A 72,089-nucleotide genomic window follows, 5' to 3' on the forward strand; every position below is an offset into this window, starting at 1 on the left:
AGAAATACATCTACACGTGGAACAACTCCTACAGAACACCTACTGAAGGCTGGCAGAAGACCTCAGACCTCCCAAAAGGCAAGAAACTCCCCACGTACCTGGGTAGGGCAAAAAAAAAAAAAAGAGAAAAAACAGAGACAAAAGAATAGGGACAGCACCTGCACCAGCGGGAGGGAGTTGTGAAGGAGGAAAAGTTTCCACACACTAGGAAGCCCCTTCGCGGGCGGAGACTGCGGGAGGCGGAGGGGGGAGCTTCGAAGCGGCGGAGGAGTGCACAGCAACAGGGGTGCGGAGGGCAAAGCGGAGAGATTCCCGCACAGAGGATCGGTGCCGACCGGCACTCACCAGCCCGAGAGGCTTGTCTGCTCACCCGCCGGGGCGGGCGGGGCTGCGACCTGAGGCTCAGGTTTCGGTTTCAGTCGGAGCGCAGGGAGAGGACTGGGGTTGGTGGCTTGAACATAGCCTGAAGGGGTTAGTGCACCACGGCTAGCCGGGAGGGAGTCCAGGGAAAAGTCTGCACCTGCCGAAGAGGCAAGAGACTTTTTCTTCCCTCTTTGTTTCCTGGTGCGCGAGGAGAGGGGTTTAAGAGCGCTGCTTAAAGGAACTCCAGAGACGGGCGCGAGCCACGGCTAAAAGCGCGAACCCCAGAGATGGGCGTGAGCCGCGGCTAAAAGCTCGGACCCCAGGGACAGGCGGGAGACGCTAAGGCTGCTGCTGCCGCCATCAAGGGGCCTGTGTGCGAGCACAGGTCACTATCCACACCTCTCTTCCGCGGAGCCTGTGCAGCTTGCCACTGCCAGGTTCCCGGGATCCAGGGACAACTTCCCTGGGAGAACGCATGGCGGGCCTCAGGCTGGTGCAACGTCATGCTGGCTTCTGCTGCCGCAGGCCCGCCCCGCACGCAGTGCCTCTCCCTCCCCACCCCCCCCCCCCCCCCCCGGCCTGAGTGCGCCAGAGCCCCCGAATCAGCGGCTCCTTTAACCCCGTCCTGTCTGAGCAAAAAACAGATGCCCCCCAGCGACCTACACGCAGAGGCAGGGCCAAATCCAAAGCTGAGCCCCTGTGAGCTGTGAGAACAAAGAAGAGAAAGGGAAATCTCTCCCAGCAGCCTCAGAAACAGCGGATTAAAGCTCCACAATCAACTTGATGTACCCTGCATCTGTGGAATACATGAATAGACAACGAGTCATCCCAAATTGGGGAGGTGGGCTTCGAGAGCAAGATCTATGATTTTTTCCCCTTTTCCTCTTTTTGTGAATGTGTATGTGTATGCTTCTGTGTGAGATCTTGTCTGTATAGTTTTGCTTCCACCATTTGTCCTAGGGTTCTATCCGTCCATGGTTTTTTTTTTAAATTTTTTTCTTAATAATTAATTTTAATTTTAATAACTTTATTATACTTTACCTTCATTCTTTCTTTCTTTCTCTTTCTTTCTTTCTTTCCTTCCTTCCTTCCCTCCTTCGGACAACGAATCATCCCAAATTGAGGAGGTGGTCTCTGAGAGCAAGATTTATGATTTTTTTCCCCTTTACCTCTTTTTGTGAGGGTGTATGTGTATGCTTCTGTGTAAGATTTTGTCTGTATAGCTTTGCTTCCAACATTTGTCCTAAGGTTCTATCCGTCCCCTTTTTTTTTTTCTAAATAAGTATTTTTTTAATACAATACTTTATTATACTTTATTTTATTTTACTGTATCTTCTTTCTTTCTGTCTTTTTTCCTTCTTTCCCTCCTTCCTTCCTTCCTCCCTCCCTCCTTCCTTTCTTTCCTTCTTGCTTTCTTTTCTTCTTTCTTTCTTTCTTCCTCCCTTCCTTCCTTCGTTCCCTCCTTTCCTTCTTTTTTCTTCATACTTCCACTAATTCTCTCTACTTTTTCTCCCTTTTATTCTGAGCCGTGTGGATGAAAGGCTCTTGGTGCTCCAGCCAGGAGTTAGGGCTCTGCCTCTGAGGTAGGAGAGCCAACTTCAGGACACTGGTCAACAAGAGACCTCCCAGCTACACATAATATCAAAGGGTGACAATCTCCCAGAGACCTCCATCTTAACACCAGCACCCAGCTTCACTCAACGACCAGCAAGCTACAGTGCTGGACAACCTATGCCAAACAACTAGCAAAACAGGAACACAACCCCACCCATTAGCAGAGAGGCTGCCTAAAATCATAATAAGTCCACAGACACCCCAAAACACACCACCAGACATGAACCTGCCCACTAGAGAGACAAGATCCAGCCTCATCCACCACAACACAGGCACTAGTCCCCTCCACCAGGAAGCCTACACAACCCACTGAACCAACCTTAGCCACTGGAGACAGACATCAAAAACAGCGGGAACTACGAACCTGCAGCCTGCAAAAAGGAGACCCCAAACACAGTAAGATAAGCAAAATGAGGAGACAGAAAAACACACAGAAGATAAAGGAGCAAGATAAAAATGCACCAGACCTAACAAATGAAGAGGAAATAGCCAGTCTACCTGAAAAAGAATTCAGAATAATGATAGTAAAGATGATCCGAAATCTTGGAAATAGAATGGACAAAATGCAAGAAACAGTTAACAAGGACCTAGAAGAAATAAAGATGAAACAAGCAACGATGAACAACACAATAAATGAAATTAAAAGTACTCTAGATGGGATCAATAGCAGAATAACTGAGGCAGAAGAACGGATAAGTGACCTGGAAGATAAAATAGTGGAAATAACTACTGCAGAGCAGAATAAAGAAAAAAGAATGAAAAGAACCGAGGACAGTCTCAGAGACCTCTGGGACAACATGAAATGCACCAACATTCGAATTATAGGAGTTCCAGAAGAAGAAGAGAAAAAGAAAGGGACTGAGAAAATATTTGAAGAGATTATAGTTGAAAACTTCTCTAATATGGGAAAGGAAATAGTTAATCAAGTCCAGGAAGCACAGAGAGTCCCATACAGGATAAATCCAAGGAGAAATATGCCAAGACACATATGAATCAAACTGTCAAAAATTAAATACAAAGAAGGCATATTAAAAGCAGCAAGGGAAAAACAACAAATAACACATAAGGGAATCCCCATAAGGTTAACAGCTGATCTCTCAGCAGAAACCCTACAAGCCAGAAGGGAGTGGCAGGGCACACCACCAAACCAGCTTTACCACAAATGCTAAAGGAACTTCTCTAGACATGAAACACAAGAGAAGGAAAAGACCTATAATAAAGAACCCAAAACAATTTAGAAAATGGGACTAGGAACATGCATATCAATAATTACCTTAAATGTAAATGGACTAAATGCTCCCACCAAAAGACACAGATTGGCTGAATGGATACAAAAACAAGATCCTTATATATGCTGTCTACAAGAGACCCACTTCAGACCTAGAGACACATACAGACTGAAAGTAAGAGGATGGAAAAAGATATTCCATGCAAATGGAAACCAAAAGAAAGCTGGAGTAGCAATTCTCATATCAGACAAAATAGACGTTAAAATATGGACTATTAGAAGAGACAAAGAAGGACACTACATAATGATCAAGGGATCGATCCAAGAAGATATAACAGTTGTAAATATTTATGCACCCAACATAGGAGCACCTCAATACATAAGGCAAATACTAACAGCCATAAAAGGGGAAATCGATGGTAACACATTCGTAGTAGGGGACGTTAACACCCCACTTTCACCCATGGAGAGATCATCCAAAATGAAAATAAATAAGGAAACACAAGCTTTAAATGATACATTAAACAAGATGGACTTAATTGATATTTATAGGACACTCCATCCAAAAACAACAGAATACACATTTTTCTCAAGTGCTCATGGAACATTCTCCAGGATAGATCATATCTGGGGTCACAAATCAAGCCTTGGTAAATTTAAGAATGTTGAAATTGTATCAAGTATCTTTTCCGACCACAACACCATGAGATTAGATATCAATTACAGGAAAAGATCTGTAAAAAATACAAACACACGGAGGCTAAACAATACACTACTTAATAATGAAGTGATCACTGAAGAAATCAAAGAGGAAATCAAAAAATACCTAGAAACACATGACAATGGAGACACAATGGCCCAAAACCTATGGGATGCAGCAAAAGCAGTTCTAAGGAGGAAATTTATAACAATACAAGCCCACCTAAAGAAGCAGGAAACATCTCAAATAAACAACCTAACCTTGCACCTAAAGCAATTAGAGAAAGGAGAACAAAAAAACCCAAAAGCTACCAGAAGGAAAGAAATCATAAAAATCAGATCAGAAATAAATGAAAAAGAAATGAAGGAAACAATAGCAAAGATCAAGAAAACTAAAAGCTGCTTCTTTGAGAAGATAAACAAAATAGATAAACCACTAGCCAGACTCATCAAGAAAAAAAGGGCGAAGACTCAAATCAATAGAATTAGAAATGAAAAAGGAGAAGTAAAAACTGACACTGCAGAAATAAAAAAGATCATGAGAGATCACTACAAGCAACTCTATGCCAATAAAATGGACAATCTGGAAGAAATGGACAAATCCTTAGAAATGCACAACCTGCCAAGACTGAATCAGGAAGAAATAGAAAATACGAACAGACCAATCACAAGCACTGAAATTGAAACTGTGATTAAAAATCTTCCAACAAACAAAAGCCCAGGACCAGATGGCTTCACAGGCGAATTCTATCAAACATTTAGAGAAGAGCTAACACCTATCCTTCTCAAACTCTTCCAAAATTTAGCAGAGGAAGGAACACTCCCAAATTCCTTCTACAAGGCCACCATCACCTTGATACCAAAACCAGACAAGGATGTCGCAAAGAAAGAAAACTACAGGCCAATATCATATGAACATAGATGCAAAAATCCTCAACAAAATACTAGCAAACAGAATCCAACAGCACATTAAAAGGATCATACACCCTGACCAAGTGGGGTTTATTCCAGGAATGCAAGGATTCTTCAATATACACAAATCTATCAATGTGATACACCATATTAACCAATTGAAGGAGAAAAACCATATGATCATCTCAATAGATGCAGAGAAAGCTTTTGACAAAATTCAACACCCATTTATGATAAAAAAACCTGCAGAAAGTAGGCATAGAGGGAATTTTCCTCAACATAATAAAGGCCATATATGACAAGCCCACAGCCAACATCATCCTCAATGGTGAAAAACTGAAAGCATTTCCACTAAGATCAGGAACAAGACAAGGTTGCCCACTCTCACCACTCTTGTTCAACATAGTTTTGGAAGTTTTAGCCACAGCAATCAGAGAAGGAAAGGAAATAAAAGGAATCCAAATCGGAAAAGAAGAAGTAAAGCTGTCACTGTTTGCAGATGACATGATACTACACATAGAGAATCCTAAAGATGCTAACAGAAAACTACTAGAGCTAATCAATGAATTAGGTAAAGTAGCAGGATACAAAATTAATGCACAGAAATCTCTGGCATTCCTATATACTAATGATGAAAAATCTGAAATTGAAATCAAGAAAACACTCCCATTTACCATTGCAACAAAAAGAATAAAATATCTAGGAATAAACCTACCTAAGGAGACAAAAGACCTGTAAGCAGAAAAAATTATAAGACACTGATGAAAGAAATTAAAGATGACACAAAGATGGAGAGATATACCATGTTCTTGGATTGGAAGAATCAACATTGTGAAAATGACTCTACTGCCCAAAGCAATCTATAGATTCAATGCAATCCCTATCAAACTACCATTGGCATTTTTCACAGAAGTAGAACAAAAAACTTCGCAATTTGTATGGAAACACAAAAGACCCCGAATAGCCAAAGCAATCTTGAGAACGAAAAACGGAGCTGGAGGAATCAGGCTCCCTGACTTCACACTATACTACAAAGCTACAGTAACCAAGACAGTATGGTACTGGCACAAAAACAGACAGATCCATGGAACAGGATAGAAAGCCCAGAGATAAACCCATGCACATATGGACACCTTATCTTTGATAAAGTTGGCAGGAATATACAGTGGAGAAAGGACAGCCTCTTCAATAAGTGGTGCTGGGAAAAATGGACAGATACATGTAAAAGTATGAAGTTAGATCACTCCCTAACACCATACACAAAAATAAGCTCAAAATGAATTAAAGAGCTAAATGTAAGACCAGAAACTACCAAACTCTTAGAGGAAAACATAGGCAGAACACTTTATGACATAAATCACAGCAAGATCCTTTCTGACCCACCTCCTAGAGTAATGGAAATAAAAACAAAAATAAACAAATGGGAGCTAATGAAACTTAGAAGCTTTTACACAGCAAAGGAAACCATAAACAAGACCAAAAGACAACCCTCGGAATGGGAGAAAATATTTGCAAATGAAGCAACTGACAAAGGATTAATCTCCAAAATTTACAAGCAGCTCATGCAGCTCAATAACAAAAAAACAAACAACCCAATCCAAAAATGGACAGAAGATCTAAATAGGCATTTCTCCAAAGAAGATATACAGACTGCCAACAAACACATGCATGAATGTTCAACATCATTAATCATTAGAGAAGTGCAAATCAAAAGTACAATGAGATATCATCTCACACCAGTCAGAATGGCCATCATCAAAAAATCTAGAAACAATAAATGCTGGAGAGGGTGTGGAGAAAAGGGAACCCTCTTGCACTGCTGGTGGGAATGTGAATTGGTTCAGCCACTATGGAGAACAGTATGGAGGTTCCTTAAAAAAACTACAAATAGAACTACCATATGACCCAGCAATGCCACTACTGGGCATATACCCTGAGAAAACCAAAATTCAAAAAGTGTCATGTACCAAAATGTTCATTACAGCTCTATTTACAATAGCCCGGAGATGGAAACAACCTAAGCGCCCATCATCAGATGAATGGATAAAGAAGATGTGGCACATATATACAATGGAATATTACTCAGCCATAAAAGAAACGAAATTGAGCTATTTGTAATGAGGTGGATAGACCTAGAGTCTGTCATACAGAGTGAAGTAAGTCAGAAAGAGAAAGACAAATACCGTATGCTAACACATATATATGGAATTTAAGAAAAAAAATGTCATGAAGAACCTAGGGGTAAGGCAGGAATAAAGACACAGACCTACTGGAGAATGGACTTGAGGATATGGGGAAGGGGAAGGGTGAGCTGTGACAGGGCGAGAGAGAGGCATGGACATATATGCACTAACAAACGTAAGGTAGATAGCTAGTGGGAAGCAGCCGCATGGCACAGGGATATCGGCTCGGTGCTCTGTGACCGCCTGGAGGGGTGGGATAGGGAGGGTGGGAGGGAGGGAGATGCAAGAGGGAAGAGATATGGGAACATATGTATATGTATAACTGATTCACTTTGTTATAAAGCAGAAACTAACACATCATTGTAAGGCAAATATACCCCAATAAAGATGTTAAAAAAAAAAAACTACACTGAGGTTATCACCTCACACCAATCAGAATGGCCATCATCAAAGAATCTACAAACAAATGCTGGAGAGGGTTTGGAGAAAAGGGAACCCTCTTGCACTGTTGGTGGGAATGTAATTTGATACAGTCACTATGGAGAACAGTATGAAGGTTCCTTAAAAAGTAAAAATAGAACTACTATACAACCCAGCAATCCCACTATTAGACATATACCCTGAGAAAACCATAATTCAAAAAGAGTCATGTACTGCAATATTCATTGCAGTCCTATTTACAATAGCCAGGACATGGAATCAACCTAAGTGTCCATTGACAGATGAATGGTTAAAGAAGATGTGGCACATATATACAATGTAATATTACTCAGCCATAAAATGAAACGAAATTGAGTTATTTGTAGTGAGGTACATGGACATAGAGACTGTCATACAGACTGAAGTAAGTCAGAAAGAGAAAAACATATACCATATGCTAACACATATATATGGAATCTAAAAAAAAAAAGGTTCTGAAGAACCTAGGGGCAAGACAGGAATAAAGATGCAGACTTAGAGAATGGACTTGAGGACACAGGGAGGAGGAAGTGTAAGCATGGACATACACACACACCCTAGGGGCAGGACGGAAATAAAGATGCAAATGTAAAACCGATAGCTAGTGGGAAGCAGCCGCATAGCACAGGGAGATCAGCTCGGTGCTTTGTGACCACCTAGAGGGGTGGGATAGGGAAGTTGGGAGGGAGACACAAGAGGGAGGAGTTACGTGGATATATGTATACATAGAGCTGATTCACTTTGTTATACAGCAGAACCTAACACAACATTGTAAAGCAATTATACTCCAATAAAGATGTTAAAAAAAAAAAACAGCTGGTAAAGCAAAATATTTTTAAAAAAAAGGAAGGAGGAAATAATATTTAAATATAATGATACTATAATTAATATCTGCAGAAGAAATAATGGAGGACTACATACAGTACAAAAGGGATAATAAGGCTGTATTTATTCTGGCATTTGAAGGAAAAGTATGTCTACCACCTGAAGAAATAGGAGGCAACTTTGTTCAAGCAAAATTTTGCCTGCAGCTCACAAAGGAGAAATGCAATAACTCATTTCCCTTTCTCTAAATAAGATAAGCCTGGATGTAATAACAATGGTATGAAATAAAATTATATGAATTTAGTAGTGGAAAAAAGCACGACAGAATGGAATGAAAAAATATAAGTTGATCTCATGGATCTCATTTAGGAATTCTAGAGAAAAGGGAATGTCCCGGAGGATGAAGCCCCAATCCAGCCAGCCGTATGCCAGATGAATAGAGCTTGTGATTTTAGAGTGCCAGAAATTCTGGAACTTATAATCTAAGGACGCTTTGCTTCCTCCATGCCACACTGATGAGTCCAAGAAATCTGTGAAGTTGTAAGACAGTAGGATCTGGCCATTTCATGAGCCAAACAGGATTTTCTGTAAAACACACCAAAAATTGGTGATAGAAAATTAAGCTGCTTGACACCACTCCTGCTTTATTCTGAGTTTCAGGACCTTTGACTCTCCTGGTACCTGAGTTGCACCATGACAATTTTCATCTCCCCTCCCTTTCCTTTCTGTGAAATCTAGACTTTGCCTGTCATTTTTTCTTTTAAACAAATAATTTCAAGGTATTTTAGATATCCAGAGTTGATAATACATATTCTATTCAGCCCTCATAGGATCAAGAGTTGACATGTAAAATTTCCTGTAAAATTTCAATAATGCATAGGGAAAATGCATTTGTAAACCAATACCTTAATTGATGATTGTTAGAAGGGATACATAGGGGATCAATAATTCATGTTTTACTCTTTCCAGTTTTATACTATTAACTCAAGTACATATTATAATAAATGATGTCACAAAATGTGGACACTCTGTAGAAGATAAAATAATTTGCCTTCCTTGCATTTCATCTAGTCTAAGATTCAGACCAGGGATTCGGTATTGTTAAAATAATACATTTTTCTGACTGATTTTCTTTTCCACTTTTTTTTTTTTACCATGTAGACACTTCCAAACTGTTTTATTTTACAGCTTACCAGTTACTAAAAGCAGATAAAAATTGAATATTTGATACACATTTGAGGTAGTAAGATTTAATGCTCAGTAGTGCATGTATACTCTCTATGGTACTGTATTACTTCAGTGCAAGAATACTGAGATGTAATTTTTGTGATTGCTAATAGCTGAAAACAAGACTGCATACTGCCTAATTAAAGTTCATACACCACAGTGATAGAGGGCTCTTGTTCTTTGTTGGGCATTGCTGTAGGAACCTTGACTCTGTCTCTTCTCAGTTTTGTCCCAGGTGTCTTAGCATATCTAAAGTCTCAGTTTCTGCATATTTGAAAATTCAATGACACAGTGTATGAAAAAGCCTTTCTCAGTATCCGGCACATAATAGGGGGATGCCATCTTAAAGTTTGGCATTCAGAAGAGCAATATTTAAAAAAAATTTTAAATGAGAATATTTAGCTTTCAAGTACAGTGAGGGTTTTTATTTGTTTGTTTGTTTTTGCTTATTTCCAGCCGTGTGTGTGTGTGTGTGTGTGTGTGTGTGTGTGTGTGTGTGTGTGTCTTCTTCCTTGCAACCTCATGATAGTACAGTTCAATCTTCATAGCAATCTAATGAGTTAGGTGTTTCCATCCCAATGTAACAGGCCAGGAAACAGCTTGAGAGGCAAGATGAACTGGTCAGTGTCACACGGCGGGCACATCCCACAGTCAGAATTCTGAGAATCAAAATATGGTAAATTCTGTTCTGATTCCTTTGCAGTTATCTTGACACTGTCCTACTTGCTTTCATGTAAAACAATTTAACATCTGTTAAATATAAGTTGAAAACCACATAAGAACGTTTACATTAGGTTTGGCAGTGCTTTGGCTCCTTGAATTGTCATCCAAACCTGTGTTACACTCAGGGTATCTCAGATCAGGAATTGCCAAGAAAATCTCACAGCCTTGCTTACTTTCTTTAATAAATGCACTTTCCTACATGACTTTCAAGTCTGGAAGGGGCTCTAAGAGACTGAGCCCATGATAAAAACTAGAGTTTTTATCATGATAAAAACTAATGAGCTTGGAGGACAGAGGCAGGCAAAACAAAAGGGAAGTAAGAAAATTTAAGTCACTTCAATAGCTACATAATTATTTTAATCAAGAAACTCGAATTTTGATAAAATTCGAGTTTTATTATTTATACAAAAATATAATGAAATATAATGAAATAATCTTTCACTTTTAATACTATCTTCTAAAATAAAATACCACTTTGATAACCTTTAAACCATTGTTTTCATTAATGCACTAGAGGTGCAAGAAGCGTAAATCTGTTGCTTTTGACACACGATTTCATTCATTTTTTCAGTTAACTTAATAATTATTACCTCCTATTCCTGCCCCATTTATTAATGTAATGACCTTGTAAAAAACAACAAAGATTTAAGACAATTTGATTAGAAACATAAATTAATAAACTTAACGTTTCTAGATTTCTTACTCCTTCTCAACTATTATTAAATCAAAATGTACTCTAAGCAGTTTTATTTATCTAGAAATAAGGTTATCCACTATAAAGTATTAGCATGACAGCATTTCAGACTTTGTAAATTAAATTGTGTGATTCATGCATTTACTAAGAATCAGAATAACTTTCAAATGAGTTAGCTACTTTATGTCTTTAATCCTTCTTAGAAAATAAATGGAAGAAATATGATTCTTCTCTTTACATTAATACTTCCACACAAGAGCCTTTAAAATACATGCTCCAATTATTTTGTTTCTTTAATTGGATTACATTATTTCCTAGTTCCATCAGAATCACAATATGGTAAAATGTATCCAAAATGACCTTTCTTTTCAGAGAGAACATTAAAGTTTCAAGTCATAGAGCAACTTAAAATCCTATGGTAAAGAGAGTCACTGATGTAAAATGATTTATACTAATAAAGTGTTTGCTGATAATGATAAGTACAGAATCTGTGAAGAGCAGCTGAAGAAAATCCACATGTGTGACTTATTGAAATGTAATATTGTTTAGGGCTGATTATTTGTATTTGTCAATTTTCATTCTGCCTATAAATATTTAAATTATTCTGATATAAGGAAATGGAAATGGACATGTACTCTTTCAAGGGATATTAAGCCTCCACAGAAATACATCAAATAAAATAACCATGAAAGAAACAGAGACTAATATTTTGTGTAAAGTGTGAATATTTAGGTAAAAATTATCATTTTGACCTATATGTTATGAAGAACAGGCCTCTACGCAGAACTGGAACTTCAGTTCAGTTTGTCACCTGCACAAGACAGAGGATTATGCTGGGAGATATTTAGTAAGACAATTGCTTGGCTGTTTTCATCTCAACTCAAAATGTCCTTTAATATGACAGGTTATATTAATGTCAGCTTTGTAACAGCAAAGATTCAGAGCAGGAGACGTCTACTTATTTCTTTGGAATTTAGGTAACCACAAACAACACTATAATCTTAAGAAACATAATTTTTGAAATATGAATATCAATTAAAAAAATGAAAATGTCTAAAGCAGGTTTGTCATTTTAGATATGTAAAAATGACAATATCTTTGAAAGCACTTTGATATCAATAAAATGCTACGTAAATGTAGGCATTATAATGATTTAAATTTTTTGGAATTTCTATAGATTTTGATGTAAACAACTCTTTTTCCCCAGCTACTTTCTTTGTATAGTGCTTATGGATTACATGATAGTCATCTGAAGGCAAATTTTTAACCCTTTGGTAATTTACATATATTTCTTTTTTTTTTTCTAAACATCTTTATTGGGGTATATTTGCCTTACAATGGTGTGTTAGTTTCTGCTTTATAACAAAGTGAATCAGTTATACATATACATATGTTCCCATATCTCTTCCCTCTTGCATCTCCCTCCCTCCCACCCTCCCTATCCCACCCCTCCAGGCGGTCACAGAGCACCGAGCCGATATCCCTGTGCCATGCGGCTGCTTCCCACTAGCTATCTACCTTACGTTTGTTAGTGTATATATGTCTGTGCCTCTCTCTCGCCCTGTCACAGCTCACCCTTCCCCCTCCCCATATCCTCAAGTCCATTCTCCAGTAGGTCTGTGTCTTTATTCCTGCCTTACCCCTAGGTTCTTCATGACATTTTTTTTCTTAAATTCCATATATATGTGTTAGCATACGGTATTTGTCTTTCTCTTTCTGACTTACTTCACTCTGTATGACAGACTCTAGGTCTATCCACCTCATTACAAATAGCTCAATTTCGTTTCTTTTTATGGCTGAGTTATATTCCATTGTATATATGTGCCACATCTTCTTTATCCATTCATCTGTTGATGGACACTTAGGTTGCTTCCTTGTCCTGGCTATTGTAAATAGTGCTGCAATGAGCATTGTGGTACATGTCTCTTTTTGAATTTTGGTTTTCTCAGGGTATATGCCCAGTAGTGGCATTGCTGGGTCATATGGTAGTTCTATTTGTAGTTTTTTAAGGAACCTCCATACTGTTCTCCATAGTGGCTGAACCAATTCACATTCCCACCAGCAGTGCAAGAGGGTTCCCTTTTCTCCACACCCTCTCCAGCATTTATTGTTTCTAGATTTTTTGATGATGGCCATTCTGACTGGTGTGAGATGATATCTCATTGTACTTTTGATTTGCACTTCTCTAATGATTAATGATGTTGAGCATTCTTTCATGTGTTTGTTGGCAGTCTGTATATCTTCTTTGGAGAAATGCCTATTTAGGTCTTCTGCCCATTTTTGGATTGGGTTTTTTTTTTTTTTTATATTGAGCTTCATGAGTTGCTTATAAATTTTGGAGATTAATCCTTTGTCAGTTGCTTCATTTGCAAATATTTTCTCCCATTCCGAGGGTTGTCTTTTCATCTTATTTATGGTTTCCTTTGCTGTGTAAAAGCTTTTAAGTTTCATTAGGTCCCATTTGTTTATTTTTGGTTTTATTTCCATTACTCTAGGAGGTGGATAAAAAAGGATCTTGCTGTGATTTATGTCATAGAGTGTTCTGCCTATGTTTTCCTCTAAGAGTTTGATAGTTTCTGATCTTACATTTAGCTCTTTAATTCATTTTGAACTTATTTTTGTGTATGGTGTTAGGGAGTGATCTAACTTCATACTTTTACATGTATCTGTCCATTTTTCCCAGCACCACTTATTGAAGAGGCTGTCCTTTCTCCACTGTACATTCCTGCCACCTTTATCAAAGATAAGGTGTCCATATGTGCATGGGTTTATCTCTGGGCTTTCTATCCTGTTCCATTGATCTATCTTTTTGTTTTTGTGCCAGTACCATACTGTCTTGATTACTGTAGCTTTGTAGTATAGTCTGAAGTCAGGGAGCCTGATTCCTCCAGCTCCGTTTTTCGTTCTCAAGATTACTTTGGCTATTCAGGGTCTTTTGTGTTTCCATACAAATTGCGAAATTTTTTATTCTATTTCTGTGAAAAATGCCAGTGATAGTTTGATAGGGATTGCATTGAATCTATAGATTGCTTTGGGCAGTAGAGTCATTTTCACAATGTTGATTCTTCCAATCCAAGAACATGGTATATCTCTCCATCTTTGTGTCATCTTTAATTTCTTTCATCTGTGTCTTATAATTTTCTGCATACAGGTCTTTTGTCTCCTTAGGTAAGTTTATTCCTAGATATTTTATACTTTTTGTTGCAATGGTAAATGGGAGTGTTTTCTTGATTTCAATTTCAGATTTTTCATCATTAGTATATAGGAATGCCAGAGATTTCTGTGCATTAATTTTGTATCCTGCTACTTTACCAAACTCATTGATTAGCTCTAGTAGTTTTCTGTTAGCATCTTTAGGATTCTCTATGTATAGTATCATGTCATCTGCAAACAGTGACAGCTTTACTTCTTCTTTTCCGATTTGGATTCCTTTTATTTCCTTTTCTTCTCTGATTGCTGTGGCTAAAACTTCCAAAACTATGTTGAATAAGAGTGGTGAGAGTGGGCAACCTTGTCTTGTTCCTGATCTTAGTGGAAATGCTTTCAGTTTTTCACCATTGAGGATGATGTTGGCTGTAAGCTTGCCATATATGGCCGTTATTATGTTGAGGAAAGTTCCCTCTATGCCTACTTTCTGCAGGTTTTTTATCATAAATGGGTGTTGAATTTTGTCAAAAGCTTCCTCTGCATCTATTGAGATGATCACATATATTTCTTATACCTGTTTCAGATTTGAGAGTTCTGAATATAAAACTTAATGCTATGGACTGGATTATGTTCCCCATTGCCCATCAAATTTCATATGTTGAAGCTCTAACTCACAATGTGATGGTGTTTGGAGGTGGGGCCTTTAGGAAATATTCAGGTTTAGATGAGGTGATGAGGGTGGGGTCCTCAGGATGGTATTAGTCAAGTTTATAAGATCTCTGTATCTTCTATGTGAGGACACAGTGAGAAGGCACTGCCTACAAGCCAGGTAGAGAGCTTCCAAGATAACTTGATCATGCTGGGTCTCAGACTTCCAGCCTCCAGAACTGTGAGGAAATTAATCTTTGTTGTTTAAACCACCTAGTCTATGGAATTTTGTTATGACAGCTCAAGCTGACTATTAAATTCCTACAATTTAATTAATAAGACTAAAACTCCCATTTACCTTAATTTTAAGTTTTAAAAGCAATGGAAATGAGCCTATTCCTTTAAAAACTTTATTAACCCCTAAATTTATTAAAATGTTTCAAATTTATACAAAATAAATGTATTAAACCTCAGGGAACATGAAGTTTGTCAGTGCATAAAATTTGATTATTTTTATTATAGAATATAGAACATACTGCATATAACTTTAAAAGAGATGTTAATTTTACAGTTAAATAGTATATTTGGAGAAGGGTTTAAATAGTACTTCATCTGTTTAGGTAAAATATCTTCCCTGGAGTAAAGGAAATTAAAAGAAAAATAATATGATTCTACAGAAAAAATTCTACAAACTAAATCATGAAATATAACTTTTTAAAAAGAAATATACAATTACTATACACATTAAATTCCATTTTATTCTTCTTTATATTAAGAAAATGAAGCACATTTCCAAAGACCAATTAAAATTCTCATTGTTGAGCGTAGGAGAAAACTGTTATAAGTGAAATGGTATAACTGACAAATGCAAACATAGTTATTAGATACAGGAAACTTTGGAAAAAGGATGACAGAATGAGCATTAGATAAACGATGATGTGAGATAATTTTGTGCATAGCATATAATAAAACCCAATCACAGCTGTTTAATACTGAAACCAACTATTTGGGGCCCTTGCAGATACCCAAAAGACATGGTTATATTGAACATTATTTTTCTGCTACTGTCGGTGATTCAACTATTATGTTTGTATCTTTTTTTTGTTTACAACATCACTGATCATTGTTCTTGTTGCACACAAAATACATCCAAATCTATGTGTATCAACTCTCTACAAGTATTGCATTTTGTTTAAAATTGTATCTTAATATATTTTGTAGTTTTTGTCCTGTTAAGACTGATTGGAATGATTTTCTTTTTAACTGCATTGGTTTTGATTACATTAATCAATCAACATATTCACACATGCTTGAACTGACGGTGCATGAAAATGCTGTCTTTCTCTCTCTAATGTAGTGCATATATTTCCAGCTTAGTGGAACTATGGCATTTTGACTTGTTATTTTAATTACAAAATGAGCATACAACTTTCAACAAGTTCATCTAGATACTTGGCTTTTCTGTTTCCTAATAATGGGCTCCATTAAAGTTAATTAGCTCATTTTTGTCTTATATAGTACTGTAAATAAAATATATTTTTAAATAACACAAGAAAATCAGCATTATTAAAGCCTTCAGTTGCAAAGAAAAGTAGAGTGGAATATGTTATAAAAATCTGAACCCAACTGCTATCTCATCAAATTGAAATTAAATAATAGTCCAAGTGTTTTTCTCATACTACTTAAACTCAGATGATATAAGCCTCCACAGTGTTCATCCTTTAAGAGTTTTATAAGACTAATTAAATTCACAGCTTAAGAGTTTACCCAAAGTGCTTGAGGATAAAATTTCTTTTCAGCTGCATTTTAAGTATTATTTCACAGCAATTAATTTTTTTTTAAAATGGACCTGTTGATCTCTTTGAAGAGGGGACGTGGCTATGATCAGTTAACATTGTTATTCTGAAAACAGATAATCTCAGGTCAGACCTTATTTAAGTATATTCACTGGAAAAATTAATTTTGATGAATTTAAACATAATTTTCATAATTTCACTTTACGTATCTGTCAGTATTTTACCAACTCCAGAATGCTGGCAAAATACTTCTTACTTTCTACCCTAGTCAGGTATCATGTCAGTATTTACTAATATACTGATGAGGAGATAATGCTATTTATGGTGGTTGAAGTAAATTAGTAATACTAAAAAACAAAAGTGGATAAAATAATTCTTATTTGATTATTTTTGCTGTATTTATGTACTACGAAGTCCCTGGGCTATATTTTGTATGTGTCATAACATACTGCATCATCACTAATGAAGTATCTCCATGGATAGGACTCTTATCTAACTTCATATTGTAAATTGTGAAACAAGAACTGTAGCTGTAACATACAGGGAGCAATCTGAATGTAAAGAACTTTTATCTTTAATTATGTTTGTAGTGAGATATTAACCATTAAAATAGATTTGCCTTTCCATTTGTCACCCTTCATCTTTTATTTCTTCTTTTTCCTTTTTTTCTTATTTTATTAAGAATGGTATTATTATTTAATTTATCATTAGGGAGAATGTAATGCAAATAAGTTGGTAATTTAGACTGGCAAAAATTTTTAAAAGAGCAGAGAGGTTAAATGTAGAAAACAATATTTCGACCTTTGAAATTTCTATCTCTTTATTATATTTCCCTCCTTTACATTTTTTCTTCTTTTACTTCCATTCTTCTTTTTCTCATCCTTTGGACACATTATCTTGTAGATCTTTAGGCCGAGTTGACTTGAATTTAAATCCAGTCATTTTCTCTCTGTAAATTGTAAGGCCTTGAGAAAATTTGTTAATCTGTCAAGTTAGTCCCCAAATAGTGTTAATAAAAGTCTGGGAGTTGATATTTGCTAGATAAAAAAAAATTTAGTACCATTCTTTTTTTCCCTTACTCTATGACAAACTACAGGTCAAAATAGCCATTATCTTTGTCATAAACCCCATTCTTACTATAGCTCACAAATATAAATTTCTGAACAAAAATAAAATGTTTAGGGTTGGATTTAAAATTTTATTGGATGGAAACATATAAGTTTATAAATTAACATTTTATAAAATATAAATACTATATATTATTACAAATCTTATAAATATCCTACCTATCAGTAATTATTTTAATGTCAGTAATTATTTTAATGAAAGCAGATTAATGTATTTTTGAGGATTAATGGGGAGATAATTATCACGAGTTTATATTTTCTGGATATCTTAAAGTAAATAAAATTATATTGGTTTTCTAGTAACCTACATTGAAAATTGAATTTGTTCTAGAGTACATTACTTTCTTACTACGTTTTGAAGGATTTATGTATTAATCCACTCATTTATTGATTAAACATATAGATATTTGAAGCCTGGTATAGCTTGGATAATGTACTTGATATTTTATTTATAATACCAAATAATATAGAGTTTCTACCTCTAGGAAATTTAGTATCTAATAGCAGAAACAGACAACAAAGTCTTTGAATAATGTACAATGTGAGGCATTATTGTCAAGTGGAAAGAGTATAAATTTTAGCATAAAATAAATGTTTTGTTTGTTTGTTTTTGTTTTTTTGTGTGTTATGTGGACCTCTCACTGTTGTGGCCTCTCCCATTGTGGAGCACAGGCTCTGGATGTGCAGGCTCAGCAGCCATGGCTTATGGGCTTTGGCGCACTGCGGCATGTGGTATCTTCCTGGACCGGGGCATGAACCCGTGTCCCCTGAATCGGCAGGCAGACTCTTAACCACTGCACCACCAGGGAAGCCCATATACCACATCTTCTTTATCTATTCATCTGTTGATGGACACTTAGGTTGCTTCCATACTTTGGCACTTATAAATATTGCTGCTATGAACATTGGGGCAAGTATATTTTCAAATTAGTGTTCTTGGTTTTTTCGGATGTATACCCAGGAGTGGAATTGCTGGGTCATGTGGTGCTTCTCTTTTTAGTCTTTTGAAAAATCTCCATGCTATTTTCCACAGTTGGCTGCACCAATTTACATTCCCACCAACAGTGTAGGAGGATTCCCTCTTCCCCATATCCTCACCAACGTTTGTTATTTGTGTTCTTTTTAATGATAGCCATTCTGACAGGTGTGAGGAGATATCTCCTTGTGGTATTGATTTGCATTTCCCTGATGATTAACGATGTTGAGCATCTTTTCATGTGCTTGTTGGTCATCTGCAATTCTTCTTTGTAAAAGTGTATATTCAGTTCTTCTGCTCATTTTTTAATTAGGTTGTTTATTTTTTTTGCTGTTGAGTTGTATGAGTTGTTTATATATGTTGGATATTAACTCTTATGTCGTATTATTTGCAAATATGTTCTACCATTCAGTAGGTTGTCTTTTTTTTTTTTTTTTTTTTTGCGGTACGCAGGCCTCTCACTGTGGTGGCCTCTCCCGTTGCGGAGCATAGGCTCCGGACGGGCAGGCTCAGCGGCCATGGCTCACGGGCCCAGCCGCTCCGCGGCATGTGGGATCTTCGTGGACCGGGGCACGAACCCGTGTCCCCTGCATCGGCAGGCGAACTCTCAACCACTGCGCCACCAGGGAAGCCCGAGTAGGTTGTCTTTTTGCGTTGTCTTTTCATTTTGTCGATGGTTTCCTTTACTGCACAAAAACATTTAAGCTTAACTGGGTCCCAATTGTTTATGTTTGCTTTTGTTTCCTTTGCTTTAGGAGATGGATCCAAAAAAAAATTACTGCAGTTTATGTCAAAGAATGTTCTGCCTGTTTTCCTCTAGGAGTTTTCTAGTATCCAGTCTTACATTTAGGCTGGCCAAGGGCCTCAATTTGTACAAGAGTTGGTGTTGGCCTGCTAGTAGGTGGTCTAGATCTTGATATGGCAGGCTGCAAGGCTGTGGTGGTCATAGGGCTGGTGTCTCCTTGCTGGTGGGTGGGATTTGGACCCAGTGGATCCCATGACTGGTGTCTGCCCACTGGTGGGTGAGGCCAGGTCCTGGGGCTAATGCTAGTCTAGTGATGGGTGGGGCTGGATCCCAAAATCTCTGACTACAGGGCCCTGGGTGTTCCAGAGTTAGTGTGTTGGCCTACTGGTGGGTGGGGTCACAGCCCAGGGTTTCCTGCGGCTAGTGCCTGCCCACTGGTGGGTGAGCATAGTCTCAGGCTAGTGCTGGCCCACTCATGTGCAGGGCTGGGTCCTGGGTGGCTGTGGGCTCAGGGGGTCTTAAGGCAGTTGCCCTGCTGTTGGATGAGGTTCTGTCTCCACCTAGTTAGTTGCTTGGTCTGAGATGTCCCAGTACTGGTGCAAACAAGATGGTGTGTGGAGATAGGTGCTGGCACTAATAAGTTAGGGAGAGGTTTCCAAAATGGTGCTTGCCAACACCAGTGTCCTGGTCATAAAATGAGCTCCCCAAAATGGCTGCCAGCAGTGTCTATGTCCCCAGGGTGAGCCCCAGTTTCCTCCTGCCTCTCCAGGAGGCTCTCCAAGATCAGCAGCTGGGTCTGCCCCAGGACCCAGGCTTCTTTCTTCCCTGTGTCCTGGAACATTTGTGATTTTGTGTGGACCCTTTAAGAGTGAAGTGTCTATTTCCCACAGCCTTCTCTGTCTCCTGTGACCTTCAGAGTTAAAATGTTTTGGAGGCTCATCGTCCTGGTGCAGGACACCAACCCCCTTTGTCCTTGGGGGGAACCTTTGCAATTGTAATTATCCTCCTGTTTGCGGGTTGCATACCTGGGATCATCTTGAGTATGATGTGTCTCTGCCCCTCCTATCAATGTCATTGTGGTTGTTTCTTTATATCTTTAGTTGTACAATATGTTTTATGCTGATCTTTCAGTCTTTCTCATCAATAATTTCTCTGTAAAGAGTTGTAATTTTGGTGTGCATGTGAGAGGAGGTAAACTCAGGTCTTCCTATTCTGTCATCTTTGCCCCTCCTTATTGTATTCTTCACTGCCATGTCTTTCCAGGAAAAAAGTTTTAATTAACAATATCTTCAAAGGAGCAGTAACAAAATATAATGTTATTAAACCTCACCCCTTGAATAAATGTGTTTTTAATATTCTGTGGGAGAAAAAGTGAATGCATAAAACACTTCTGTTAAATGCTACAATAGTATGTATGTATCAGGGAAAAGCTCTTAAATTATTATTTTTTTTTCAGTTACAGCTGAGTTAGCTAATTTTTCCATTTTTATTTGAGAGAACTACTGATAAGCTAAATATGAGTAGTCAGACTAAATATTTCATATTCATTTTCTCAAAAAATAAAGTAAACCTACCACTTCTAGGAAAACAACTTAAGGTGTCTGTTGCCAATGATAAAATTTGAACCTGAAAGAGCAGAAACATTGGAAACATTGGAAGTTTGCTAGCTTTCTATTATTTAAGACCTTTCTGATTAAGTTGGTGGTGGTACTGGCAAATAGAGTTCTTGATATTTTTTAATAATACATGTTGACATTTGGAAGATTTCCAAAACTCAGCACTGAATTCTCCAGATGACCAATGTATAATACTTCAGAATGATGCATGGGTAACAATACATCCAAAGTTGAAGATAGAACAATGGAATTTAGAGTAAGAGAGTAAAAAGTTCACTCATATGATTTCAGATTCACGTTGCAACTAACTTTGAAAAGCTACCATATTTTACATTTTGTGCAGAATCAAAAGAATATTTTCAATTATATTAAATGGCTATTAAATTTTCTGTTTTCCAAGTACATATCTGTGTGAGGCTGGATTTTATTTATATATTTCTATTCATTATATATTTCCACATGCTTATTGCATCAGCTGAAATGGAGAATCAGATATTAGAATTTAGCTTTTAATTCTTAAGCCAGACATTAAAGAGATTTGAAAAAAATATATTAAAAATGTTACTCTTCTTACTAAAGTTTTCAAATGTTATTATTTTTATGAAATTGCATAATTTATATTGCCATGTAATGATTTTTGTAATAAATTTATATAATTTTTTTGTGATGTACATAAAATTTTACAAAATATCTCAGTTTTCATTTCTAATATGATGGATTTGTTAGGTATTACACATATCAACCAAAATTCTCTGTGGTTCCCAATAATTTTTAAGAGTGTAAATAGGACATGCAATCAAAATATCTGATTAATTCTGTTGTAGAGAATAAATAAAAATAAATAATAAATTAATAAAAATAAATTGAATAAATGAGCTACAGCTACATACAGTGTGCATGTGTCTTACAACCACAATTATTGTAGAAGAAGCAAGTTGCCTACAAATACAAAACATGTGTTTCTATTACCTATCAGGCATTTAGACTATGGAGTATAGAAGTCACATAAAAATAGTAAAATAAAGCATAATTGTGAGGACATTATACACAGGAAATCAGGATATTGGTTATATCTAGGAAGGGGAGAAGGAGTAAATGATTAGGAAGTAATATACACAAAAATCAGGCAATGTTATAAAATCAGGCACCTTGATATCACTTGACAACTTTGTAATTATTCCTAAAATTTTTCATAACTATCTTATGCACTATTCTGAAATTATATGTCACAATTAAAAGAGAGTAAGAAATTGGTCCTAGAAAATATTTAAAACCAATAAATAAATGAATAAGTAAATAAATAAACAAACATAACACTGCAAACATTAGACAAAGAAAAAATATATCCAAAAAGAAAAACAATCAATTTAAATAACATCACCAAAGAACAAGTATAAATTTTAAATTTGAATGATAGACATGTTTATATTTCTGCACTGCATAAATATAAACCTTCTTTCCTTCCTCATCACAATAGATAATTTCAATAATACTTTCCCATATCCTAAATACCCCTGACCATTCAATATTTCATTGCACCTGTTTGACAAAATCCTTGTCATAGACAACCCCTATTTAATTTCTTATGTCTTCATCTGGAAAAATTACCATGGGAAATTGTCAGATCTTGAATATTTTAAAATTTACCAACCTCAAAACACCTTGAAAATCACAACTCTTTCATTATATTTCTGTTGCAACCTAATCTCATGCACCCATAAGATCTATTTCAAAGCTTCTCTCTATTCCTTTAACCTTCACAGATCTCAATCCTCCTACCCTCAACAGATGACATTTCTGTTAATAATAGTAATCAAATTTTTAAAAATTGTAAAGGAACAACCTCATCTGCTAAATATCAAACAAGCAATATTTCTTTATGTGAATACATTATATGCTTTTCTTCTGTTAGAATAGGAAGTTATTCCTTTTTCATTTAAGACTAATTTTCCCCATGGTTTTAGGGTCTCCTCTCTGTGTTTGTAGCAAGAATTGTTAAATAATAAATATAAAAGTAAAATAATCCTGGTTGTGGACACTTTGTAGATTTGTGTTTGGAATTCACCTTTATTATATTGGGTCAATATTTTGAAAATTTCAGCTGAAAACACAGTATATATGTTATATATTTTAAAATTGAGGATAGGGCTTCCCTGGTGAGGCAGTGGTTGAGAGTCCGCCTGCCGATGCAGGGGACATGGGTTCATGCCCTGGTCTGGGAAGATCCCACATGTTGCAGAGCGGCTGGACCTGTGAGCCATGGCTGCTTAGCCTGCGCATCCAGAGCCTGTGCTCTGCAATGGGAGAGCCCACAACAGTGAGAGGCTCACGTACCACAAAAAAAAAAAAAAAAAAAAAAAAAATTGAGGCTATTTTGTTATCACAGAGCAAAAAAACACCACAAGAGTGAAGACATATATATCATTTTTTTTGTTGTTAAAATCCAGTAGTATGTCGGCAGCACACAATAATAAAGCAATACATAGCTTGGAAATCTGTTGAGAAAATCCAGTACTTAAGATATTTTCACTGATGCTCCATCTTAATTATGTAAATTGTCATTATACTCAATTAAAATACAAAATAAAATCAAGAGGACCTTTTAAATAAAATGATTACAAAACTCAGCTCTAATATATACTCTGCATTTTAATTTAATGTAATACAAAATACAGGTTAAATATGTTCTTTACAGAAATATGGATATTGGTGAATTCAGGAAAGAAAGATAGATAATAAAAATATTAGTAAATGTTCAGGACAATGTTCAAATTGTCACTTATTTGATCCTGAAACTGAGATTTTAAAATATTTAAAAACTAATGTTTAGGAGCCTGAACCAAGATGGTGGAGTACAAGGACCGCTCTCACTCCCTCTTGTGAGAAAACCACAATCACAACTAAGTGCTGAACAATCATTGACAGGAAATCACTGGAACTCACCAAAAAAGATACCCCGCATCCAAAGACAAAGGAGAAGCCACAATGAGACAGTAGGAGGGGCACAATCACAATAAAATCAAATTCCATAACTGCTGGGTGAGTGACTCACAAACTGGAGAACACTTATACCACAGAAGTCCACCCACTGGAGTGAAGATTCTGAGACCTGCATCAGGTTTCTGAACCTGGGGGTCTGGCAAGGGGAGGAGGAATTCCTAGAGAATCAGACTTTGAAGGCTAGCAGGATTTGACTATAGGAGTTTGACAGGACTAAGGGAAGCAGAGGCTCCACATTTGGAGCTCACACACAAAGTAGTGTGTGCATCGGGATCCAGGGGAAGGAGAGTGAACCCAGGGGAGACTGAACCAGACTTACCTGCTAGTGTTGGAGGGTCTCCTGCAGAGACAGTGGGTGGCTGTAGCTCATTGTGAGGACAAGGACACTAGCAGCAGAAGTTCTGGGAGTACTAAATGGCATGAGCACTCTCAGAGTCTGCCATTTGTCCCAGAAAAGAGCCTGCAGGCTCCAGTGTTGGGTCCCCTTGGGCTAAACAACCAAGAGGGAGGGAACCCAGCACCACCAATCAGCAGTAAAGTGGATTAAAATTTTACTGAGCTCTACCCTCCAGAGCAACAGCCTGCTCTACCCACCACCAGGCCCTCCCACCAGGAGACTTGCACAAGTCTCTTAGATACCCTTATCCACTAGATGGCAGAGAGCAGAAGCAAGAAGAACTACAGTCCTGCAGCCTGTGGAACAAAAACCACATTCATAGAAAGATAGACAAGATGAAAAGTCACAGAGTTATGTACCAGATGAAGGAACAATATAAAACCCCAGAAAACAACTAAATGAGTGGATATAGGCAACCGTCCAGAAAAAGAATTCAGAATAATGATAGTGAAGATGATCCAGGTCCTCGGAAAAAGAATGGAGGCAAAGATCAAGAAGATGCAAGAAATGTTTAACAAAGACCTAGAAGAATTAAAGAACAAACAAATAGAGATGAAAAATACAATAACTGAAATGAAACCTACACTAGAAGGAATCAATAGCAGAATAACTGAGGCAGAAGAATGGATAAGGGACCTGGAAGACAGAATGGTGGAATTCACTGCTGCTGAACAGAATAAAAAAAAAAAAGAATGAAAAGAAATGAAGGCAGGTGAAGAGACTTCTGGGACAACATTAAATGCAACAACATTTGCATTATAGGGATTCCAAAAGGAGAAGAGAGAGAGAAACAACCTGAGAAAATATTTGAAGAGATTATAGTTGAAAACTTCCTTAACATGGGAAAGGAAATAGCCACCCAAATCCAGGAAGCACAGAGAGTCCCATACAGGATAAACCCAAGAAGAAGCACACTGAGACACAGAGTAATCAAATTGGCAAAACTTAAAGACAAAGAAAAATTATTGAAAGCAACAAGGGAAAAAAGATAAATAACATACAAGGGAACTCCCATAAGGTGAACAGCTGATTTCTCAGCAGAAACTCTACAAGCCAGAAGGGAGTGGCATAATATATGTAAAATGATGAAAGGGAAGAACCTACAACCAAGATTACTCTACCCGGCAAGGATCTCATTCAGATTAGACAGAGAATAAAAAAACCTTACAGACAAGCAAAAGCTAAGAGAATTCAGCACCATCAAACCAGCTCTACAACAAATGCTAAAGTAACTTCTCTAAGTAGGAAACACAAGAGAAGAAAAGGACCTACAAAAACAAACACAAAAAAATCAAGAAAATGGTCATAGGAACATATATATCAATAATTACCTTAAACGTGGATGGATTAAATGCTCCAACCAGAAGACACAGGCTTGCTGAGTGAATACAAAAACAAGAACCATATATATGCTGTCTACAAGAGACCCATTTCAGGCCTAGGGACACATACAGACTGAAAGGGAGGGGTTGGAAAAAGATATTCCATGCAAATGGAAATCAAAAGAAAGCTGGAGTAGCAAAACTCAGATTAGACAAAATAGACTTTAAACTAAAGAATATTACAAGACACAAGGAAGGACACTACATAATGATCAAGGGATCAATCAAGAAGAAGATATAACAATTATAAATATATATGCACCCAACATAGGAGCACCTCGGTACATAAGGCAACTGCTAACAGCTATAAAGGAGGAAACCATCAGTAACACAAGAGTAGTGGGAGACTTTAACACCTCACTGACACCAATGAACAGATCATCCAAAATTAAAATAAATATGGAAACAGAAGCTTTAAATGACACAATAGACCAAATAGATTTAATTGATATTTATAGGACATTCCATCGAAAAACAGCAGATTACACTTTCTTCTCAAGTGCACATGGAAAATTCTGCAGGATAGATCACGTCTTGGTTCATAAATCAAGCCTCAGCAAATTTAACAAAATTGAAATCATACCAAGCATCTTTCTGACCACAAAGCTATGAGATTAGAAATGAATTACAGGGAACAAAGTTAAAAATACAAACATATGGAGGCTAAACAATACATTACTAAATAACCAAGAGATCACAGAAGAAATCAAAGAGGGATTCAAAAAATTCCTAGAGACAAATCACAATGAATACATGATAATCCAAAACCTATAGGATGCAGCAAAAGCAGTTCTAGAGGGAAGTTTATAGCTATACAAGCCTAACTCAAGAAAAGAGAAAAATCTCAAATAAACAATCAAACCTTACACCTGAAGGAACTAGAGAAAGAAGAACAAACAAAACCCGAAGTTAACAAAAGGAAAGAAATCATAAAAATCAGAGCAGAAATAAATGAAATAGATACAAAGAAAACAATGGCAAAGATCAATACAACTAAAAGCTGGTTCTTTGAGAAGATAAACAAAATTGATAAACCATTAGCCAAACTCATCAAGAAAAAGAGGGAGAGGACTCCAATCCATAAAATTAGACATTAAAAGAAGTTACAACAGACACTGCAGAAATACAAATCATCCTAAGAGACTACTATAAGCAACTCTATGACAATAAAATGGATACCCTGGAAGAAGTGGACAAATTCTTCAAAAGATATAAACTTCCAAAATTGAACCAGGAAGAAATAGAAAATATGATCAGATCAATCACAAGGAATGAAATTGAAACTGTGATTAAAAATCTTCCAAAAAACAAAAGTCCAGGACCAGATGGCTTCACACATGAATTCTATCAAACATTTAGAAAAGAGCCAACACCTATCCTTCTCAAACTCTTCAAAAAAATTGCAGAGGAAGGAACACTCTCATACTCATTCTATGAGGCCAACATCACCCTGATACCAAAATCAGAGAAAAGTACTACAAAAATGAAAATTACAGACCAATATCACTGATGAATATACATGCAAAATCCTCAAGAAAATACTAGCAAACAGAACCCAGCAACACTTAAAAGGATCATACACCATGATCAAGTGGGATTTACCCAAGGGATGCAAGGATTCTTTAATATACACAAATCAATTAATGTGATATACCATATTAACAAATTGAAGAAGAACAACCATATGATCATCTCAATAAATGCAGGAAAGGCTTTTGACAAAATTCAACACCCATTTATCATAAAAAATTCTCCAGAAAGTGGAAATAGATGGAACCTACTTCAACATAATAAAGGCCATATATGACAAACCCACAGCAAACATCACTCTCAATGGTGAAAAACTGAAAGCCTTTCCATTAAGATCAGGAACAAGACAAGGATGTCCATTCTCACCACTATTATTCAATGTAGTTTTGGAAGTCCTAACCATGGCAATCATAGAAGAAAAAGAAATTAAAGGAATACAAATTGCAAATGAAGAAGTAAAACTGTCACTGTTTTCAGATGACATGATACTATACATACAGAATCCTAAAGTTGCTACCAGAAAACTACTAGAGCTAATCAATGAATTTGGTAAGGTTGCAGGATACAAAATTAATGCACAGAAATCTCTTGCATTCCTATACATTAATGAAGAAAAATCTGAAAGAGAAATGAAGGAAACACTCCCATTTACCATTGCAACAAAAAGAGTAAAATGCCTAGGAATAAACCTACGTAAGGAGACAAAAGACCTGTATGCACAAAACTATAAGACATTGGTGAAAGAGATCAAAGATGACACAAACAGATGGAGAGAAATACTATGTTCTTGGATTGGAAGAATCAATATTGTGAAAATGATCATACTACCCAAAGCAATCTACAGATTCAATGCAATCCCTATCAAATTACCAATGGCATTTCTTACAAAACTAGAACAAAAAATCTTAAGACGTGTTTGGAGACACAAAAGACCATGAATATCCAAAGCAGTCTAGAGGGAAAAAAGTGGAGCTGGGGGAATCAGACTCCCTGACTTCAGACTATACTACGAAGCTACAGTAATCAAGACAATATGGTACTGGCACAAAAACAGAAATGTATATCAATGGAAGAAGATAGAAAGCCCAGAGATAAACCCACACACCTATGGTCAGCTAATCTATGACAAAGGAGGCAAGGATATACAATGGAGAAAAGACAGTCTCTTCAATAAGTGGTGCTGGGAAAACTGGACAGCTATATGTAAAAGAATGAAATTAGAACACTCCCTAACACCATACACAAAAATAAACTCAAAATGGATTAGAGACCTAAATGTAAGACTGGACACTATAAAACTCTTAGAGGAAAACATAGGAAAACACTCTATGGCATAAATTACAGCAAGATATTTTTTTATCCAGCTCCTAGAATAATGTAAATAAAAACAAAAATAAACAAATGGGACCTAATGAAACTTAAAAGCTTTTGCACAGCAAAGCAAACCGTAAACAAGACAAAAAGACAACCCTCATAATGGGAGAAAATATTTGCAAACTAATCAATGGACAAAGGATTCATCTCCAAAATATATAAACACCTCATGCAGCTCAATATTAAAAAAACAAACACCCCAAACTAAAAATGCACAGAAGACCTAAATAGACATTTCTTCAAAGAAGACCTAGAGATGGCCAAGAAGAACATGAAAAGCTGCTCAACATCACTAACTATTAGAGAAATGCAAATCAAAACTACAATGAGGTATCACCTCCCACCAGTTAGAATGGGCATCATGAGAAAATCTACAAACAACAAAGGCTAGAGAGGGTGTGGAGAAAAAGGGAACCCTCTTGCACTGTTGGTGGGAATGTAAATTGATACAAGCCACTATGGAGAACACTATGGAGGTTCCTTAAAAAAATAAAAATAAAATTACCATATGATCCAGCAATCCCACTACTGGGCATATACCCAGAGAAAAATATAATTTGAAAAGACACCTTCACCCCAATGTTCATTGCAGCACTATTTACAATGGCCAGGTCATGGGAGCAGCCTAAATGTCCATCAACAGATGAATGGATAAAAAAGATGTGGTACATATATATAAAAGAATGAAAATATATTAAAAGAACGAAATTGGGTCATTTGTTGAGATGTGGATGGATCTAGAGCCTGTCATACAGAGTGAAGTAAGTCAGAAAGGGAAAAATAAATATTGTATTTTAACACATATATATGGAATCCATAAAAATAGTACAGATGAACCGTTTTGCAAGGCAGAAATTGAGACACAGATGTAGAGAACAAACATATGCAAACCAAGTGGGGAAAGCAGTGTGGGGGTGGTGGTAGTGGTGTGATGAATTGGGCGATTGGGATTGACATGTATACACTGATGTGTATAAAACTGATGACTAATAAGAACCTGCTGTAAAAAAAAATAAGAAAATAAAAATAAAACAACCAACCAAAGACAATATTTCGACAAAAAAGTACTAAATTTTCAACTATATTAACTATCACTAGTACTGTATGACATTCTATTGCTGTATCTTATTAGTACTTTAAGTGATAAATTATATATTTAAACAAACATTTATTTATTTATAATATAAAATAGGTTAACCTATTTCCTAACACTTGTACATTCATTCTCTACTGAGAATCTGAGGTGAAGAAAACAAGTTTTCTTTAATTTCTTTCACATCAAGGAATTTTACACTTCAATATTTTTAAAAAATCTTCCTTTTTCTTTTACTGATAATATATCCAATTGAGATTTCAAGATAATTTTATGGAGAATCTCTGCTAGCTAAATCAACGTTAACCTTCAAAGCCAAATTATGAACAAGCTCACATCACTGCATACTTCATATTAGAGGAGGGAACACTGCATTACCTCACAGAGATCATTCATTTTGGATATTTTCCTATGCAGCAAGCACTCTGTTTCTAAACACTTATTGATTACAATATATTGTATTCAACTGGACTATATGCTCATTTATTCATGAACAATTAACTGACTTGTCACTCTGAAGTTGAAAGATCTTTTTTTTACTGAGAACGTTTCCTGTAAGATAACAAACAAGTCAAGGATGCTGACTCTCACTCCCTTAATCAAGATAGTAACTGGTTGTACTTGTCAGAGCAATTAGGCAAGAAAAATAAATAAATAAATAAAAGACATGAAGAACAGAAAAAATAAGTAAAATTGTCTTTATCTGCAGATGACATTATATACAGAAAACCATAAACACTCTACAAAGAAAAAAAACCTGTTAGAACTCATCAATGAATTCAGCAAAGTTGCAAGATACAAAATCAATATATAAAAATTAGTTGTGGGCTTCCCTGGTGGTGTGGTGGTTGAGAGTCTGCCTGCCGATGCAGGGGACACGGGTTCATGCCCCAGTCTGGGAAGATCCCACATGCTGCGGAGCGGCTGGTCACGTGAGCCAGGGCCGCTGAGCCTGCACGTCCAGAGCCTGTGCTCCGCAATGGGAGAGGCCACAGCAGTGAGAGGCCCGCGTACCTCAAAAAAAAAAAAAATTAGTTGTGTTTCTATAAACTAACAATAAAATATTGGAAAAAAATTAAGAAAGCAATCTCATTTGTAATAGCATAAATAATCATAAAACACTTAGGAATAAATCTAACCAAGAATGTGAGAGATTTATACAGTAAAAACTATAACCTTTGAAAGAAATTGAAAAATAAACAAATAAATGGAAAGATAATTTATGTCATGGATTGTAAGAATTAATATTGTTAAAATGTCCATGCTACTCAAAGCCATCTATAGATTCTATACAATTCCTCTAAAAATCCTAATGGCTTTCTTCACAAAAATAGAGCAAACAATTGCAAAATTTGTGTGGAACCACAAAATACCTTCAATAATCAAAGCAATCTTAACAAAGAAGAACAAAGCTGAATGCATCAAACTTCTTGATTTCAAACTAAATTACAAAGTTATAGTAATCAAAATAATATGGTATTTATCTAAAAACTTACAAATAGATCAATGGAGAAAAACAGAAAGCACAGAAATAAACTCCTGCATGTATGGTCAGTGAATTTTTGACAAAAATTTTTGACAAAAAATTTGACAAAAGAGCCAAGAATATACATTGGGGAAAATATAGTCTCTTTAATAAATGGTGCTGGGAAAAGTGGAAAGTTGCCTGAAAAGAATGAAACAAGATCTCTGTATTATACCATACCAAAAATCAACACAAAATGGATTAAAAACTTGAACATAACATCTGTAGTAGAAAACATAGAAGGTAGTTTCATTGACATTGATATTGGCAATGATTTTTTGGATCTGAGACCAAAACAAAGGCAGCAAAAGCAAAAATAAACAAGTGGGAATATATTAAGCTAAAAAGCTTCTGCACAGCAAAGGAAACAATTAATGAAATAAAAAGGCAACTATGGAATGGGAGAAAATATTTTCAAAGCACATAAAAGGTTAAGATTTATACTCATACAACTGGATAATAACAACAGCAACAACAAAAACTCACTTTAAAAAATGGGCAGACAACCTGAATAGACATTTCAACAAAGAAGATACAAATGGCCAAATAATACATGAAAAGATGCTCAACATCACTAATCACCAAGGAAATGCAAATCAAAACAACAATAAAATATCACTTCACACCTGTTAGAATATATATTATTAAAAAGAAAACAGATAATGAATGCTGGTGAGAATGTAGAGAAAAGGAAGCCCATGTGTACTGTTAGTGGGTATGTAAACTATTACAGACACAGTGGAAAAAAGTATGTAGGTTCCTAAAAGTAGAACTACAGTATGATTCATAATCCCACTTCTAGATATATATACAAAGGAAAAATCAATTTTCTCAAAGAGATATCTGTACTCCTATATTCATTGGAGCATTACTCACAATATCGACAGTATGGAAACATTCTAAGTGTCTGACAATGGGTGAATGAGTAAAGAAAATATGGTGTACACAATGGAATATTCTTTCTTCAAGTTTTATTGAGATATAATTGAAATATTGTATACATTTAAGGTGTAGAGCATAATGATTTGGCTTACATACAGCATGAAATGATTACCACAATAAGTTTAATAAACATCCATCATCTCATATAGATACAAAATTTTAAAAAATATATTTTTCCTTATGATGATAACTCTTAGGTTTTGTTCTCTTAACTGGTTTCATATATAACATACAGTAGTGTTAATTATATAATCATGTATTACATTATATCCCTAGTACTTACTTATCTTATAACTTGTACCTATTGACCACTTTCAACTAATTCCCATTAGCCCACCCTATACTTCTGGTAACCATAAATCTGATCTGTTTTTCTATGTTTGCTTGTTTGTTTTTGAGGTATAATTGACCTACAGCACTACATTAGTTACTGATGCACACAACATAGTTATTCAATATTTTTATACATTACCAAAAGATTCCTTCAACACATCCCATTATTTTCCATCACCATACAAAAATATTACAATATTACTGACTATATTACCTACATCATTCAGTTCATACCCATGACTCACTTATTTTGTAACTGGAAGTTTGTAATTCTTAATCTCTCTCTCCTATTTTTCTCATTCCTCCACTTCCACCCCTCTAGCAACCACGTGTTTGTACTCTGCATCTGTGACTCTTTTCTGTTTTGTTATGTTTGTTCATTTCATTTGTTTTTTTTTAATTCCACATATAAGTGAAATCATAGAGTATTTCTCTTTCTCTGTCTAATTTCACTTAACAAAATACCCTCTCAGTCCATCCAAGTTGACAAGATTTCTTTCTTTTTTATGGCTGAGTAATATACCACTGTATATGTATGCCACCTTGTCTTCATTTATTCATCTGTTGAGGGCACTTAGGTTGCTTTGATATCTTGGCTATGGTAAATAATGCTGCAATGAATATAAGGGTGCAAATATCTTTTTTTAAATTAATTTTTATTGGAGAATAGTTCCTTTACAATGTTGTGTTAGTTTCTACTGCACAACAAAGTGAATCAGCTATATATATATATATATATATATATATATATATATATATATATATATATATATATATATATATATCCCTTCTTTTTTGGATTTCCTTCCTATTTAGGTCACCACAGAACACTGAGTAGAGTTCCCTGAGCTAAACAGTAAGTTCTCATTAGTTATCTATTTTACACATAGTATCAGTAGTGTATATATGTCAATCCCAATCTCCCAATTTATCCCACACATCCTTCCCCCCCTTGGTGTCCATATGGCTGTTCTCTATGTCTGTGTCTCTATTCCTGCTTTGCAAATAAGATTGTACATACCATTTTTCTAGATTCCATATATATGTGTCAATGTATGATATTTGCTTTTTCTATTTCTCACTTACTTCACTCTCCATGACAGTCTCTAGATCCATCCACATCTCTACAAATGAACAAATTTCATTCCTTTTTATGGCTGATTAATATTCCATTGTATATATGTACCACATTATCTTTATCCATTCCTCTGTTGATGGACATTTAGGTTGCTTCCATGTCCTGCCTATTGTAAATAGTGCTGCAATGAACACTGGGGTGCATGTGTGTTTTCAAATTGTGGTTTTCTCTGGGTATATGCCCAGGAGTGGGATTGCTGGGTCATATGGTAGTTCTATTTTTAGTTTTTTAAAGAACCTGCTTGCTGTTCTCTATAGTGGCTGTATCAATTTACATTCCCACCAACAGTGCAAGAGGGTTGACTTTTCTCCACACCCTCTCCAACATTTGTTTGTAGATTATTTTTAAAGCTATTGCATTTTTCATTTCATTTACTTATTTATTTATTATTTCTGGCTGCATTGGGTCTTTGTTGCTGCAAATGGGCTTTCTCTAGTTGTAGAGAGGGAGGGCTACTCTTCGTTGCAATGTGAGGGCTTCTCATTGCAGTGGTCTCTCTTGTTGTGGAGCACGGGATCTATGAGCATGGGCTTCAGTAGTTGTGGCAAAAGGGCTCAGTATTAGTGGCTCACAGGCTCCAGAGTGCAGGTTCAGCAGCTGTGGCGCACGGGAACAGACACTCCGCGGCACGTGGGATCTTCCCAGACCAGGGCTTGAACCTGAGTACCCTGCATTGACAGGAAGACTTCCAACAACTGTGCCACCAGGGAAGTCCCTGTGATTTTGTTTTCAATGATGGCCATTCTGACCAGTGTGAGATGATACCTCATTGTAGTTTTGATTGCATTTCTCTAATAGTGATGTTGAGCATCTCTTTTGAATTAGTGTTTTCATATTCTTTTTTTGTGTGTGTGTGTGTTTTTTTTTTTTCCTTGCGGTACACGGGCCTCTCACTGTCGTAGCCTCTCCCGTTACAGAGCACAGGCTCCGGACGCGCTGGCTCAGCGGCCATGTCTTACGGGCCTAGCTGCTCCACGGCATGTGGGATCATCCCGGACCAGGGCACGAACCCATGTCCCCTGCATCGGCAGGCAGACTCTCAACCACTGTGCCACCAGGGAAGCCCCATATTCTTTGATTGAACAACCAGGAGTGGAAATCCTGACTCATATGGCAGTTCTATTTTTATTGTTTTCCAGTGTGGCTGCACCAGTTTACATTCTCATCAGCAGTGCACAAGGGTTCGTTTATCCCACAACCTCATCAACACATTTGTTGTCTTTTTCATAGTTGCCATTCTGAGAGGTGTGAGGTGATATCTCACCAGGGTTTTGATTTGCATTTCCCTAATGGTTAGTGATGTTGAGCATCTTTTAATGTAACTGTATCTTTTCTTTGGGGAAATGTCTATTCAGATCCTAACCCATTTTTTAATTGGATTGTTGGTTTTTTGATGTTGAATTGTGTGAGTTCATTATATATTTTTTTATATTCAGCTCTTATCAGATCTAACTTCTCCCATTCAGTGGGCAGTATTTTTGTTTTGTTGATAGTTTCCTTGGATGTGTAAAAGCATTTTAGTTTGATGTAAACCACTTATTTATTTTTATTTCCCTTGCCTGAGGAGACAGATCCAAAAAAAAATTTCTAAGACTGAAAACTTGCACAAGCCTCTTAGATAGCCACATCCACCAGAGGGCAGAGAGAAAAGCAAGAAAAACTACAATCCTACAGCCTATGGGGAAAAAACCACATTCACAGAAAGATAGACAAGATGAAAAGGCAGGGGGCTATGTACCATATGAAGGAAAAAGATAAAACCCCAGAAAAACAACTAAATGAAGTGAACATAAGCAACCTATCAGAAAAAGAATTCAGAATAATGATAGTGAAGATAATCAAGAACCTCAGAAAAAGAAAGCAAGCAAAGATTGAGAAGATGCAAGAAATGTTTAACAAAGAACTAGAAGAATTAAAGAACAAACAAACAGAGATGAACAATAAAGTAATTGAAATGAAAACTATACTAGAAGGAATCAATAGCAGAATAACTGAGGCAGAAGAATGGATAAGTGACCTGGAAGACAGAATGGTGGAATTCACAGCTGTGGAAGAGAATAAAGAAAAAAGAATGAAGAGAGCCAAACAGACCTCTGCGACCACATTAAACACAACAACATTCGTATTATAGGGGTCCCAGAAGGAGAAGAGAGAGAAAAGGACCCAAGAAAATATTTGAAGAGATTATAGTTGAAAATTTCCCTAACAAGGGAAAGGAAATATCCACCCAAGTCCAGGAAGAACAGAGAGTCCCATACAAGATAAACCCAAGGAGAAACACCCAAGACACATAGTAATCAAATTGGCAAATATTAAACACAAAGAAAAATTATTGAAAGCAACAAGGTAAAACTTACAAATAACATACAAGGGAACTCCCATAAGGTGAACAGCTGATTTCTCAGCAGAAACTCTACAAGCCAGAAAGGAGTGGCATGATATACTTAAAGTGATGAAAGGGAAGAACCTACAACCAAGATTACTCTACCCAGCAAGGATCTCATTCAGATTTGTCAGAGAAAACAAAAGCTTTACAGATAAGCAAAAGCTAAGAGAATTCAGCACCACCAAACCAGCTCTACAACAAATGCTAAATGAGCTTATCTAAGTGGGAAACACAAGAGAAGGAAAGGACCTACAAAAAGAAGCTCCCCCAAATTAAGGAAATTGTCATAGGAACATACATATGGATAATTATGTTAAATGTGAATGGATTAAATACTCCAACCAAAAGACACAGGCTTGCTGAATAGATACAAAAAAATGATCCATATATATTTTGTCTACAAGAGACCCACTTCAGACCTAGGGACACATAAAGACTGAAAGGGATGGGATGAAAAGAGATATACCATGCAAATGGAAATCAAAACAAAGCTGGAGTAGAAATACTCATATCAGATAAAATAGACTTAAAACTAAAGAATGTTACAAGAGACAAGGAAGGACACTACATAATGATCAAGGGATCAATCCAAGATGAAGATATAACAATTATAAATATATATGCACTCAACATAGGAGCACCTCAATACATAAGGCAACTGCTAACAGCTATAAAAGAGGAAATCAACAGTAACACAATAATAGTAGGGGACTTTAACACCTCACTTACACCAATGGAAAGATCATTCAGACAAAAAATTAATAAGGAAACAGAAGCTTTAAATGACACAATAGACCAGATAGATTTAATTGATATTAATAGGATATTCCACCCAAAAACAGCAAATTACACTTTCTTCTCAAGTGTGCATGGAACATCCTAGTTCACATATGAAGCCTAGGTAAATTGAAGAAAATTGAAATCATATCAAGCATCTTTTCTGACCAAAATCTATGAGATTAGAAATGAATTACAGGGAAAAAAAACATTAAAAATACAAACACATGGAGGCTAAACCATACGTTACTAAATAACCAAGAAATCAATGAGGAAATCAAAGAGGAAATCAAAAAATACCCATAGACAAATGACAATGAAATCACAACGATCCAAAACCTATGGGATGCAGCAACAGCAGTTCTAAGAGGGAAGTTTATAGCTATACAAGCCTACCTCAAGAAACAAGAAAAATTTCAAATAAACAATTGAATCTTGCACCTGAAGGAACTAGAGAAAGAAGAACAAACAAAACCTAAAGTTAGCAGAAGGAAATAAATCACAAAGACCAGAACAGAAATAAATGAAATAGAAACAAAGAAAACAATAGCAAAGATCATTAAAATTAAAGGCTGATTCTTTGAGAAGATAAACAAAGTTGATAAACCATTAGCCAGACTAATCAAGAAAAAGAGGGAGAGGACTCAATTCAATAAAGTTAGAAATGAAAAAGGAGAAGTTACAATAGACACTGCAGAGATACAAAGCATCCTAAGAGACTACTACAAGCAACTCTATGCCAATAAAATGGACAACCTGGAAGAAGTGGACAAATTCTTAGAAAGGTATAACCTTCCAAGACTGAACCAGGAAAAAAGAGAAAATATGAACAGACCAATCACAAGGAATGAAATTGAAACTGTGATTAAAAATCTTCCAACAAACAAAAGTCCAGGACCAGATGGCTTCACACATGAATTCTATCAATCATTTAGAGAAGAACTAACACCCATCCTTCTCAAACTCTTCCAAGAATTTGCAGAGGAAGGAACACTCCAAAACTCATTCTAGGAGGCCACCATCACCCTGTTACCAAAACCAGACAAAGATACTACAAAAATAGAAAACTACAAGCCATATATCTGATGAATATACATGCAAAAGTCCTCAACAAAATACTAGCAAACAGAATCCAACAACACACTAAAAGGATCATACACCGTGATCTAGTGGGATTTATCCCAGGGATGCAAGGATTCTTCAATATATGCAAATCAATCAATGTGATACACCATATTAACAAATTGAAGAAGAAAAACCATATGATCATCTCAATAGATGGAGAGAAAGCTTTTGACACAATTCAACACCCATTTATGATAAAAACTCTCCAGAAAGTGGGCACAGAGGGAAACTATATCAACTAAATCAATGCCATATACAACAAACCAACAGCAAACATCATTCTCAATGGTGAAAACCTGAAAGCATTTCCTCTAAGATCAGGAATAAGACAAGGATATCGACTCTCACCACTATTATTCAGATGCCACCAGAAAACTAGTATAACTAATTAATGAATTTGTTAAAGTTTCAGGATACAAAATTAATGCACAGGAATCTCTTGCATTCCTATACACTAATGATGAAAATATGCAATAGAAATGAAGGAAACACTCCCATTTACCATTGCTACAAAAAGAATAAAATACCTAGGAATAAACCTACCTAGGGAGACAAAATACCTGTATGCAGAAAACTATAAGACACTGATGAAAGTAATTAAAGATGATACCAACAGATGGAGAGATATACCATGTTCTTGGATTGGAAGCATCAATATTGTGTAAATGACTATACTACCCAAAGCAATCTACAGATTCAATGCAATCCCTATAAAATTACCAATGGCATTTTTTACAGAACTAGAACAAAACACCTAAAAATTTGTGTGGAGACACAAAGGACCCTGAATATCCAAAACAGTCTTGAGGGAAAAAAGCAGAGCTGGAGGAATCAGACTCCCTGACTTCAGGCTATACTATAAAGCTGCAGTAATCAAGACAATATGGTACTGACACAAAAACAGAAACTTAGATCAATGGAACAAGATAGAAAGCCCTGAGGTAAACCCACACACCTATGGTCAACTAATTTATGACAAAGGAGGCAAGGATACAAAATGGAGAAAAGACAGTCTCTTCAATAAGTGGTGCTGGGAAAACTGGACAGCTACATGTAAAAGAATGAAATTAGAACACTCCCTAACACCATACACAAAAATAAACTCAAAATGGATTAGAGACCTAAATATAAGACTGGACACTATAAAACTCTTAGAGGAAAACATAGGAAGAACATTCTTTGACATAAATCACAGCAAGATCTTTTTTGATCCACCTCCTTGAGTAATGGAAATAAAACCAAAAATAAACAAATGGGACCTAATGAAACTTAAAAGCTTTTGCACAGCAGTGGAAACGATAAACAAGAGAAAAAGACAACACTCAGAATGGGAGAAAATATTTGCAAAGGAATCAATGGACAAAGGATTAATCTCCAAAATATATAAACAGCTTATGCAGCTCAATATTAAAAAAACAAACAACTCATTCCAAAAATGGCCAAAAGACCTAAATAGACTTTTCTCCAAAGAAGACGTACAGATGGCCAAGATGCACATGAAAACCTGCTCAACATCACTTATTATTAGAGAGGTACAAATCAAAACTACAATGAGGTATCACCTCACACCAGTTAGAATGGGTGTCATGAGAAAATCTACAAACAACAAATGCTGGAGAGGGTGTGGAGAAAAGGGAATCCTCTTGCACTGTTGGTGGGAGTGTAAATTGATACAGCCACTATGGAGAACACTATGGAGGTTCCTTAAAAAAATAAAAATAAAATTACCATATGATCCAGCACTCCCACTACTGGGCATATACCCAGAGAAAACCATAATTCAAAAAGACACATGCCGCCCAATGTTCATTGCAGCACTATTTACAATAGCCAGGTCATGGAAGCAAGCTAAATGCCCATCGACAGAGAAATGAATAAAGAAGATGTAGTGCATATATACAATGGAATATTACTCAGCCATAAAAAGGAACGAAATTGGGTCATTTGTTGAGACGTGGTTGGATCTAGATACTGTCATACCGAGTGAAGTAAGTCAGAAAGAGAAAAACAAATATATATTAACGTATATATATGGAACCTAGAAAAATTGTACAGATGGACCTGTTTGCAGGTGAGAAATTGAGACACAGATGTAGAGAACAAACATATGGGCACCAAGCGGGGAAAGCAGCAGTGGGTGGGGTGGGGGTTGGGGTGTGATGAATTTGGCAATTGGGATTGACATGTATACACTGATGTGTATAAAATTAATGACTAATAACAACCTGCTGTATAAAGAAAAAAATAAAATTAAAAAAATATATTGCTTATGTTTTCTGTTAACAGTTTAATGATTTCAGATCTTACATTTAAGTGTTTCATTTATTTTGAGCTTACTTTTTACATGGTATGTGTAAGTAATCCAGTTTGATTCTTTTGCATGTAGCCATACAGTTTTCCCAACACAATTTATTGAAGAGGCTGTTTATCCCCCAATCTATATTCTTGTGTTGTTTGTGGTAGATTAAGTGACCTTATAAGTGTGTGTGTTTATTTCTTGGCTGTCTGTTCTGTTCTATTGATCTTTATGTCTGTTTTTGTTGCTGTATCATACTGTTATTATTCTGGCTTTGTAGTATAGTTTGAAATCAGGGAAGAGAAAACCTGCAGCTTTTTTCTTTCTCAAGATTTTTTTGACTATTTAGGGTGTGTTGTGTTTTCATACAAATTTTAGAATTATTTGTGCCAGTTCTGTGAAAAATACCTTTGGTATTTTGATAGGGATTTCACTGAATCTGTAGTTTGCCTTGGAGAGCATGATCATTTTAACGATATTAATTCTTCCAATTCATGAAAATGGTATATGTTAGATTTGGTAAGATTTATTTCTAGGTATTTTATTCTTTTCCATGTGGCTGTAAATGGTATTTTTTCCTTAATTTCTCTTTCTCATAAATCATTGTTAGGAATGCAACAGATTTGCATATATTAATTTTGTATCCTCAACCTTTACTGAATTCATTGATGAGTTCTATTAGTTTTTGGTGTTGTCTTAAGGATTTTCCATGAATAGTACCATGTCATGTGCAAACAGTGACAGTTTTACTTTTCCCTTTTCAATTTTGGTGCCTCATTTATTTTTCTTCCAATAGTCTGTTGAATAAAAGTGGTGAGCATGGGCATCTTTGTCTTATTCCTGATCTTAATGGAAATACTTTTCAGCTTTTCACTATTGAGTATGATGTTAACTGTGAGTTTGTCATATATGGCCTGTATTATGTTGAGATATGTTCTCTCTCTACCCAGTTTCTGGACAGTTTTTATCATAAATGGGCTTAGAATTTTGTAAAAAATCCTTTATCTATTGGGTTGATCATAGATTATTTTTCAGTTTGCTACTGTGGTGTATCACACTGCTTAATTTGCAGATATGGAACCATCCTTTCATCCATGGATTAAATCTTACTTGATCATGAGTGGTGTATGATCCTTATGATGTATTGTTGAATTTGTTTGCTATTATTCTGTTGAGGATTTTTACATGTAATTTTATCAGTGTTATTGGTGTCTAATTTTCTGTTTTTATGGTTTCTTTGCCTTATTTTAGCATCAGGGCAATCCTCCAGAATGGGTTTGGAAGTGTTTCTTCTTCTGAAATTTTTTGGAATAGTTTGAGAATGATAGGTGTTAACTCTTATTTAAATGTTTGGTAGAATGCACTTGTGAAGCTATCTAATCCTAGACTTTTGTTTGGTGGGAGTTTTTTAACAATTGGTGTTTTCATATTGTCTATTTCTTCCTGATTCAGTCTTGGGAAATTGTACCTTTCTAGGAACTTATCCATTTTTTCTATGTTGTTCATTTTTTGGCATATAATTTTTCATAGTAATCCCTTATAATTCTTTGTATTTCTGGGTGTCAGTTGTAACTTCTCCTTTTTTCTCTGATTTTATTTGTTTGGGCCCTATCTCTCTTTTTGTTAATGAGTCTAGCTAAAGATTCATCAATTTTGTTTACCTTTCTGAAGAACTGTCTTTTAGTTTGATTGATCTTTCTATTCTATTTTTTCGTCTAAATTTATTTCTGCTCTGATCTTTATGATTTCTTTCTTTTACTAACTTTGAGCTGTTCTTCTTCTTGTAGTTCCTTTAGGTGGAAGATTAGATTGTTTGAGATTTTTCTTGTTTCCTGAGGTAAGCTTGCAATAGCAATATCAACTCACCTCTTTGAACTGCTTTTGTTGTGTCTCATAGATTTTGGATCACTGTGTTTTCCTTTTCATTCATTTCCTGATTTTTTTTTTATTTCTTTTTGATTTATTCAGTGAAACATTGGTTGTTTAGCACCATATTCCTTAGCTTCCATGTGTTTTGCTTTTTGGCAGTTTTCTTCGTTTGTGATTTCTGGTCTTAAACTCTTGCAGTTAGAAAGATGCTTAATATGATTTCAATATTATAGATTTACTGAGGCTTGTTTTGTGTCTAGCATGTGATCTACCCTGGAGAATGTTCCATGTGCATTTGAAAATAATGTAATATATATTCTACTGCTCTTGGATGGAATGTTCAATAAGTATCTATTAAATCTATTGAGTTTAATGTGTCATTTAAGGCTAGTGTTTCCATATTGATTTCCTGTGTAAATGATCTGTCCATTGATGTAAGGAGGTTGTTAAAATCTTCTACTATTATTGTGTTACTGTCAATTTCTCCCTTTAAGTCTGTTAATATTTGCTTTGTTTGGTGCTCCTAGATTGAGTGCAAATATATTTATAATTGTTATATCTACTTGTTGGATTGATTATTTTACTATTATGCAATGTCCTTCTTTGTCTCTTGTTATAGTATTTGTTTTAAAGTTGTTTTGTCTGATATAAGTATTGCTACCCTGGCTTTTTTTCTTTTCTTTTTTTCTTTTCTTTTTTTACCTTTTCCATCTTCTCAATCTGTGTGTGTCTTTAGATCTGAAGTGAGTCACATGTAGGCAGCATGTATATAGGACTTGTTTTTGTATCCATTCAGCTAGTCTATATCTTTCAATTGGAGTATTTAATCCATTTAAATTTAAAGTAATTATGGACAGCTACATACTTATTGCCATTTTGTTAGTTGTTTTCAAGGTATTTTTAGCTCTTTTTTTGTTTCTTTTTTCCTTAGTGTTATGTTTGGTTTCCCTTCTATAATTTTTGTGTATGTGTATCTATTGTATGTTTTTTGCTTGCATATATATATATATATATATATATATATAAAATCATAAATGCATGATTATTTTAAGTTGACGGTCACTTAAGTTTGAACACATTCTAACAACCCTGTATTTTCTACTCCTCCCTCACAGTTAATATTTTTGACATCAGGTTTTACATCGTTTTGTTGTATATCCCTTAAGCATTTATTGTGGATATAAATGATTTTACTAATTTTCTTTTTTAGCCTTCCTACTAGCTTTATAAGTGGTTGATCTACTACCTTTACTGTATATTTGCCTTTACCAATGAGATTTTTCCCTTTTGTGAATTTTATATTTCTATTTTTGTCTGTTTCTTTTCTGTTTAGATAAGTTTCTTTAACATTTTTTTGTAAAGCCAAACTCTTTTAGCTTTTGCTTGTCTGTAAAAGTCTTTATCTCTCCTTCAAATATGAATACCTTGCTGCATAGAATATTCTTGGTTGTGGTGATTTTTTCCCTTTCACCGTTTTAAATATGCCCTGTCACTCCCTTTGTCACTCCTCTGCCACTCTCTTTGGCCTACAGAGTTTCTGTTAGAAAGTCATCTGATAGCCTTATGAGTTTCCTTTTATGTGACTTGTTGCTTTACCCTTGCTACTTTAAATAGTCTCTGTTTATCTTTAATTTTTACCATTTTAATTACAGTGAGTCTTGGTGTCGACTTGTTTTGGTTGGCCTTGTTTGGGACTCTCTGCTTCCTGAAGATGGATGTCTGTTCCCTTTCCCAGGTTAGGAAAGTTTTCAGCTATTATGTCTTGAAATATGTTCTCTGTTCCTTTCATTCTCTCTTCTCCTCTGAGATCTTTATAATGTCCTTTTTAAACTGTCTCATAGTTTTAAATCTTTTTTTTTTTTCTTTTTCTATTCAGCCTGAGACATTAGCATTATTCTGTCTTCCATTTTGCTGATCTCTTCCTCTGTATCATGTAATCTACTGTTGATTCCTTCCAGAGTATTTTTTATTTCATTTATTGTATTCTTCAGCTCTGTTTATTTCTTCCATATTTTTTTCTAACTCTGTTAATCTTCTTACCATGTTCATCCATTCATTGATGTATTTGTTGAGCATCTTTATTGTCATAACCTTGAATTCTTTATTGGATAGCTTGCTTATCTCCACTTTGTTTCTTCTTCTGGGTTTTATCTTGCTACTTTGTTTCAAAAATATTTGTCTGTCTCCTTATTTTGCCTAATATTCTGTCTTTATTTCTATGTATTATGAAGGTTGGATACATTTCTTGACATTGGAAAAATGTCCTTATGCGGGAGATATCCTGTGAAACCCAGTAACATACTTCCATCTGTTCACCAAAGCTCTATGGTCTAGAGGTACTGCCTATGTGATCTGTGTGAGCCTTTTTGTTGTGACAGGGTTGACTACCATGCATGTGCTGGTAGACATGGATGGCCCCTTCCCAGTTGTTAGTTAGGATTTTCCTAGTGCAGATGTTGTTAGCTGCTGGTGGGCACAGCTTCATCCTGCAGCTGGCTGCACAGCCCAGGGAGGTCCAGTCCTGGTACTGGCCAGATGATGGGTGTGGCTGGGTCTCAGCATGCCTGGGTGGGGTCTGGGGGGGTCCTGAGACTGGTGTAAGTTTGTTGGTTTGTGGGGTTAGTTCTTGATGTGGTTGGTTGCAGGACCTGGGTGTCCCAGGGCTGGTACCAGCCTGTTAGTGGGTGAGGCTGTAGCCCAAAGAGTCCCTGTTGGTGGTTGGGCCTGGGTCTTGACATGTTTGGTAGTGCAAGGGTGCCTATGCCTACTGCTGATATTCTGTAGGGTGGGACCAGGTTCTGGTGCTAATTAGCTAGAGGGAGGACTCCAAAGTGGTATTTGCCAGTACCAGTGTCCACATGGTAAAGTGAGTTCCCACAAAGGGTTGCTGCAAGAGTCCATGTTGCCAGGGTAAGTCCTGATTGCTCCTTGCTTCTGTAGGAGGATCTCCAATATCAGCAAGTGGGCTTGACCCAGGCTCTTTGCAAACTACTGCTGCTGCCCTGGGTCTCAAAGCATGTGAGATTTTCTGTGTGCCTTTAAAGTACAAAGGCTCTGTTGCCTACAGCCCTCTTTCTCTCCTGAAAGCAAGCCCCACTGGGCTTCAAAGCCAGATATTCTGGGGCTTGTCTTCCTGTTTTAGGACTCTCAGGTTGGGAAACTTGATGTGGGTCTTGGACCCCTTGCTTCTTGTGCAGAAACTCTGCAATTGCCATTGTCCTCCCTTTTGTGGGTTGTCTATCCAGGAGTGTGGGGTTTTGACCATACTGCATCTGTTTGCTTCCTATCTGCCTTGTTGTGGTTCCTTCATTGTATCTTTCATTGTAGATAATCTTTTCTTCTATTCTTCAGTTTATTCTCATCAATAGTTGCTCTATAAATATTTGTAATTTTGGTGCACCTGTGGGACAAGGTGAGGACAGAGTCTTTTTACTTCACCATCTTGGCCACTGCTTACAATGAAATATCATGCAGATTTAAAAAAGAAAACAGGGTTTCCCTGGTGGCGCAGTGGTTGAGAGTCCGCCTGCCGATGCAGGGGACACGGGTTCGTGCCCTGGTCCAGGAAGATCCTACATGCCACAGAGCGGCTGGGCCCGTGGGCCATGGTTACTGAGCCTGTGTGTCTGGAGCCTGTGCTCTGCAACAGGAGAGACCACAGCAGTGAGAGTCCCACATACCGCAAAAAAAAAAAAAAAAAAAGAAAAATCTTTGCCATTTGTGATAGCATGGATGACATGAGGGCAATATGTTAAGCAAAACAAGCCAGAAAAAAACAAATATTATAGGGTATCACTTATATGTGGAATAATAAAAGATTAAATTCATAGAAACAGAAAGTACAAAAGTGGTTGCTGGGAGCTGGGGGAGAGGTTGATAAGGGGTGCAAACTGTCAGTTATAAGATGAATAAGATATGCAAATCTAATGTATAGCGTGGTGACTAGACTTGCTAACATTGAATAATTGAAATTGACTGAGATAGAACTTTAGTGCTCTCACAAAGAAAAAGGTAAATATGTGAGATGATGGATGTGTTAATCAATTCCATTATAGAAATCCTTTCACAATATATATGTATATGAAATCTTCACATTGTATACTTTAAATATATTAAAATTTTATTTGCCAGTTATATCTCAATAAAGCTGAAAAAGTTATGTGAAGTTATTCAGGCAATAATGAAGTCATACGATATAATTTGAGAGTAGCACCAGCTTTAGTAAGAACTATATACAGTCCAATGCCAAGAGACCCATTTTGCATTGGAGTAAAGTTATAATAGAAGTAGTCTACTTACTCAGCTTACTATTTCTTCAGTAGGAAAAAATGAAAACGATTCACCATACCATCCACTCAGCTTAACAATTCATTAAGAAGAAAACTGAAAGTGTTGGATCACTTGATCACACTTATGAGGACTCTAGGAAAATTCTATTCCTTTTTCTCTTTTTTCTATTCTTATTTGGAAAAAGAAAAGCTTAAGGCATGAGTCTGACAAAAGATACCTTATCTAAGACGATTCTCTCTGCAACTGTTAGGATAAGCAGCAGCATTCAGAGATAAAGTTGAATGCCAAGGTTTTAATGTTGTAGCTGAATATATAAGTGAGGCTAAGGCTGTTTAAAGGCTTTACAACAGAGATAAAAAATGTCTAAGGCTGACTATAACTATCTGGAAGACTTGGACAGCAAAGAAAAATACAAGATGGAGGAAATTTCAAAATGGAAGAAATTGGATTTTTAACATATAACAACTACAAATATAAACCTATCATTAAGGTGAGGTTAGTATACGAGAAGGAAAGAATAGTAGATATTCTTTGCTTTCAACATGTGGGTATATCTACTAAAGTGGGTAGTAGATATACTTTACTTTCAACATGTGGGTTTTAACCCCTTGATTTACATTATTATAATAAAAGTATATTCAGGTGGAAAATAAATATGAGGGATTAAATGAACTTCTTTTGCTGAGTAAAAGAAAAAAGATGATGTTAAAATTGTTGCATGTTCCATGTTCTTGTATGGCAGCAGATTTTTCAGCTCTTTCAAACCATTCTATGTAATCACAGCTTTTTATATAATTAATGTGAAGTACCATCTGAGCCAGTGGACTATATATATGGATGCGTGATATAACCCCAAGTCAAGAATTCCCAAATTTTGAGATACTACTAGCCTTATAAAATAAATATTTTTCTTTATGATTTTTAAAACATTAATGTCGTTAATGAATTATATAATTATGAATATGACTAATATAATTACAAAATATAACTATATATTATTCAGAATTATATATGAATAATAATGAATATTATTAAAATGAGCATAAGCTTTAAAACGGCTACAATATTATTGGAAAAATTTATTTATTTATTTATTTTTTGTGGTACGCGGGCCTCTCACTGTTGTGGCCTTTCCTGTTGCAGGGCACAGGCTCTGGACGCGCAGGCTCAGCGGCCATGGCTCACGGGCCTAGCCGCTCTGTGGCATGTAGGATCTTCCTGGTCCGGAGCATGAACCCGTGTCCCCTGCCTCAGCAGGCAGATTCTCAACCACTGTGCCACCAGGGAAGCCCTACTTTTTATTTAGTGACAAAAATTTAGTATTAAATATTAAGATAGCAATTACACTATCTTAGAGTATTTTGCAATTTACCATTGCTTTAATGGAATTCATTAAATAAACTTATTTATTAAATAAATTTTATGAAGTTATAAAAATATTTCTGTATTAGTTAAGAATTTGGAGATCAAGTGTCTAAAAGATCTGATACATTTGTTTATTTAAATCCAGAATCTTGTTGGCTCCCATTACTAAATAGTCCAAGCATAGGTGGTTTTGGGCTTGGTTTTCTTGGTATCTACATTCTCTAACAGTTTAGTTGCTCATGTATTTATCAATACATTAATAAGTTACCTAATAGTTATTGAATACTTTAAGTTCCTGACACTGTTCTAAGATCTTTACATCTTGTTACATTAGTAATAACTAATGCTTATGACTATCCTCTAAAGTAGGTTTCTTATTAACGGATGAACTAGACATTCAAATAAAGCAGTCTGGTTCCATAGTCTATATTCATAAATATATCACTGCCTTGCCTCACCAAAAATATAAACAAACAAATAAATAATCAATAAAAATTATTGGAAAGTATTTCTATACATGTAAGCTATATATGGAACACATTGTAAAGGTTGGAGTTCTCATATAGGAATATGTATATCTTCCTTTTTCCTTGAAATTTTTTTTCTGCAAGGGAGTTGTTATTATTGCCTCTACTTATAGAAGACTAAAAACTTGATCAATCATCTAGATCTGTATTCTTCCCCCCAGGGGCTATATTCCAGGTTTTACATATTGATTGGGTATCCCTCATTTCCCATAAATATTAACACTTTACTCCTAGGTTGGGGAGGAGAGAAATGAGGGACCTTCTAGGATCTTCATGGTGGTGGCATCATTCACCCATGTAAGACTGTTCTGGGTAGGCTTGCTTAGTTAAATTTGAATTTCATATGAGCAATAAATATTGCCTTATTAGTATAATATGTCCATAAGCTATCTGGAACATAAATATACTAAAAAACATTCAATGTTTATCTGAAATTCAAATTTAACTGGTGTCCTGTAGTTTATCTAGCAATGCTTGTACAGGCAACATCTTAGTTATGAATCCTTTTAAGGTTTGTTCATCAGTCTCTTAGAGAGAAAACATAGAGATGGGTTGATGGTGAGATTTTGGCTTTCCATTATTTTTCTCCAACTAATTTGGATAACCAAATAATTATTCTAAAAAGACTCAGAGCACAATAAGAACATCCTTTAAGTTTCATGCAGCATTAGCTCCTGGAAATACATATATAATTTCAAATGCACAAACTCTGCTTAAAATCATCCATAGACCACATATTGCCTAGAGAAGTGTTCTTAATCTGGCACATAAGTCCATTTGCAATCTGTACCTCATTTTATTTCTCACCTTTTTCTTTCATGCTACACAAGTTCCAGTTCTGTGAAATTATTTTACATTTCCTAAACAGAGCATTTGGCTGGTGCTTTGCTATAACCTCTCTGCCTTAAATGTCCATCTCCTTTTTATGCACAATTCTTTTATCCTTCAAGAATTGTTTTATGTATACAAACCTTGTGATCTACATTCATCTGTTTTAGATATTTTATTATACAACTAAATTGTGAACCTTTCAAGATCAGGTGCCATATCTTATATTCTCTATATTCTCTAGAACACATTATGTAAGTTCCCAGCTGCTAGGCATTCAATGAATGAATAAATGAAAGAATAATTGTATTTCTCTAATTCTAACAAGAAGCATATGGCTACAACAGGAAGTAGAAATAATTTTTCTCGCCATTACTTAAATCCTATTATTGGTTCAAGACAACATTTTCTTCATAATTCAAAATGAAAGTAGAAGATATAATGATATATACAGCTGTTTAATTATCATGTGAATTCTTTTCATGATACAGATTGCCCTTTTTTTGAGAAACAAGCAGAGTAGAATACATTTTCAGCATGACAGAAAACAAATATGAGAAACATCAATGTCACACCATCCTGATCACCTGTTCTGTATTGTGCAGACAAGACTTTATCTGCTGAAAATCTTCTAGCTCTGTGGAGCATTTATCTTTAATGAATACTTTTTTGAGCATACTAAATAAAGGTCTTAGCATAAGGCATATAATTCAAAATGACCTACTCTCCCTTTCTAGTCTGCAAGTATTTAAGCACGCCTCCTCCCATCCCCAGTTATGAAATTAGTAGCAGGTTTTTAATGGACTACACAGTTGTACAGAAATTAAAAAAAAAAATCTTCTTGAACTAGCAATAGCAACAATCTCATTAAATGGATCAGGGCATGAGTTACGATTATAATCCATCCTTTAAAGCATCATGGGAAAACTGTACAACAAAAGATGGTAGAAAGGACTGACTTCTCCATGGTTTTTTGAATGTTTTAATAGAAAACAGAGAAAGGGAGAGAGAACCATCATTTTAAAATATCAGGGAAAAAAGAAATTATATTTTGTATATTATCTCAGTGATTTTTGTGTAAGTTAAAATTGAAACTATTACAGTAAAATTCTCATGAATTATTTTCCCATTTAAGGAGAGGGTAGAGAAAATGGCAGAAAGGGTGAAAGTTTAATCAAAACAGATTTTTCTTTCAAACATCAAAGACTAATTGGTATTAATTATTGCTGGAAAATGAATAATTAATTTGAAATGAAGTCTAAGGTTATTTTTCCTGCTTGGAGATCAAGATAAGTGGAAATAAATATAAATTTAAAAAGTAAAATGATGAAATTACATTATACATGTTTTTGTTGTTTTAAAGAAAATAAAACAGTAGAAATATATCAAATTAAATTTAACATTTTATGTTTTTAATAGTCTTTGCTTTTTAGACCAGTTTAGGTTCACAGCAAAATTGAGTGGAAAAGCATATACCGTCTGCCCCTACACATGCACAGTCTCCCCTACTGTCGTCATCCTGTACCTGTTGTGGTACCCTTGTTTCAATCGATGAACCTACATTGGCAAATCATTATCGTTCAAAATCCATAGTTTACATTAGGGTTCACTCTTGGTGTTCTATGCTCTACAGATTTTGATAAATGTGAGTGACATGTATCCACAAATACTGCATCATACAGAATAGTTTTACCGCCCTAAAAACCTTATGTGTTCCACTTATTAATCCCTGACCTGCCCCAGCCCCCACAACCACTGAACTTTTTGCTGTCTTCATACTTTTTGCCTTTTACAGAATGTCATATAATTGGAGTCATACAGTATCTAGCCTTCTCAGATTGGCTTAGAAATATAATAAGTAATAACTTAGTAATACATTTCCTCCATGTCTTTTCATGGCTTGATACCTCATTTCTTTTTAGGGCTTAATAATATTCCACTGTCTATATGTGCAATAGTTTATTTTTTCATTTACTGAAGGACATCTTGGTTGCTTCCAAGCCTTGGCAGTTATGAATAAAACTGAAACATCCATGTACATGCTTTTGTGTGTGCATAAGTTTTCAAGTCTTTTAGGTAAATACAAAGAAGTGTGATTGCTGGATCGTATGATAAGAGTATGTTTAGTGTTGTAAGAAATCGCCAAACTCTCTTTCAAAGTGGCTGCACAATTTTGCATTCTTACCAGCAATAAATAAGAGCTCCTGTTACTCTACATCCTCTCCAGCATTTGGTGTCAGTGTTTTGGATTTTTGCCATTCTAATAGGTGTGTGGTAGTATATCATTTTTATTTTAATTTATAATTCCTTAATGATACATGATGTTGAGTATCCTTTCATATACTTATTTGTCAATTGTATATTTTCTTTGATGAGGTGTCTGTTCAGATCTTTTGTCCATTTCTTAATTGAGTTTTTCACTTTCTTAGTGTTGAGTTTTAAGGTTTTTTTTGATATTTTTGATAATAGTTATTTATCAGATATGTCTTTTGCAAATATTTTCTCCCTGTCTATTGCTTGTTTCTCATTCTCTAAAAAGATTTTATATCTTTTTAATTTTACATTTAGGTCTATGATATGTTTTCATTAATTTTTTTGAAGAGTATAAAGTCTGTGTCCAGATTCATTTTTTTTGCACGTGTATGTCCATTTGTTCCATCACGATTTATTGAAAAGACTATTCTTGCTACTTTGTATTGCTTTTATTCTTTTGTCAAAGATAAGTTGACTATATTCATGTGTGTCTATTCCTGAGCTGTCTATTCCATTCTACTAATCTAGTGGTCTATTCTTTCACCAATAGCTCATTGTCTTGATTACTGTAACTTATAGTAAGTATTGAAATCAGGTACTGTTAGTCTTTCAACTTTGTTCTTTTCTTTCAATATTTTATTGGCTATTCTTGTTTTTATATCCTTCAATAAACTTAAAATCAGTTTGTTGATAGCCACAAAAGTACTGCTGAGATTTTTATTAGAATTGTATCTATAGATTGATTGGGATGAATCTATAGATTAAGTTGTGAAGAACTGATATCTTGACAATATTGGGTCTTTCTATCCATGAACATGAAATATCTCTTCATTAATTTGGTGCTTTTTAAATTTCTTTCATCAGAGATTTGTGATTTTCCTCATGTATCTTTGGTAAATATTTTTTAAAAAATTTATACCTAAGTATTTCATCTTGGGGAGTGTTAATGTAAATAGTATTGTTTAAAATTTCAAATTCCAATTGTTCATTGCTGATATTTAGGCAATAATTTAAGTAAGTAAAAGACAATTTGCCTTTAATCATAAATTCATTAATATTCTAGGCAATTTTGAATACAGGCACAACAGGAGAAAAATGCAAAACCACACATATCCTCATACTCATATATGCACCACCACACTAACACACATACCTTTTGAGTTTTATTTTTCAAAGATAAATCAATGCTAATGTTTTGTGGAAGATCTCACAGTGTTTGATGTGCATGTGTGTATGTGATCATACACCCAAGAGCATTTGACGTATACAATTGTGATGTTACTTCCAGCCTGTTGACTTTATCCTTTTTTACTCTCCATCACTCCTGTAATCTGACCTTCAATCCTGGACCCATTACCTTAAAAATTCCATGACCACCATTATAATTATTCCCCTTTATAATACTTTCATTCCCTTCCTACCTCTCTCTCCTTGTTTCACTTACTTGACAAAAATCCCAATTCTGGCTGAACTCAAAACCATGGCTTTTTATATATTTTCCCCAGGAGCTAAATATTTTTGAAGAACATTTCAGATAGGGATAAATAATTTAACTTTAAATTCAAATCACAATCCTCAAATAATTAAACCACAAAATGCCCTGCTCTTCAACTATGTTTGCTCAGTAATTTTACTTTTTCAAAAGTATGCCATTTCCTCTTTCCTTAAACCTCACTTTCCCCAAATATTAGCTAAAATGGAAGATATTAGAGGAAAATTGCTCTATTTTTCTAACAAGCTTTCTGCAAGCTCACTGAAACCATTCTTTTCAATTATATTTATTGACCATCTAAGTCTTTGAAGGCTTGGGATAAAAGCTAAAAATGTTATGCCTTTAGGAAACCCACATTGTATGGGAGAGACTGAAAACAAGTAATTCACATAAAAGGTAAATTATACAGTATGTAGAAGTTGATAATTGCTGTGAAATAAAGGAGAATAGGAATGGAGGAATCTGAATTATAGGTGTTGGGATTATAATTTTTAATATAGTAGTCATAGAGGTCTCATTGTAAAGAAGATTTGAAAAAGTTTCTCACCTTCTTTTGTGAGGTAAGAATTTACCATGCAGGTTTTTGGAGAAAGAGCACTTCAGGCTGAGGAAATGGCCAGGAAAAAGACCCCATAACAGGAACAGGAATGTTACCTGAACAGCAAAAAGCCCATAAATTAGGAGAAACGGATATAGAAGATGAGGGCAGATCACGAAGGGCCAACTGTAAGAAATTTGCCTTTTGCTGTGAATGACACACACCCATTGCAAGCTTCTGAACATTTTTAATCTGTCATTTAAACTATCTTCAGATTCTTTAATTCATTTTTTTTCATTTACAGAAATTTTCTGTATTTTTTTGTTGGATATATTGGTTTTCTTCAGTTTCTTATTCCCTGATTGAATTTCAAGTATAGATGTATTTCTTTAAACATATAAAATTTATTTGTTTTACATTTTACATTAAAAATTCCAGTATTTGAAGTTTTAGGTGATGTGTTTCTCTTATTTATTGTTTATTTTGTTTGCTTCTCACTTGCAGTTTCAGTCCTCTCCTCAGGGAGTGGGGCTCAATGCTCTTTATATTTCTGGGAAATTTTCTTAAGTTGAATTTGAGTTCTTCTAGAGAGGACCTGTGTGTGTGTGTGTGTGTGTGTGTGTGTGTGTGTGTGTGTGTGTGTGTGTTTCAGACATTCTCATTACCAACCTGGTGCAACATTAAATTAAATTTTCTGCTGAAGATTTTTCAGACCACAAAATTAGCTTGTGGAATTTATGTTGGTGAAATCAAAAAAGTTTCCTCTATGTCTTTTAGTTTGTTTTTTTTTAATCAAGAAATATGAGGTAAACTTCATGTGAGAATCAGAACTTGTGATTTTGATTCTCTTGGGGAAGGTATTTAAAAATATTTTCCCCTAAGTACCAAAGTAGAAATAGTCAAATTTTCCTCTATATCTTTCTATGTAAGAAGTTTTACTTTCTGGAAGCTATAGACTTTTTAGTTCTCTGCTTTAGCTTTTTGCTTCAGGAAATTCCCTCCTTGGTGTGGTCTCAGACCTTACCTCCAGAACCTTCTGATTCCTTGTGGTCATAAATAAGAAGCTCAAGGGCTCCAGGGTCCAGAGAAACTTTAAAGCAAAATCCAACTTTGTCCTCACTTACCTGCCTGTATCTGCTTTCCATTTGTTTGGGGGGGCCTACAGAATCTTTACTTTCATGTAAGATTAAATGTCTTATCTAGAAAATGATTATTTCTTTTATAGGTGCTGTTAGGAACATTTAATATGTCATCTTTCTGGAAATGGAATTCCCCCATTAGTTATCTTTACAGCATCACAATCTACAATTATGTTGTCTATTTGTTTTTCAGTTGTTAGTGGCCTTATCCCAAGCCCTATGCAATGAAGTTAGCAATCTATATATTTCATGAACTATAGTCTTTCCAGAAAATAGCCCAGTCCCTTGTACTTAGTAAATATAGAAGATATTTTATTCAATGATTAAATAGATAACTTCATGAACTTCTTTTTCACTTTATAAGTATTTTTCCTACTAGTGAAAAATTCTTTATTAGAGCCAATTTTCATTGCTACATAAAGAAGTATACCAGAATCATTTAATTCATTCTCATATTGTCAAAGAATTTCATTATTTTTCTTTTTTTAGTATTCAAAATATTCCTGAGCTAAAAATTATGGTTTGTAATGATTTTTAAATATTTTTTTAGTTCATCAGATGTTTTCCCATAAGTATAATTATCAAGTTAAAATACTTGAAATCAATTTGAAGCTCTTTATATTTATTATAAAATTGCATTTCAGAAATAATTACAACTCCTATGAACAGTGTGTGTGTGGCAGATATAATAGTATCTGTTTCATTTGATCACTTTCTCAACAGTATTTTAGAATTTGCCATGTAAATCTAATATTATGTACAGTAATAGATGTTTCTTTTACTTCAGGGAGTGAGGTTCTAAAAATGATAATGAGGAGAATATTCTCCCAAATTTGAAAACAGAGAAAGCACACAAGATGTTATAGTCTACACACTTAAAGAACAATTTTACAGCATTCACCATTTTAGGCATTACTGGAGAAATATTTTATTTTAAGAAGTATACAATGGAATATTACTCAGCCATAAAAAGGAATGAAATTGTATCATTTGCAAAGACATGGATGGACCTAGAGACTGTCATACAGAGTGAAGTTAATCAGAAATAGAAAAATAAATACTGTATAATATTTCTTATATGTGGAATCTAGAAAAATGATATGGAAGAACTTATTTGCAAAGCAGAAATAGAGACACAGATATAGAGAACAAACACATGAATACCAAGGGGGAAGAGGGGATGGGATGAATTGGGAGATTGGGATTGACATATATACACTACTATGTATAAAATAGATAACTAATGAGAACCTACTGTATAGCACAGGGAACTTTATTCAACGCTCTGTGGTGATCTAAATGGGAAGGAAATCCAGAAAAAAAAATGTATAGCTGATTCACTTTGCTGTGCAGCAGAAACAAATACAACATTGTAAAGCAACTATACTCCAATAAGAATTTTTTAAAAAAGAAAAGAAACTGAGAAAAAAAAGAAGTAAAATGGAATAAAGGGCATTATCATATACAAAGTAATAGCACTTAATATTTGTTGAAAATTGACTATGTTCTAAGTGCTTTTCATTTATTTTCTGATTTAAAACTCCACTCCTTTAAAATAATGGGGTAAGGTGTTCTTCTTCCCACACTTAACATTTCCTTCCTGTGGAGGGATATATATTTCTGTGATTCTCTTGGTCTCTCTTGCTCTTTTACTCTCATCCCCAGGGAGGATGGAGTGACTTCTCTATTTGGTAAAGTCGGGCATGCTTGGGTTGGACTGTTCTTTCTTGGGAGTGAGGTCCTAGTACCATGCAGTATATGATCTGCTGTGTTCATTGCTGTAGGCTTCATAAAGTCAGGCACGTATGATAGAGAGTCTGTCTAATCCTGATAGATTCAGGTTTCATAGGAGGAGGTCTATCCACCTGCTCACAGACACAAATCACAATTGTGAAGGTATGTTTTATCAGAAATAAAGGAGGTATTTTGGTTTCCATAGGCTAATTTATTTTCTTTCTCTACTGACTGAGAGTTCAGGTGGGAGAGTGTATGTTATTTATTGGGCCCTCCTTACACCACCAAAAGTAAGTTCTAATTTTGGCCTTGTTTGATAGTTTTTTAAAAAACCTAGCTTATTATGGTTTGACATTTGAGAGACCAAGTAATTGTTGAAAAAAACGTTGCATCAAGTTTATTTCTAATTGGAAAGACTATGCTTGTAAAAAGTTCACTATACTTTGTCTTATTAAAAAACATAATTTAATGAGCAAGGTAAGACTGGACAATTAAATGGAATGAACATAGTGGCCTGGAATCATGGTTGTCTCCAGGCTTTGGGGAATAAAAATCTTATTCAGCCTAGAAACATTGGAGTATATCTAACAACTTACAAATCATTTACATTTATTAATGTTACTATTGAATATTTAAGGAGAAATATAAATTTTTAGTCATTAGCCTTTAAAGCAACTTCTATGATGCAGGTCAGATAAGATATCTACAGCAATGTTACTGCACGCAGTAAATTCTTAGGTGTTTGCATGGTTTGTTTTGATCAGAAAGGCAGTTTTCTTTTAGCGTTGAAAGAAAATCTGTCTTGTTTATTAAACTGTTCAGTGCATTGGGAAATGACTTCCTCTTAATGCTTATTTCCACATTTTTTCATGGAAATATTTACTGCAATGCACTAACCAAATATCTCTATCATATCTACTCAGCTATTTAATTATGCACGCAGATACAGAAGAGAGCTTCTCTCCAGGCCCTTCCAGCTCAAAAATTCTGTAAGTTTTTGATGGGCTTAGACTTAGTCTGAGCACAATTTTATTTCTGCTTTTAAAATGTCTTCTCTTATTTAGGTATATTTCCTTGACCTACAGGAGGCATTCTTTGGAAGATATGCCTTTACTACGCAAGGCCTAATATGTGTAATTTTATATCTTATTCAATAAAACATTGACTTTAGTACATGTAATTAGAGGCTTCATCGTTTCAAATTTTGATTTTAGCTACCATCTAGTTACTATTTTTCCTACTCTTAATTCATTAATCCTCTCATAACTCCTTAACAACCAAGTTAATTTATGAACAGGCCAAGTTTCCAAACCAATGTTTGGTGTTTTCACTTTATTTTAAGGTTGACATTATCTCTGGTATGTTTCTGACAAGTTCTATTATACAAATATTACATGTGGCTTGACAACATATTGGTTATTAGACCCAATTTTATATCTTCTGTTGAAGAGTTTCCTTTGGAAAGCATTTACATGCCGTGTCCATCCTGTACTGTGTAAAACAAATGAAAAATAATTTTCACAGCTTAGTACAACTTCATGAAAAAGCCTGGTGTAGTGGAAAATATGCAGACTCTGTAGTCAGAGATATCTAGGCTCAAATTCTACACTTACTAGGTGTGTGATCTTGGAAAAATTGTTTAATTTTGTTCATCTGCAGTTTTACTACTCTTAGAGTAGTGATAATTATACCTACTTTGCAAAACTCTTGAACGGACTTTTGGATACTCTGTGTCAAATGTTTGGCATTTAGTTATTACTCAATAAATTTGAGCTATTTTGTTCATAAATTCTTACTTAGATAGAACTATGAAATAATATAAATATATCCTTTAAAGGCCTTGAGATGTTTTATTCTCAGTACCTCTAGGCTGGCGTGTGTCTAAGGCAGGAGGAAGTGACAGAGCACCTCAGCTCTCTTTCTTCATTAATCCAAAGTCCTCTGCTGGTGTATGATTGCACTTATCTCTGAGGTGCTGAAGCTTTTCTCTGAAGAGAATGATGTTTACATCATTTAGATAAATGCCTTGGTGTTCCTTAAGTTAATCCATTCCATCTCTTTTGTGCTCTCTTTACTAACAATATTAGACAGTTTTCCACTTGACAATGATTTATGCATCACAGTGTTTCAGATTTCCTGCTGCTGGTGATTATACACCCCAAAGCACCTGTACATAGTTTACACCAATCTCAGAATATACATATGGACAGGAGGTGTATTCTTGCAAATGGAATAGGCTAAGACCAAAGGGAAAAAAATTTCTTTTTTCTTCCAGACACATTGAAATGCTACAATTGAATGTTATCCTATAAGAAATTATGGAGAAACTAAATGATCCTCCTGTGAGGTATTTGAAACTCCTCTATTGGTGTAAGAAGTTGCACTTCATTTGCAATAGCTTGGATATAGTGCTTTCTTCAGAATAGTTTTAATATCTAGACTTGCTATCATTCAGAGATGTGATATGATATGTTTAGTTTAACGCTTTCTTTTGATTTCTGCATGGATAAACAATTCACTTTACTGAAGTTAACAAATAATTCATTGACATTCAGTTATTCATTTAAATTATTTTAATTTGTTCCCCTTATTTCTCACCTGTTGTTTAAACTGTCTGTCATCATTGATTCTTATTCTTCATTCCCACATGCAATTCAGTATCACAGATGTCACTATTTACTTGATTTCTAAAGTTCTTCCATTACAAAATCCTCTACATTATTTATGTTTTAAAAGATAAAAGATATGATATTGTACAAAAATGAAAGGGAGTCTATATTATTATTTTTAATTCTATGGACATATTTTTAATTTTAGTGAATTTGATCTATTATCACTTTCTTAGAATTATATTTATTAAATATTGAATTGATACACTATAAAGTTCATAAAGTATGTACAAGGCACAGAGAATAGGTGCCGATTAAGAAATAGTAGAATATGATTGTTAGCCTTGAAGTCTCCTGGAACTACTTCCCATCTCTTTCCCTTCTATTCATTAGCACAAAGCTATACTGAACTTTGTATATATAACTTTCTCTGCTTTATAACTTTAACATGAATCTTTAATTTCTTCAATACATTTTGTTTAGATTGATTTTGAATTTTTCATTAAAGGAGTCATATTATACATATTCTTTTACAATTGATTTTTCTTTCCTCAATAATATTTTCCTAAGAGTTATTCATGTTGTGGCATGTAGTTCATTTCATTGCCCTGTGCACAGGCAGCTTCTAGCAGACAATAAATAGCCAGTGATATTGACTGTGGCAATAGGTTTCAGTATATGAATATACCACAACTTATTTATCCATTTTACTGTGATAGTCATTCAAATTGTTTTCCATTTCTTTAATTTGTCATTATGAACCAATGTCATTATGTCGTTATGAACATTCCCCTATATGAAATGACTTAAACAGGGCTATCCATTCCATTTCTCCTCTTATTGACTGTGCTAACATCTCTGTTCCTGTTTCTTCATCTGTATAATGGGGAAAAAATAGTACTTAGTTCATAGGGCTGCTATGAAGATTAAATGAGATAATAAAGTATTTAACAGTTTTAAATGCTGATAAGTATTGATGATCATGATGATGTTTTCTGGATCATATATACAAGAAGATATACATTTTAGAGTGGAATTTCTGGTTATAATATGTGACACCTTAAACTATCCTATGGCAAATTGTGAGCAGTCTTCTATTATCCATTCTTCCTTCTAACCACAGGGTTTTCATTTCAGACTCTTTGCAACTATGTAAAACATATGATATGAGAGTTCTTGCCTGTGAAATGTTACAGGAAATAATGGATGCCCTCCTTCTTTTTGTCCTTAAGAGATTGATATATACTCTTTTTGTACCACCTCCTTTTCCATTTGTGGGAAGTAATTAAAATTAGAACAAATACCTTGGAGCTAGAGATGAAAGCCACACGCTGAGGGTGTCAGAACAACTTTACCAGCTCTACTCTAACACTTGAGAGAAACACTCTTTTCTCTTATTTCAGGCACTAATTTGGGGCTCTTATTTTTTCAGCAGCTAAGCCTGTAGCTTAATAAATCAATATGAAGTTGACAAAATGAGAAAATAATCAGGCCTTGTTTTCAGATATTTAAGTAGGAGTTGTTGGCACAGTCAGGAGCAGCTTTATAGCCCTATTTAGAGTGGCTATGAATGACAGTGGGGAAGGAAACCCTACTAAGTTGGCAGAACTTCTAGTAGTAGAGCTGTATATAAACTTTGCTTAGAAGGAGAGATAATCAGAGATATAACTCTGAATCAGTTAATGAACATTAGTTAACATTTGGTTGAATTTTCTCAAACATAAAAGGAAAAATATTGGAGAACTGGTACAAAGTGGTTGGTGTAAGAAATACATGCACAGGTATCTTGGAATGCATTAAAATTGTGACAGTAGGCATGACCCACAAAATACTCACAAAAGGGTGTTCACTGCAGAAAATAATATCAGTGATCAAGTGGACAAAATGACTCATTATACATGTGCCAGGCAACTTGTCCCAACCACCCTAGTGCTTGCTTAATAGTCTCTTAAGCAAAGTGGCTATGGTATCAGGATGGAGGTGATACATGGATTCAGCAACATGGGATTTCCCTCACTGAGGCTGATTGGGCTACTGCTACTGCTGAGACACTCAAATCAGCAGAGACAAAACAGCCCCCATTACAGCATCATATCCTAGGAAGACTACCCAAATGTTTGGTGAAAGATTGATTTCATTATACCCTCTCTATAACAGAGGAGGAAGTGATTTATCCTCCCTAGAATAGACACTTATTGTGGTTACAAACTTGTTTTCTTTGCCTGTCCTGCCAGAATCTTTATGGCTAAACTTTCCAAATTTCATGCTGACTGAAACAGATTCCTTTCTCTCACCACAGAACTATCTTACAGCAAAAGCAGTGAGGCAATGGGATTCAGGGTTCTTACTATGTGTCTGGTCACCCACAAGCAGCTGAACTGATACAAAATTGGGAGTCCTTCTGAAGGCTCAGTTATAGGGTCAGTTGGAAAGATCACATTTTTTATATCATAAACACATGCTGAATTTTATCTGATTCTTTGAATTTTATCTAATTTTATCTAATTCTTTTTCAGCATCTATTGAGAAATTCATATTTTTTCTTTTATCTTTAATGAAGTGCATTATTACCATTGATTTTTCTAAAGTAAAGCCAACTTTTTTCTTGTATTAATCCAACTTCATTATACATTACTTCATTATTTTATTTATGTATTATACTTTCTTCATTATACTTTACTAGTTTCAATTTGCCAATCATTTCTTTTTGAATTAGGAGGATTTGGGGAGAATAGGACAGAAGAATCCTTTGGCCAAATCCTTCAGGCCAAAACAATCAAAAGTAAAAGATGAATTGGAGAGATATAAAAGAGGTAGGAGCTTAAATCTTGGTGAAGGATGGAGATGGGAAATAAGTAAGAGTGAATACTTAGTCTAGGATGATTTAGGCAATTGGATAAATGTCATGGTCAACAACAAAAAATCAAGAGGAATGAATTTTGGTGAAAAGATAATAAATTCTATTATGTATGCACTGATTGTAGAGTATCATTAGGATATCCAGATAAAGAATTCCAGTAAGCAAATGGATAAACTTGTGTGGTCCTAAGAGATGTTTTGGCAGATATATATAAATTCTGGAAACAGCAGACTATATATGGAAATAAAAACTCTGGTAATGGATAATGTGCTAAGAGAAAATATAACATTGGAAAATAAAACAACAGAACACAAGTTCAAGAAAAAAGAGAAATAAACTCTTTGTGGTAACTAGCTGTTTTCACCACACACAGTAAAAAGGCTGGGTTTATTCTCATGCAATATTTCCTTGTTTTAAAATGATAGAGAATTTATGTCATTTATATGTTGAAGATACATAAACAAATTGAGGATACTTGGGAGAGGGAGAAAATTTGAAAGCGTGAGAGGAAAGATATAATTCAGAAAGCAAGTCTCTAAGGAGTAGAGAGTTAAACAGATCTAAAGAAGTATTATAGGAAACAGCCTTAAACAGAAATTTTGTTTACACTGCTGAGGAGGAAATGATGCTAAAATTATAAATAAGTTGATTGAGAGAGGAGTGAGAATTTGATATTTACAGTTTTCTCTCAGGAAAGATGTGGGGCCATTTATGGAGATGAAACAAGATGTAGTATGATAGGGACACCAGAAATCTTTGGATTTTAATATTCTGCATAATTGTGTGAAAATTTGTCAGCAACTCATCAGCTAAACTGCAGACGGATATCATAGATCTTCCATTTTCTCAACGTAATTTGCTTTTTAGAGAAGTAACATAAAGAATAAACATTTACCAACATGTTAAATTGACCAGAGTTGCTGTGTGAGTGAGGGTAAAGGGAAACAAATCATACCAACATCCAAGGAAAACACAATTTGTAATTTTCAATAAAGCTCTTCTAATTGTTTGAGTTCTTTCTAATTTGAAAACTACAGTTATGAGAACTGAAAGGGGTTGAATAAACAAGATTTTCTGATTTGTGCATTCAATTCAGTTTCAATTAGAATCAAGTGAGGAGTTGATTTGGATGAAAAAAGGTGGGTTGGACAGCCCTGGCTCAGTTTGAACAAAGAATATCTATATATATGATGTTCATCACAGTTGTTGAGTTGATTGAATTAATTAATAAATGCTAATATTTACCTACTGTACTAGAGTCATAATAGTTTTGAAGAGTAGATGCTTCTAAAAACTTTTCACCAGGTAAACTATTTCTAATTGAATGAAAATCAAAGATTTTTTCAGAGATAGATGATAATATAGTAATTAATGCCAAGTAAGGCTGAGCATCTTCAACTTTTTAAAAGATAACTGCAATTTTCAAAGCTCTTCTATGTATTTCAAAATTGAGTTGTGTTAAATAATCATAGGTCAAGAAATATATATATATATGAAACAAGAAAATTGACCACAATTCATTTGTATAGGCCAGTGAAGATATATAATTTTAAGTTTTAAAACTCCTGAATTTAGAGGGATATCATATAATCTATGATTATCCTGAAATGCCTAAATAACTAAAGTTATAATTGACATACAGGGTAAAATGTCAAAGATTTGTTTTCATAATAGAGAAAGAGAGAGAAAATTGAAAATTGACAATAGTATTGGAAAAACTTGGAAATGAAGGAGAGAGACATAGAGAAAGGTGATAGAAGTCTTTAAGTTATAAGTCAGTCTGACATAATGGAGGGAATATTTGACTTGGACTTAGAAAGGTTATATTTACATCCTATTTCTAGCTAACTGTGACCTCAACCATTTCACCATTTTTGACTTGCATTTTATTATTTGTATGTTAGAGAAAATTATATTTGTCCTGTCTTCCTCAAAGGACAAGTGCTAGGTCATGAACAAGTAATGAATGGTTGATCAACTTTTCTCATCACTCTGGGTGGTCTCTAAGACTTTCCAAGAATTTCCAGTTGAACCAAGCAACTTGTTTCATTTGCACATCTATAGAATCTAAAGGACTTCTGACCTATACAAGGACAGCAGTCTAACTGATTTGAGTAAGATTTCTTCAGATTGTTCTCATTATATATAGAAATAATCCAAAATCCTTGATCAGAAAGAACAACCCTATTCTTCCATGGCTGTTCTATATAGTTGGATGCTTCTTGAGACTAGATTTATATTTGTGAAGCTGGGTTTCAGTCATAATAAATAAATCAATCCTTGAAATAAGTTTCTTTCTTATGCTCATAGAAGCTCTACTTTCTTTGAACACATGGCAACTGTTTAGGTTTTTATTTTCTCAGCACATCTAGCTGTGAACACTGCTTCATATTTGCTTGGCTTTGTTACATCTATTGGTTAGGCAATTGTGCTCACGACATCCTAAAATCTATCCTAATATATGTCTCCTGAACCTCTTGCCTTATCAAGACACTTTACCAATTTCTTTTATTTTGTAAAACACCCAATAAAAGCAAACACTGATCTAGAAATGTTTTCTAGAAGAAAGAACAATGGTATCAAGAAGTCTAACAGAAATATCAATCTTTACATAAATAACTCACTACATACATATTTAACAGTGCAGTGTAAAATTTGGGAAAGTAATTGAGGTCTCCTGATAATATATTACTATTATATTTACTCCTAAATCAAAGATCAAAAAAAGTTCACTGTTGACATTTTCATTTCAATTTTTTGTTACTAGTCATTGTATGCATACACACACATACCCATATATGCCTATAAATGTATATGCTGATCATATTATATCTAAACCAACAGTGTATACAATGTTTGTTGTTCTTTGAACTGACCACTACACTTGATAGTAATTTCAAGAATCAGCTCATGGAACATTTATAACTCAAAGAATATTCATCTGATTATACTGAAAAAAATCTGTTTTTAGTAGAACTTCACTTTTTACAATCAGTTTTCACCAGTATCAGCAGTACTATCAGCTTCTCTGCTTGTTCCAAGCTTCTCTGCATAGCCAAGCAGCTAGGTAGGTCATTTGTCACAGAACATAAAGGAAACAATTCACCACTTTTGAAGTGGGGAATCCAAATCTACCAGCCTGTCAGTAATTCTTGCTATAATTCCATCTTTGCATAATCAGGGAGATTAGCTGCCAACAGTCTGCTCATGTGCAAAAGTACAGCAACATCTTGGAGTTAGTTTTCCATGTACATCCATAAATTTTTATGAGGGGTATATGTTCTGATCAGCAAAACACATTAAAAAAATTAAATATTCCCCTTTAAAAATGAACATTTTACTTTTTAATGAAAACATAGTTATAGCAAGAGACTATTTATTTTGAAGGACATCTTTTCAGTGAAGGATTTTGTTCCAATTTGAGACCATGTTCTGGATTTTAAAAGAGCTGGCACTGGCAGATCCCAGGGCAGATGTACTACTGAGTCCATTTGACCTCCTAGTCAACCAAAGTCGAAAAATATATAAAAGCAAAAGTTTAGTGCCTTTAATGCTTGATGCTACAATTGAATTATTTGATACAAACAAGCTTCCTTTCTAACATGATTTCAATGTATATAAAACCAATATATATATAATATATATTAAACATGTCTATTTTAAGACAGAATGTTTTTTTTATTAAGCTTTTTAATTGGAAGATTATTTCCTTAGCAAAACTAAGGAAAATCCTTGGAGAAGTCTGAAATAAATAACACTATGATACTATCAATTTCTTAGAAATAGTATACAACATATGATTACTTTTTAAATCTCAGTGCCAAATGCCATACATAACCTCTCAGCTGTAATGCAGTTCATAGACATCAATCACAACAATCAAATGAAAAATAGATTCAACACACAAAGCTGATTGGAATTGCTTATAATAAAAGCACCAGGCTTTTAAAAAAATACATTTTTCAAATAACCTACATTCTTACTTTTACTGAAGCTACTTGTAGTGAAGACCTAATTTTAATAAAGAAATTCCCCATGAACTCAAATTCTCCAATACATATTTTAATCAAAAATTAAAATGTTTCTGAAATGCAACATAATTTTATTTTAAAGTGAAAATGAAGAGAATGAGAGTTACCGCTTTTTATTTTTGTTCCTCCTTAAATCAACTTATCTTTACTTTGAAAAAAAATTTTTGTTTATTTTTATGACCTCAGGCCTTAATGACTATGCAGACAAATGAAATCAACTTTGCTTTTGTGTTGACATAACAATGGCTCCATTCCTATCTGCTCATACAGGTACGGACTTTGTGAAACAAAACAAAGAATCAGCATCTCAGAGACATTCCCAAGAGAACAGCTTACATGAATCTATAATAAAAACTCTGCCATTTGCTATACCTATATGGAAACCCCATTTTCTTCCTCTCCTGCTCTGACCTGCCTTGTCAATATCCTATTGCTACAGACTAATTACTGGAAACTCATCTTTGCCACTGTTAACAGTGATCCCCAAAATGAACAAGACAATAGCTTTGTCATCTTCTACTGTTCCCAAAGCCACAGATCCTCCCTGAGCCAGAACTGTGCTGGATACTGTGCTGGGCTGGAAGAAGAACCCTCATATTTAGTCACATGCTTGTCTCCAGAGTTTCACAGTCTTTTATTAAAAGAAAGAAGAGTTCAGTTAGCTTCTGGAAATACTCCTAGTTCAGAACCTGACAGAGTCTTATGAAAAAAAATATATACTGTCAGATTTTGACACTGATCCCTCTAGCCATACAGGGATTAAACCCAGAACAAGGAAATCAAACCCTTTTCTAAATACAGACTGAGTAGAATATGGATACACACCCACCCCTTCCACCACCTTCTCACTTCTCCAGTGGCTGCTTTTGGAAATAAGTGTGAATACATAGTGATATATGTGAACAGTATGAAGGAGGGGCATCTACATGCACAGTATGTAGCAGTGGTGTAGCTAGAGAAAATAATATGGTATATACAAAGATGTTCATATATATATGTATGAACTTCTTTATATAATTAGCCAAAAACATTAAGAGCCTAACAAGGCAGGTTACTATTTTCCAGAAACAGTAGTCTTGATCAAGCATGTGATTGGTACACAGTGTAAAGAACTATATTACCATATTTTATTGCTATATAGCAATAAATAATTGTCTATAATAATTTTCCCTTACCTTGTTTAGTGGACTGAAGAATCAAGGATTTCTCATGACTACCAAATTAGAAGTAAGAATGATTTCTATAGAAGACACAGATAGATTTCTTGTGCCATTCTTACCACAAATCTAGTTGCTATCCTTTATAATTGTAGGTTTGTAAAGTCAATTAATCAGAGTTTATCATATCTGAAACTACCTCTTATGGCAGAGAGGTTAGAAAATAACACAACATTGTAAAGCAATTAAACTCCAATAAAGATGTTAAAAAAAAAATAGTGTCAACGTTCTCTTACTTGAGATGGAAAAACAAAAAACTCAGCTGAGAAGGTCATGGGATGCCAAACTGAAATGTAGTTGTGGAAAACAAGAACATGGAGCTCAAGATCAGAAGAAAAGAAAGACAAGAGCTGGGAGCATTGGAGAACATTCCCACACCAACACAGAACATTAGACTTGTCCTCTACTGGCTAGCTACATCTAAAGCACCAGAGAAAGGGAAAACCTCCTCATTTTAGCCACAGGGTGAAATCAGGCCAGGCTTCCTTGCCTCCACTGGTGAATAGTACCGATGTGTTGTGTCATTTTCCTGAGGTGAGAAGTTGGTTCCCATGATCATTGTTTTTAATCTTATATACTTAAACAAGTTGTTGAAAAATGAGTTCTAGTATTTACTTAAAGACATTGAAGCTCTGTACCTTCAATCGAATTGATGTGGCAGGTCATTGGGGTGCATGGCTAAAGTTGAGGTACTTTTTAAGTATTTGTACATTAAAACAAATTTAAACTTTTCTGATATTTCTGAGGTCTTATGTGGGTGTTAAAGAACCACAGGTTTATTTACTCTTTCAAAAATTATAAACGTGGACTTGTAAATCCTAACCCCAAATCTTCGAACTTATACACAATTGCAGCATCATCTGGCTATTAGATCAATTTGTTCTTTTGGACTTTTTCTTTGTACCTTGCTTTGATTCAGGTTCTCTTTTTCCCTTTGACTTTGCTTCCTGCTTTTAATCCCGTGACTATTCTTTCAACAAGGCTGCAAAATCTGGACCCCAAAGTGGACTACCCTAAATGAAGTTTAAATTTCACAACTTGGCTAGTATAATATAAAAGAAGGTGTCCAAATTTTCAGTAGAGATTAGATTGATACAGTGAATTTATCATGTAAGGCCCTGATCATGAAATCCCAAACTCTGTTCACAGGAAGATCCAGGGGACACTCCCCTCACTGAGGAGGTGAGAAATATATTTGTGAGGGAGCCCTGGTTTTATAAAGAGCTCTGGAATGGATATTCTTTCTAAGGTCATCAATGAAAATGCTGCCATTGAAATAACTCCAAAGTCATAACAAACTGTGGGGGTTATCTGACCTGTAAAACCATACCATTCAAGAGTATGCACAGCAGTGCTCTATCATCAAAAGACCTGGTCTATAAAATATCAAGTTCACATATGTCCTGAAGGCATAAGAACCTTGCATGGATATTTGGCTCAGAGATCTATGTCTCCTATTCCTGCTCTATTTCCTCCTCCCTTTCAGTCTTCCCCCTTTTCCTCATAGGGAGTTCCCTATAAAAATTTACCTAAGAAAAAAAATGTTTCTGGTTAACAGCTGGTTCTATATGATAGTGCCAGAACTACCTGAAAATAGATGAGTACAAAAATACCGCCCCACTCCAGGGTGTCCTTCAAGGATAGTGGTAAGGATAATTCTTTTAGGGGGCAGAACACTGAGCAATGCATATTGCTGTTTATTTTCTCTGGAATGAGAGATATTCAGAATTATAGATCTATTCTGATTTCTAGATAGTGAGTAATGGTTATGCTGAATGATCAGAGATTTTCATTTCTGGGAAACTGGTGCAATAGGGTCTGGAGTAAAGATATGCAGGAAGACATTTACAAATTAGATAGAGAATATAAAGATATTGGTGCTTCATGTGAATGCTTACCAAAAAGTAACCGCAGATTAGGCGTATTTCTGTAATTTTGTGAATAAGATAACCAGTTTTGTAGATATTAGGCAGCTTCTGTCTTCATAAACCAAGAGGTCATGTTGGCAAGAGTGTTATTCATGGGATCAGCAAATTGAACTTACACTCCTAATATTTGACAATAGTCATTGATGAGTGGCCAATCTACTCTGAAATAGTATCATTCCTTGAGGATCAATCTACTACCTCGTGGCAGGTTGATTACATTGAAATATACCCATAACAGAAGGGAGAGTGGTTTATTATCACTGGATAAGCACTTACTTTGGATATGAATTTTCATTTCCTGTCCACAGTGTTTTTGGCAGTACCGTATCCAGGTACTTACATAATGCCTTAGCCATCATGGTATTCCATACAGCCCTACTTTTGACCAAACAACTCATTTTATAGGAAATAAAGTACAACAATTGGATGGTGTGCATGGAATTTACTGGTTTTACCATGTTTTCTATCTTACTGAATCAGTTAACCTGATAGAATAGTGGAATGACATTTTGAAGATTCAGGTATAATTCCAATTATTTGGTGGTATCTTGAGGGTTTGGGCAATTTCCCTGGAATATAGTATATGCACTCAATCTGTGTCAAAGTGTGGTGCTGTTCTTTCCCAGCCAGTATTTACAGGTCTGGGAATCAAAGATATAAATGGGAGTGGCTTCTCTCTTTTATGCCTTAGAAATCTGCTAACAACATTTTTGCTTCCAATAATTATGAATTTGGGCTCTTCTGATTTAGGCATCTTAGTTCACACGGAAAGAATGCTTCTGTCAGGATCACATCAATGATTCCATTAAATTTGAAGTTGAAGTTGCCATTTAGCCACTTTGGGTTCCTCATGCTAGTGAATCAATGGACAAAGAAGGAGGTCATTGTACTATCAGTGCTGAATAATTCTAACTACCCTGGAGAAATTGAGTTACTACCAAATAATGAGGTCTGCAATGGAAATGATTGCCTGGAGGCTGCTAAGTACTTCTATGACAAGTGATAAAAGGCAATGGAAAACTACAACTCTATTCAGGCAGGATTGCCAATGGACCAGACCATTCAGGAAAGAAAGTTTAGATCACCCGATCGAGAAAGAAATTAAGAGCAGCAAAGTGCTTGTTGAGAGGAGAAGTTATGTGGAATGAGTAGTCTATGAAAATACTTACTAAATAGCAGTTATGGGCATGAGCAATTGCATAACTGAGAACTATAATAGTTTATAAATATTTCTTCCTATTCTGATATGAATCTATTTGTAAATAATTAGCTAATTACCATCTTTCCCTTTCCCATTCCCCTGTAATCTAACATAAGATGTGTCAACCTCATATTTCAGTATTTAAGTTACAAACTATCAAAGGGTCAGTGTGATTCAGCTAGAAATGAACATTGCCCAAGTTGGATAGAGAAATTTTATATCCTTTTAAAAAGAGATTTAATATACCTGTGGTTGGATAAGGGGTGCTTGTATAATTCTAGGTTAAATCATGACTTAGCTATTATTTTTACTGAAGAGTTAAGTATAGTTAGAGGAGGTGGGTATGATGTCAACTTGACAAGGCATAGACTTTTGTGGCTTTCTATTTTGCCAATATAACCAAATTGGAACTTACTTTGTCTTTGCCAGTCCAGGTTAGGCATAGACATAATAGAAATTTGTGTGAGATCTGGAAAGAGGAGGTAAATGAGAAACCATTTTTATGCACTGCGTTTGACATAAGATACCTAACACTGTGGCAAATCATACATGTTGTCTCTGTTCTGTTAACTCAAAAACTGGCATGAGATAGTACCAGGCCCACTGCCTTTCCCACTCCCAGGATTCCTCCTCTTTCAGCTTCTCTATACCATGGATCAGGTGTGTGTTTAGTTCTCTGGTGAATGGTGAATGATGTACTGAAACACTGGGTGGCATTTCCAGGGGCTCCAGGGAGCTCCGGTCCTTCATGTCTCAGCTTAGAAAGAATTCAGCAAGAGGGAAAGTGCTAGATAAGAAGTGATTTATTAGAATAAGACGCTTGAGAGGCTTACAAGCAGGCAGATGAGAGGGTGGTGCACCCCAAGAACTTAGTGGGCTACAGTTTTATAATAAAAGGAAAAGTGGGGGGAAGACTATCTTCTTCCTCATTCCTGTGTAGATGTTACGCTTCTATCATCAGCTCCTCCTCCAGGTTGGGCAGGGGAGTGTTCTCGTCCCTACATAGTCAAGCCAGGACTGTCATGGCACTATGGAAAAATTATTTCAGGTCTCAGTAAAATGAGGGTCTTTCACTTTGAAATGTCACCTTTGCATAAATTGTTTTTTATGTGTGCAGAGAGCATGTCCTAGGGATCATTAACTTACTGAGCTCACTGGGCAGTATGTGGGTCTCATGCCACCATTGTTTTATTGTTTGGGGGCATGTCTCATGCTTCTGTTGCATGGTTTTGTTGCTAAGCACGCTTGCTTGGTTTTGTGGTTAAGCAAACCTATTTTCTTGAATGATCATTGACCTACAGTGATCTCCCATAATTTTTTCTTTACTTACAATCCCCTAGTGGGATTAACTATTTAATCACCTACTTTGTCCTTTTACTCTGTCGCTATCAATCCTAGCGTCTTCAGTAGGTTATTCACGTTGTCAAGTTTGGATGTAGTAAAAGAGGTATGTTTTATTCTATCCTTGTGCATTGCAGTTTATCTTTGATTTCCTCCAAGTTATAGCAGCTCTCCTTCCTGACTGCAGGCTAGGCTGACCTATCATGCCTTTGGGTCCAACCCTAGACAAAATGCAACAGCCTTGTACAGAGTCATTAGCCAGATCTCATAACTATGTTAGGTCTAACCCCTATAAAAATTCCCTTTTCTTATATCATGCATTGAGATCTGTTTCTCTGATCAAACCTTGATACAGATAAAGACCTTACATTTTTTATGTTTATGCATCTCATGACTAACCATATGCCCAGCATTAATAAATCTTTAATAAACTCTGGCTGACTGGTGAGGAGGACGGTACTTGATGTCTCTCACTATACTTGTCTTTCCCAAGGACTTAATTTACATTTCTGCTCTACTTTTCTTTCTTATTTTTAGTCTCTTAGACCCCAGCAATTGGCTTTACCTCAAAGTAGGCCTGTCATACC

The sequence above is a fragment of the Tursiops truncatus genome, chromosome 18 (assembly GCF_011762595.2).
Source record: "Tursiops truncatus isolate mTurTru1 chromosome 18, mTurTru1.mat.Y, whole genome shotgun sequence".
In the NCBI taxonomy this organism is placed as follows: domain Eukaryota; kingdom Metazoa; phylum Chordata; class Mammalia; order Artiodactyla; family Delphinidae; genus Tursiops; species Tursiops truncatus.